The sequence below is a fragment of the Bos indicus x Bos taurus genome, chromosome 10 (genome assembly GCF_003369695.1).
Source record: "Bos indicus x Bos taurus breed Angus x Brahman F1 hybrid chromosome 10, Bos_hybrid_MaternalHap_v2.0, whole genome shotgun sequence".
NCBI lineage: Eukaryota > Metazoa > Chordata > Mammalia > Artiodactyla > Bovidae > Bos > Bos indicus x Bos taurus.
Window position 1 is genome coordinate 36,190,881 of NC_040085.1, and position 72,089 is coordinate 36,262,969.

Sequence of the window (72,089 nt, forward strand, 5' to 3'; positions counted from 1 at the left end):
GTCTGTGTGCTCCAATACAGTCAACACAGGCACCACCAAGGCTAGAGCTGTCTTTTACCTCTCATCTAAACTACGACCATGGGCTCCCAACTTCTCTCCCTGATTTCAGGCTTTTCTTACTTCACTGTTGTTCATACAATTCTGATCATAAGAATCATATGAGTGGGTTTTCTAATATAAGTTTCTAGACTTTGCATAAGACCTACTGAATCAGAATTTATAGCAGAGGGGCTTGAGAACTTATATTTTCCTAAGTATTACCAGAGATTACTCTAATCAGATGAAAATAGTTTGCTTAGTACTACAGGCTGAATTAATTCATGGCTCTTGACCAAAATTTTCCATGGCTTCCATTGCTGGTAAAATCAAGTCCAAATTTCTGTCTTGACATTTAAGGCCCTCCACAATCTAGTCTATATACCTCCTTCCTGTCATCTTCCCCATTGTTTCTTCTCACATACTCTATGCCAAAACCACACTATTTGTCATGCCAGAATTTTTCCTGTTTTCCCTTCACAACGATTTTTTTCACATAGTACCCTCAGCCTGGACTGCCCTATACCCATCGATCTCTGTGTTCAAACCCTATCCATCCTTCAAAGTTCATCTTAGCTTTACTCATTCCCCATTTTTGTAGCATTATCACAGCAAGTTGATATATGCATTGTTGTGCTACCATATTGCTATTTTTGTGTGTGCCTCTCTTCTATAAGATGAAGCTCTCTGAGGAAGATGACTAGCCATTTTCCTTTTTTTCTGTTATTGAAAATGTGCTTATAGTAAGCAGCACATAGTTGGTGCTCAAAATGTTTGTATAAATAAGTAAATGATATAGCAGCAACAATCAGAACCAGTGGCTTGGAGCAAATGTTTTATCTATTATTCCCTCTACTCACCCACATGGCCCACCTCATTATCACTGCCTGAATGCAAGGCTTTTTCTTCTGCCTTACTAGTCAAGTCCTGCTGTCTTTAAGACACTGTCCCTCAAATTATAGGCCACCAACTATTTGCATCAGAATGATACAGGTTTTTGTTAAAATGCAGATTTCCAGGTTACTGCTCTCAGACCTGAATTACAATCTCTGAGAGAAGCAGCTCCCAAGGGATCCTTTTGCACAGGGATGTTGAAAATATTTGCTTTTAAACCTGGTTAAAGCTTCACTCCTCCTAGAAAATTCAACACTTTGAGTCTTTACTATGGGTTTGATGCCATGTGGCTGCCTTATGACCTTGTTTACTATTTACTTCTATTTTTATTGGTAGACCAAAAAGTTCATTTGGGTTTTTCTGTTAGATGCTATGGAAAAATCCAAATGAACTTTTTTGCCAGCCCAACATTTTGTAGGTCCAGATAATTGTAATATTTGTAAGTTGTCAATATTAAACAGTACTGTAGAGAGAATGTCATATAAAACACATACATAGTAATAGTTTACAATGTGCCCTTGGAATCAACCTGCCTCCAATCAGATCTCAGCTCTAGTACTTAGGAGGTACATAACCTTGAGTGAGTTACTTGACCCCTCCATGTCTCCACTTTCCCAATCATAAAATAGAATCATGATGCTACTTACATCATAGGACTGTTGTGAGGTTTACATGGGATAATTCATGGACAGTACAAGCAGAGTACCCCAAGAGACATTAGTCATTATTACTGCTGCATAATTATCACTATCCAAAAAGTCTTTTGGATAGTGATAGGACAGATAGGACACAAAATTAAAAGAGACTAACAAGACAGTCTTTTCAATCTGTGTCATCTATACTACAGAGTTATCCTGTACACAGAATAGTGGGTAAAACTATTAGACTCAACAAAAAGGGCTCCAAATTTAGATGATCCAATACTGAAACATCATACACAACTCTAATATCCAAGGGGCTTCCCTTGTGGCTCAGCAGGTAAAGAATCCACCTGCAATGTGGAGACCTGGGTTCAATTCCTAGGTTGGGAAGATCCCCTGGAGAAGGGAAAGGCTACCCACTCCAGTATTCTGACCTGGAGAATTCCATGGACTGTATAGTCCATGGGGTCTCAAAGAGTAGGACACAACTGAGAGACTTAAAAAATGAAAAAATATCCAGAGCCTTATTCCATGAAAAACAATCTATCCTTTAGTTCTAGAGGCAATTGACATAAAGGCAATTTCTCCCTAACCCATGACAAACATCTATCTCTGTTTAGAAATTTCACTAGTCTATCTATGTCCCAATGGGAGCATAATAACTTCTCAGTTTGTGATTTCCAGACTAAGGTATTTTGACTGATGCTTCTCTTCAGAGGTCTAGATAGCATCACCCAGCATCCAGTTCATTGCTCTTTCCCTGTCATCACTTCAACCATAGAGAGTGTTCAAGGAAATGCATTCTCTTCAAGATCCTAGTTTCAATCTTTGGACATATATACCCAGAAGTATGATTGCTGGATCATACGGTACTTCTATTTTTAATTTTTCAAGGAACTCCAGTAATTTTGGGAAAGCCTGTACCATTTTACATTCCCACCCATAGTGTACAAGAATTCCATTTCTCCATAACCTTGCCAGCACTTGTTATCTTTTGTTTTTTTAATAATAACCACCCTAAAATATGCGATGTACTATCTCATCATTTGTAGTTTTGATTTGCATTTCCTTGATGATTAGTGATGTTGAGCAACATCTGATGTGTCTCTCAAATGTGTATGTCTTCTCTGGAGAAATGTCCACTCAAGACCTTTGCCCATTTTTAATCAGGTTATCTGAACTTTTTTCTATTGAGTTGTAGAAATTCCTTTTATGTTTAGGAAATTAACTTCTTAGCAGATACATGGTTTGCAAATATATTTTTTCTTCTTCCTTTAGGTTGCCTTTTCACTCTGTTGACTGTTTCTTTTGAATAAATTTCAAGTGTTGAACAGCTTTGCAATCCTGGGATAAATCCCACTTCGTCATGGTATATTATCCTTTTGCATGCTATTGCTAGTATTTTGTTGAAGATTTTTATACCTATATTCATAAGCAATATTGATCTGTAGTTCTCTTTACTTGTGATGCTTTGTCTGATTTTGGTATCTGGGTAACAATGACCTCATAGAATGAGCTGGGAAGTGATTCTCTATTTTCAGAACAGGTTGTAAAGAACTTGTATTCATTCTTCTTTAAAATTCATGAACTTCACCAGTGAAGTCTTCTGGGTCATACTGAGACATGTTTTATGGCCTAACATATGGTTTATCTGGAAATGTTCCTTGTGAACTCGAGAAAAATTTATACTCTGCTATTTGTGGGTAGAGGGTTCTGTAGATGTCTTTTAGGTCTGGTTGGTTTATATATAGTGTTGTTGAAGTCTTCCTCAGGGACAGTTTCTACTGACTGCTTTTTCCTATAAATGGGCCATAGTTTCCTGTTTCTTGCGTGTCTCATAATATTTGGCTGAAAATTGGACATTATAAATAATATAATGCAGCAACTCTGAAAATAAGATTTACACACACACAGAGTATTTTCTTTTGCTGTTTACTGCTGTTGCTGAAAAAGTGAACGCGTTACTGCTATTTATTTGCGTAGTGACTTTCCTAGACTATAAATTTGGTACAGTCTGTATCCTTTGTCATATGTAACCACTGAAGTCTCTGCTTATTTAGTTCAGTGATCAGCTGATGGCTGAACAGAAATTTCCTTGAATGCCTTGAACCAGTAAATCTCCCAACCTTTGCTGAAGTGCTGTGTGCATGTGTGTGTGTTGAAGTATGAGTCAATCTCTGGGTCAGGAAAATCCCCTGGAGAAGGAAATGGAAACCCACTCCAGTATTCTTGCCTGGGAAATCCCATGGACAAAGGAACCTGGCAGGGTACAGTCCATGAAGCTGCAAATAGTCGGACACAACTGAGCGACTGAGCATGCACACACAGCCATATAAAAACATGTAGGTACATGTTTTCAACAGAACTATTCATAACTGCCAAAAACTGAAAACAACTCAATGTCCATCAACTGATGAGTAAAGTAAAAAGGAACAAACTACTGGTGTATGCAGCTGTATGTTTGAATATCTAATAGATCATGCTACATAAAAGAAGTCAACCTCAAAAGGCTACATACTGCATGATTCCATTTCTTTGATATTCTGGAAAAGGCAAAACTATATAATAAAATAGATTAGTGGTTGACAGGAGCTGGGGTTGTGGGAAAGGAATGACTTCAAAGGGACATGAGAGAACATTCAGAATGAGGAGGAAATTAAATAAAGAGGTATTTGTGGGGCAGGAATAGAGATGCAGACATAGAAAACAGACTTGTGGACACAGCGGAGGGTGGGATGAATTGAGACAGCAGCATTGAAATGTATACATTACCATATGTAAAACAGATAGCTAGTGGGAAGTTGCTGCATTACACAGGGAGCTCAACCTGGTGCTCTGTGACCACCTAGAGCGGTGGGATGGGGTGGGGTGGTTCAGGAGGAAAGGAACATGTGTATACTTATGGCTGACTCATATTTATGTATGGCAGAGGCCAATACAACATTGTAAAGCAATCATCCTCCAATAAAAAAGAAGAGGTTACCTGGCTATGTGCATTTATGGATAGTAAAAGAAACATACATCTAAACAAGGCAAATTGTACTATATATAGTAAATTATACCTCAAAGAAAAAAACTCCTTCCTGCTCTAAATATTTTTCTTGGTTTAATTAGTTCAGCCTAAGACTACCCTCCGGAGAAGGCAATGGCACACCACTCCAGTACTCTTGCCTGGCAAATCCCATGGACGGAGGAGCCTGGTAGGCTGCAGACCATGGGGTCACTAGGAGTCGGACACGACTGAGTAACTTCACTTTCACTTTTCACTTTCATGCACTGGAGAAGGAAATGGCAACCCACTCCAGTGTTCTTGCCTGGAGAATCCCAGGGACAGGGGAACCTGGTGGGCTGCCATCTCTGGGGTTGCACAGAGTCGGACACGACTGAAGCAACTTAGCAGCAGCAGCAGCAGCAGCAGCAGCAGCAAGACTACCCTCTACCTCTGGCCAGTCTCCAATCATTATTTGTTTAGCAGATTATCCAGAATTAAAATAACCTTCATGAACATCTAAATATGTAATAATATCATGAGTTGTCTTCCCACAAAATCTGTAAGAGAATTCAATAGGAGAAAGGAAAAAAAAATTAATTTGATAACATAACTACAAGGAGATTCAATGTCACATTTTTATAATAACACAAAGATAAAAACATGAATGCTGATCAATAGCTGATTAGCAACTGGCAATATAAAACCATATCATAGGCTATTATGTAGCCATTAAAATAATTATAAAATTGTATATCAATATTTATTAATATGAAAAGTTATCAATATCTACAGCATTGTGTTAAGGTAAAAGCAAATGATTAAATAGTATGCTAGTGTGCTTTTATTTTGTAAATGCCTAGGAAACATTCCCCAATATGTAAATGCTGGATTCTCTTGGTGGGTTAATTAGAGATAGTTCATATTTATACATGCAGGATAATCCTACTAGTTGTCTCAAGACCTGCTGGCCTGAGTCTGGAGTTGCCTGGGTAACTGACCCCATCCTTGGTTTGTAGCACTCAGTTCAGAAAAGCTGGAAGCCCAGGCTATGAGAGTCTAGGGAGTCTGAAGGTGATAAATGAGCATTGTGTTCTAGCTTAAGTGTGCTTTACTGAAGCACACACAGGAGACCTTTTGTATATTTTTTAACACTGGCATGGATGAAATGCACCTGGCTCAGTGGAGCACTCCCAGCTCACATCAAACTATGCGTGCAAAACTGCTCTGGCCTCAGGTGTAAAAGGCTGAACTTCCAGAGGTTTTAACATAACCACTGGTCACTCAGACTTCTTACCCACGTGTATCTTACCCAAGTGTATCTACCGGGAAGGTCCTGTTTATTGGGAAGGACCTTCCCTGAAGGTCCTAGGAAAGTCACTGGATAATGTTGCTATGACCTCTTTCTACAACCTCTAAATTAAAAAAAAGCTTAGTTGATTTACCCTAATGTGATCAGCGTCCGATCAATATGAACCTATTACAACTGACATTTGTTCATTCAGTTCATTTCCATTTGTAAAAAGAAAAGAAAACCCATTTAGTGAGTCTGTAATATTATTCATGACAAATAATATTAAAAAGATAATCTGTTGGCTTTAAGACAGAAAGTCCTTATTAAATTAAAATTGACACCTCTTTGAACTATGGATTCTAGTTCTTTCAAAGATATGCCTCGAGCTTATTTCTGATCGGGTATAATTCATTATATTTTTCTATTATAGAATTTATTAAATGACACAAATTTTGTTAAACAAAAAAACTTCTGCTGTATAAATAATTTCTGGAAAAAATATTTTTTAAATAATATTCTTTCTAAGCCATACTAAAAGCAAACTATGACTTTTACAGTGGATATGGAAGATGGGTTATAAAATAAACAACAAAAAAGCTATTGAAAGGAACACAATAAATTAGTTGAGAAGTAGGAGAAATCTGAGCTGCTGAAACTACTTACATCCATTCCCTGAGCCATCATGGCCGAATGGAAATTATCCTCTTTTTTAGTGTCTGCTTTTACACTGAGTATTGGAAGGAAAACTGAAAACACACAAATATCTACATAAAAACACAGGCACCAAAACAAACACACAAAACCAAATTGCAGATGACTACCCAATTACATTCCCCAGTGGCACTGAAGAGCAGTCAGTGCTAATCAAATAATTCAGAACATAGGACTTGAAACATGCTAAATTCGTCTTGATCTCAGACCCATCACCTTTTAAAGTGCAGACAGGATTACTCCCTCATTTCCATATCATGAGTCATATTCCACCTGAACTTAAGCCCTGAAAAACTGAGGGATTACTGCATTGTAGTCTGAGTACATACAGTGTTGAGCAAAGGCAACACAGATACCAGTCCTTCCACACAGACTAATACTTGAGTCTTTGTCTCAACCAACAGAGTAATTTTGAGCTTGCATTTATACATAACACTGTAATCATGGCTATCACACATCCCAGATTTTCAAAACATGTCTGATTTTAAGTGTTCCATTATTACATGGTCTGGTTTTTTTAAGACTGAAAAAGAAATGCAGTCCTCTAAATAGCATAAAACAGAGGGCTGTTATTGGCAAGGAGGCCTTATGGGAAGACCAGATACAGTTGAACAGTATAAGTTGGTAGAGAAGTAAAAGGTGACTGATCCAATGCCTGAAGTTCAGAGGAGCAATAATGACCCTGGTCTCATTATAGTCAAGGCTTCATAACACATGTGTAACTTTCCCTACTAGAACTGTGAGTTGTATATCTAAGTATGTTAATAACTTTAAATAGGTGTTAGAAGATTGAAAGGCATGCTTGTATTATTAATGCTATAGAAATAATCAAGAGCAGCAGTCTCTAAACTTTTTAATCACATACACATTCCCTCAGGAAAAAATTCTGAGTATTCACTCAAAATGTATATTTATTTATATAAACATACACAAGTACTTGGAAAAGGCAACGGCACCCCACTCCAGTACTCTTGCCTGGAAAATCCCGTGGACGGAGGAGCCTGGTGGGCTGCAGTCCATGGGGTCGCTAAGAGTCGGATACGACTGAGCAACTTCACTTTGACTTTTCACTTTCATGCATTGGAGAAGGAAATGGCAAACCACTCCAGTGTTCTTGCCTGGAGAATCCCATGGACAGAAGAGCCCGGCGGGCTACAGTCCATGGGGTCCTTAGTCACATTCGACTGAGCCTACACAGAGTTTACTTTTTAAACTCTTCTTGATGGTTTTAAACTGTGGTTGTTTTGTGATGTGATTGATAAAGGTTAAAATTAGGATGAGGAGTGTCAGGGTGGGAATTTCTGCATAGTTCCCAGCATTTCTAGTTTCACCTTAGCCAAAATTCTTTGGTTAGAATCTTTGTAAACCACTTGTCCATTTTATGAGAGTTTTTATTTACATCTAGACTATAATCCATAGATCTACTTAACCAGAGGCAAATTAACTGCAAAATATTACAACATACTGAAAGTAAAGAGTTGGGGCACTGACCTGTGGAGCCCCCAAGTTTCTCATGGCATATTTTTGTGATGTGACATACATGCTAAGGAAAGGATCCAATATCAACCTGCATATTAAATATTAGTAAAGCTTAATTTCTTTCTTAATTTCTTAATTTGGGGGCGGGGCTTCCCTGGTGGCTCAGCAGTAAAAAACCTACCTGCAATGCATAAGATTCAGCAAACATGGGTTAGATCCCTGGCTTGGGAAAATCCCCTGGAGGAGGAAATGGCAACCCACTCCAGTATTCTTGCCTGAAGAATTCCACAGAGGAGCCTGGCAGGCTACAGTCCAAAGGAACACAAAGAGTCAGACACAAATGAGCACACACATGTGATTTCTTTCTCATATATATAATACACATATGATAAATTTAAGTAAAAGTTCTAATGCTTTCTACATGAACCCTAACCACTCCCTCTCCCACCATGCACCATGTAAGTAATTCTCAACTTCCGAACAGAAATAACCAATATACTAAAATTAATATTATTTACTATTGAATTGCATTTAAGAGGGACCACGTAAGTATTATAAGGAAAGGATAGGTCACAAAAATACTCAAACCAAATAACAAGACAAAAACTTCAAGTACCTAAGAACAAACCTCTGTATGAGGTTAATCCAATGGACTTATCTCCCTGGTATCTAAATTCTATGGTATCTAAATGCTATACTTTCCAGAACTATTCTAGAGAAAATAATAATGACTCTCCATGGTATTGTCCTCAGTTACATCTCAGTATTTCCTATTTACTTTCACTGTTTTCTATCCTTCCCATTGGCACCATCTTTTTCCTAAGTAATCAATATTTAGATAATCCATTTCTCTACTAACAGAATCTCAACTTGGTACACCGTGGAACATTTGCCAAGATCACTCGATAGGCTCTCCATCCAAGCTCTTCATCAACTTTCCCTCCCTGTCCTTTGTCATCTGGTCTCATGCAAGAACTGTGTCCAAAGTAATTACCTATTACCATCTAAATTTAGATCCATCAAACTCCTCTGGATTTTCCCATTTCCCTTAGTCCCTCATACTTTTCAGTCTACAAGACATTTCAGACAGGCTATCTTACTGCTTAAACAAATTCAAGAAGACACAGAAAGCCACTCAATCTTACTTTTACATCCTTTTCCAGTGCCCTAAGGGCATCACCACATGCCATGGGCCTCAGAAAGGATCATTTACCCCACATCACTGTCTGCACACATCATGCAGAGTGCAGCCAGCTCCTGCTGCTGCTAACTTTGAAACAGCTGAACCTGCACCAGAGTCACTGCTATTCTTTTTTTTCCCAACTTTATTCAAGTATGGTTGACAAATAAAAAGTGTATATTTAAGGTATAGGCTTCCCCAGTGGCTCAGAGGTAAAGAATCCACCTGCAATGCAAGAGCCACAGGAGATGTAGGTTCATCCCTGGGTCAAGAAGATCCCCTGGAGGAGGGCATGGCAACACACTCCAGTATTCTTGCTTGGAAAATCCCATGGACAAAGGAGCCTGGTGGGCTGCAGTCCATAGGGTCACAGTGACTTAGCACACATATTTTAGGTATACAGTGGGATGGTTTGTTATATGTGCAGATTGTTAAATAATTATCATAATCAAGTTCATTAATACATGCATCACCTCACCTAGTTACAATTTTTTGTGTGTGGTAAAAACACTTGTGGTATACTCTCTTAGCAGATTTCAACTATAGAATACTATATCATTAACTACAGTCACCATGCTGTGCATTAGATCCCCAGAACGTGTTCATCTTATAACTGGAAGCCTGTACACGCTGAACATCTCCCCATTTCCCCCACACCCCAACTCCTAGCAGTCACCATTCTACTTTCTGCTTCTATGAGCTCAAGTATTTTAGATTCCACTTATAAATGAGATGATACAGTATCTGTCCGTCTGTCTGATTTATTTCACCTAGCATAATGGCCTCTAGGCTTATCCCTATTGTTGCAAATGGCAGGATTTCCTTCTTTTTATGACTGAATACTATCCCATTGTTTGTATATACCATATTTTCTTTATCCATTCATCCATCAGTGGACATTTTTGGTATTTCCATATTTGACTATTGTAAATGATGCTGCAGTGAACAAGAGAGGGCAGATATCTTTTGAAGGTATTGCTTTCATTTCTTTTGGATACATACCCAGGAGTAGAATTGCTGGATCACATGGAAGTGGTATTTTTTTTTTTTTCCCAGAAACTTCCATATTGTTTTCCATAATGGCTGTACCATTTTACATTCTTATATGTGCTATGAATGTATGTACTTCTTGATCACTTTTACCACTGCTAAACTTCAGTCAAGCCTTTTGGAAGTTTTATGAGGTATTCATACTCCAAAAAAGTTATGGATAAACAAAGGCCATTTGACTTCTAATGAGTCTTTTTTTAAGTTTACCTTTACTTTAAACAGCTAAAAATAAACAGCATAAACCAAATGTCAACACATACTACATAGAAAAAATGCTGGGTATGGCCATTTTTCACAGGGGAAAAAAACCCTGCATTTTTAAAGCCCACACAATGTGGGTTATGAAGTAATTAAGCAATGATTTTGAGATGCTACTATTTGGAGAAGGCTTTCTGGGGCTTTAGAAAGCATAACAGAGTGGTGTGTAAAGTGGGGCAAATCTATTTCTGGCCCCAGATTTAAGGAAGGAAATAACTCTACTCACCAATGAAGATACTTAATTTTCCTTCTCAGTCTCTCAACACAGAAAACTTCTATTTTCCACAGAGAGAACAAGACCTCAGAGAGAATGCAGTCACAATGTGCTGAAACTCAGTGAGTCATTTTCATTAACAAATAAAGGAGTTAACTTTTTCTGTAACCTATTTGAGGGAAGTAAATTCTATAGAAATCAACTGATTAATAACTGATTGATGAGTGTTTAAGAAAAGCCCAGGACACAGTGACAAGAGGTGGACAACCAGGATATATATCCCAGGACACAAGCATCAGGGCACAAAGAAAAAGATCTGAACAACATAATAGAAACCATATTTTTAACTCTATGGTTTTGGATTATCACTCCCTCCTTGAAGGAGTTGGAAATGTTTCTAAAACACTATCTAACCTTATATTTTGTCATATATAAATGTTTATAGTAGACTGTTTGTAGACCACATTAATTCAGTCAGTCTTCACAAATATTTTATTATCTGATTTAAAGAACCCTTCCACCAGATATGATGATCCATAGAGTCGTATAGTGGCTGGGCCTTGTTAACTATCGTTCCTCAAGGCCAGGCCAACTCAGTCAAGGAGAATCCTTAATGAGCAATGTCTTAGCCAGGCTGAATTTTGTTTAAGTATGCTACAACTTACACTGAGAAAAATAGCTTTCAGCAAATAAACTGTAGGTATATGATTTTTAAAAGTACAGAAGTATTTAACACTAAGAAAAGTCTTTTGACATTGGTTCAATGTGTTGATGATATACAACAGAACTATTATACTTACACTCATGTTCTGGTAAAGGTCTGAATGCTAATTTTAAAAATGTATCTATAAATAGCAAGTGTCCTCCACCCTCAGGAAACTGCAGGAAAAAATTGTCTCAGAGGTTATAAATTATATACTGTTCATCTTGATCTCAGTCAAACTGATCATGTTTGCTTCAGTTGAAATGAAGACATCTTTTGAAATTTTGGATCAGAGATGTTTTCTTTCAGAAGAAATAAAATCAAGAAACAAACCAGACATCCATTCTCCACTAGCTACTACAGGTTATTATTCATCTACCGAGAAACCCCCAACAGGAGAGTGGACAAGTCTTACCTGTGAGGTCACTAGGGTGATGAGTCCAGGCTTTCTGGAACCAGAAGTACAACCTCTTCTGGGATTCTCTTCTCTGAGGCATTTCTTGGGCAGCATTCACAAGCTCCCCTCAGCCTCAACCACACTAGAACATTCTTCACTCTACCTGCACCAGTTGCGACAAAAAGCTTTAGGAAACAAAAACTCTCTCATTTGAATAGCAAAGATGGAATCAATGTGATGTGAAGATTTAGTGATTTAATGGTTTTGTGATTTAATGTCTAAATTTAATTTAATATAAAAGCCAGTCATAAAATTGAAGTTATATGAAGGAGATTTCCAATCTATGCTAGTTGGCACTGTCTACTAAATACCATACCAAAATGTACACGAGAGAATATTTGCTATAATGTGTTATGTTAGAGTGAAACAGATGAGTACCTATAACTGGAAATTACTCCCAAAGAAAGCTAAATTAGCAAGCCTTTTACTTTGATAGATAAGCAATTTGAATGATATGCTGTCAAATCCCTACTGTCTTTTGAAAATAGCTTTAAAGACTGTGTGTGAATCAGGGCTGTCTTGATTACAAAAGGGAAAAAATAACTCAAGCCTGGTTAAGTAGACCAGCTCATGAAAGCCAAAGAGATCACCTGATCAAACAGCAGAATATGCAGGGTTAGAACCAACCCTAACAGCCTGCCCACAACCTAGAGAAAAATCTCTGTGCCTGTCTGTCTCTGTCTCCCTCCTTCCCTCTCTCTCTTGCCCCCAACCTCAATCCCCTCTCACTGCCTACTAACGCCTCCAAACAGCAAGTTCTGGGCTGCATTTGTGCTTTACCTCTTGTGACTTTCTATGACTTTCACCATTCACGGAGAGAATACCTCACCAGCTCTCTGCAAATGTAAAAATCCCAGGAAGAAATGAATGTCCAAGTTCAGGTCAAGAAGCAAACTTTGGGATTTTGAAAGCATATCACACCTATCACAGGATTCTGCCCTGAGAGAAAAGGAGTTTCCAGTAAAAGAGAGAGCAATGAGTCCATAAAACCACCGTCTGATTCCACTGCATTGTAAAGATCAAAAGAGTTCTTGATGGGAAGGTCAGATTATTTTTGTCAAACTCATGATGTTTTTTAATTGCTTTGTTTTAATTTTCTCAGGCCTGACTCCAAATCTTTGATATCATTTTGTCTTTTGTTTAATGGGTTTATCAAACTAATGATTGACATTTTAAAAATAAAGTTTATTCTGTTTTTACCTACTTAAATCACAACCCCTATTATATTCAGGATATGAGAAAAAATTGCTTTTTTAAGAGATAAAAAGAATCAAGCAAGTTAACTTCCAGAAATTGACATGTTTTATTCTTTGCAAATAAAGCAGCAGAGGGAGAAAAGCACAACGAAAATATAGGTGGGGGGAGGGTGAATAAGAGAAATGAGTGAACTGTTTTGTTTCAGTATAAATTCACAATCTATTGTGAAACTGAATTCCTTTTAACTTATCGTACATGGCAATATTTGTTCTCAGTATAATTTCATCCAAATAAACTATTTGGCAAGAAAAAATAATAAATAAACAAATAAACTTAATTTGAAAATAAAATGCTTGATAAACAAGTCTTAGTTCTATACAGAACATTGTAAGGGGTCAACAGATGCTCTAAAATTCACAGTCAACTGGCCCACAAACGAGTGGGCTTATATGCTCGCTTGAGTTATTTTCTCTCTCACTCTTCTGAGGCAGGCTAAATAAATACACATGCAAGAAAAATCTCAGCAACTAAAAATCCTTGATATACTCTCTACTACCATATTAGTATCCAGAAAGTACACTAGGATAAAATCTCTTCCTCATTCACCTATACTGAATACCATTCACTTTCAATCATTCATTACATCCATTTCCTTTTCTTTTCAGAATCAATTCTCTATCACTCATGCTGTCTAAATGGTAGTACACATATTCTCCCCAAACTTATTTAACACTGTGGAGATCTTCAAAGAGAACATATACTGCACTTCAGAGCTTTAAAATGTATATATACACATGTGTGTGTATATTACTTAGAATATTTTATCGTGAAGTATTTTAGAAGTTTGTAGCAAGCCATACATTTTTACTTCTGTCGGAGGAAATTCATTTGTCTATGGTCATTCTTATCTCCTTAAGAGTCAGGCATTACTTGCCTACCAACACCTCAACCTATAAAAAAACTGCTACAGGCTCCCCTTCCACTCAAGACATGCAGAGCACAATAGCCCTGGTGAGCCCTGCACAGGTGCTCCTGACGCCTTAAGTCTCTAGATAACCAAGTAGCATGTATCTTTTGTTATGCCCAGTGACAAGTGGGATGCATAGCAAGGAACTTATAAGACATTTCTTCAGGTGGCTCTTACACTATGACAACCTAGATGAGTCAGTGAGTCTAGGACAGAACAAGAAAGGCCAGTAAACCTGAAGCCTTGGCCCGTGTCTCCCCTGAGCTCTGCTTAGGTGACGTGGACTCCAGGGTAACTCTCCAGGGAAACAGCCCACTCAGCCAAAGTTAAAAACATCTCAACTATTTCTCATAAATATATTACACAGAGAGCAATGGGGCCTGTAAAGGAGGTTCTTTTACACTATTTTGGGCTGAGATCAGTCCATCTGATGGCCTCATGCTTACAACAGTCACAGGAGACAATCTGATTATGCATGCCCTGGGTATTGGTCAACTGAAGACTGAAAAAGCAGCCATTCTAATAGAGCAATTAATATGGAACAAGGATGACTTTCTGATTATGGTCAGAATAAACATGCAATCATTCATGATGAGCCTAATAGACATGGCTGGACACAAATACAAAGCCAGTTGAAATCCAGATGATTTCAGTCAGTATACTTCTTTCATGTAATGCCTCCCATCCCTAGTCAAACCCTGTCTAGGATTGTCTGCAATGTCCAGACTGATAGTGTAATGAATCTGAGTATAAATTCCTTGAAGCCAAAACAAAGCATTTCTATTCTACTTTGTGAATGGTATATGGGGCTTCCCAGGTGATGCACCAGTAACAGATCTGCCTGCCAATGCAGGAGATACGAGACGCAGGTTCAATCCCTGGGTCAGGGAAATCCCCCTAGAACAGGAAATGTCAACCACTCCAGTATTCTTGCCTGAGAAATCCCATGGACAGAGGAGTTTGGCAGGCTACAGTCCACACAGTCGCAAAGAGTCGGACATGATGGAGAAACTGAGCACACACAGCACACACACATGTATCGCATATAGCATCTATGGTGTGATAGTTAAACTTATGTGTCAGCTTGACTGGGTAGAGGGGCACCCAGATAGCTGGTAAGACATTATTTCTGGGTGTGTCTATGAGGTGTTTCTGGAAGAAATTAGCATTTGAGTAGGTAAACTGAGCAAAGAAGACTGTGCTCCCCAATGTAGGTGGGCATCATCCAATCTGTTGAGGGCCTTAATAGAACAAAAGAGCAGAGGAAGGGGGACTTCGCTCTCTTTGCCTGAGATGAGACATTCATCTTCTGCCCTTGGACATCAGCACTTCCAGTTCTTGGGCCTTCAGACTCAAACCAGGATGTAATACCATCAGCTTCCCTGATTCTTAGGCCTTCAGACTCAGACACTGAACTGTATAACCAGGTTTCCTGGGTTTCCAGCTTTTAGACAACAGACTGTGGTTTTTCTCAGCCTCCATAATCACATGAGCCAATTCCCATAATAAATCTCCTCATATATATCTATGCCTATGGAGATATATCGGGCTTCCCAGGGAGCTCAGCAGGTAAAGAATACACCTGCAATGCAGGAGACACAGGTTTGATCCTTGGGTCAGGAAAATCCCCTGGAGGAGGGCATGGCAACCCACTCCAGTAATCTCATCTGGAGAATCCCATGGACAGAGGAGACTGGCGGGCTACAGTCCATGGGGTCTCAGAGTCGGACACAAATGAAGTAACTTAGCATAGGTTCTGTTTCTCTGGAGAACTCTAATAAATATAGTGTTCAAATATAATAAATAACATTGAGGTAACAAAAACTGGAAAAGTATGCTTTTTCCCTGAAATGTTCTAATTAAGTCAATCCACCAGACAGTTTCATTAAGAAAAAAACATATGGCAAATGTTCAAAATAGATCACTCACACAAATGCAGCAAAGGCAAAGACAATAGGATGTGTTTAATAAATTTAAAACATCCCAACAGAGAGTCTTCACATTTTTAAGGGAAAATAGAGAATAATCAAACATATTTCCAAATAACTCTTTTAACAATCTAAGCAATGGTGTGGAGGGCCGGAGGAGGGAGGGTTTATTACAGCCAAACCCATTCCTACACGGCTTCAGTGAGACTTGGAGAAAGAAACGTTTCAAGGACAAACACCACCTCTTATTTCTGACTCACATACCAATTACGTAGTTTTTAGAATTATGAGTACAGAGATCCCTTGACAAGTGGGCACTATCACTGCACCAAGGGCAAATTTCCCCTACAGTCAGTTAATAGGGGACTGCCAATTACAGATCTTTCTCGGGCACCCTTGTGACCGCAGAGAAATTAGCAACTGAGTAGGGAGGGGCAAGACAGGGACACTGATGGACCCCACAAGCCAGGTAACCAAACACATTGCAATGGGAGAGAATGAGGTTGCAGAATGAACAATGCAAAAGGTTTTAAAATGGAGGCTTTTTAATATTTTAATACATGACAGCTTAAAAGCATTGATGTTCAGTTTGAGTTGCAGGTAATACTCTGTATCCGTACTGTCCAACCAAAATATAGTGCAAGCCACATGTGTAATTTAAATTTTCTAGAAACCCCATTTAAAAATGTAAAAAAAATGATGAAATTAATTTTAACATTACATTTTATTTAACCCAATATGCCCAACATATTATCATGTAAATGTGCAATAAATAGAAAAATATATTAATGAGGAATTCCACATTTTTTTCTTATTAAAGTCTTTGAAATCTAATGTGTACATTACACTTACAGCACCTCTCACTGACCACATGTGGCCAGTGGCTACTTTATCAGACATTATAACTCTGTATGCATTCTAAGAATATTCATTAATTCACTCAATTAATATATAACAAGTGCCTACTTTGTGCCAAATACTGTGCAATACATTAATAATTAACGCATCTCTGCTCAGAGCTTGGAGTTCATCATCTTAGCAGGAACACAGACATTAAGCAAATGTTTATGAAAGAGTGCTATACAGGAAATGTATAGTGTCGCAAGAGTATAGAATGTGTGTACATGTGCTAAGTCGCTTCAGTCATGTTCAATTCTTTGCAACCCTATGAACTGTAGCCCACCAGGGTCCTCTGTCCATGGGATTCTCCAGGCAAGAATACTAGAGTGGGTTGCCATGCCCTCCTCCAGGGGATCTCCCCAACCAAGGGATTGAACCCAAGTCTCTATGTCTTCTGCTTTGGCAGACAGGTTCTTTACCACTAGCTCCACCTGGGAAGCATCAGTTATAGAACAATATGGGCCTATCAGCTAGAAGGAGCAATCAAGAAAATATTCAGGAAGAAAGCAATATCTGATCTGAGATTAGAAGGACAAATAGAAGTTGATTAAGTTTGGAGGCTGAAAGAAGGGTGGAAACAGGGAGAAAAGTGATCCAGGCAACCCTTGAGGATCAGATAAGGACGAGGAACTGAACAGGAGCCCATGAGCTGAAAGCATAGTGCATAAGGAGAAGCACAGCAAAAAATGAAGTCAAAGAGGAGGGAAAAATCACACCCATCAAGAAAGTGTGTTTTACCATAATAGCACATGGCAGCTTGGGGATAATGTTAGAGAGGGTGTGAGATGATCATATTGCACGTGAAGAAGGTTATATAGAGTGATTTTTTTGGAGATCACACTGAGGGCTTTAACAGCTGCTCAGGAAAAAGATGGTGGTGGTTCAAAACAGGATGGAGAGAGATGCCAGAAATATCTAGGATGTAGACTCAGTAGGATATGATGCCAATGACTAAGTTGGGTGTGAGCAGTGAGAGAGAGGGATGCCAGCTGAGAAACCAGGTAAACGGTTTCATCACCATATGATGAACTGGAGATATCATGGAAGAGCAAGTCTGAGGTGGAAGAACATGAGTTCTATTTTGAACATGTTCATGTTGAGGTGCCTATTATACATACAAGAAGGAATATCATTTAGATATTGCACCTGGAGAGAGGTTGGAGCTAAAAGTTTAACTTTAGAGGTCAACAAAAAGATCTAAAGCCACAGAAAGGAATGAAATCACCTGGAGTCCAAATGGCCAGTGAAAGAACAGAGGACTTGATCCTGAGAAGCTTCATCATGTAAAGACCGAATAAGAAGAATCCCAAATGGCTGAGATATGTCCAGGGAAGTCAGAGGATGAAAATGCAGAACCAAGACAGGACAGGGAAGCTAAGAAAAGAGTTTTCTCTAGGAAGGAGTGAATAGTGAATGTGTGAAAAGCACATAAAAAAGTCAAGAAAGGTAAGAGGTAAGAATTGTCCACTGGACCTAAAAACCAGACAGCATTGTAAGAGCAGCTCCCATGGAGTAGTGGGGGCCATGGAATCAGGACACGGAGATGACATGTTTCAAAAACTGTGACAATCTGGCTATGACAGGAAGATAAGAGTCAAGGCAGTAACTTCATCTCCATTCTCTATTCTCTATTGACTCAGCGCTGACATACACATAGTTACAGCTACACACAGAAGGTCTGCCCACAGCTAAAGCCAAGCTAACATAGTCCCCACAGTGGGGAAAGTGACTAAATATTACAAGGTGATTGTTGGCCATCAAAAGATGCTTCCTTTTTAAGGAACCCCCAAGTGTAAAAGGATTGGCACTCTGGTAAAGAGATTGTTCCAAAACATTCTTCTGTTGCTAAGGGACTCCTAGGCTACAGAACTATATGTATGTGTTCATATATATGTGTTCATCTACCTCTGGTCTATGGTGATCATCATTATTCCCTATCTATCTTCCTACCTTCAGAACAACTGGGAAGAAAAATTTCTGTGGGCAGGCCAGTGAGACACTGAAGATGGAGAAAGAGAGATGGCATAAAACTGAATCACTGGGTTTGAGAACCAAAGGGCAACCTGTCAACTCATTTCTAAGATCCTTAGCAGATGGTCTGTAAAAGGTAGTTTCCGTGGATTGCAAAACCTTGAAAGTATGGTGAAAAAAATAAGCTGAAATTTCAGATCTGCCTGGATCTGAGATTTCAGCTTATTAAACCCTGATATCCTTACTGCTGCATTTCCTCAGGTAACTCACTTCCAAAGGGTAAGCCTCCATTTCTTCATCCAAAAAAGGGTCTAATATCCCATTACAGTCTTGTGGCAGAAATTAAATGGGATAATGCTTAGGATGGAAAGCACTCACTCATCTGTCTGGCACTGAATAGTTATAGATAGTTAATAAATGTTCATTTCTTCCCATAAAAGGCTTCTGATCCTTCTGACTCTTTGATCAAAATGTCCCTTAAATGTGCATTAAACAGTATGAATGGGAGGTGTGTGCCAGTGGAATACTTCAGCAAGAAGAATCAATGTGAAAATCAGAAGACCAAGCAATTTAATATGCCAACATATTCTGAAGGAGTTAAAGAAATCATGAAATCATACCAGTGATGATTATCTGACAGATGAGTGACTAAAATAGCCTCTGACACTCTTGTTTTAGACTTCTCAGAAAAGAATGAAGTTACAGTGACCTCTAGTTTGGCTCCCCACAACACACATGAGGAGATTTTGTCACTAATATCCTTCCTAACACAAAAAACCAATGGGATTTTCCCACTTCTCCATGGTCAATTTCAGAACCATAGCTAAACAACCACTTTTTTTAAGGATTTAACATTTCAGGAAATATTCTTTTAAATTTCATCTCATTCATCAATTTGGAGATTAGTGGGCCTGTATTGGAGAAGGAAAATGGCAACCCACTCCAGTACTCTTGCCTGGAGAATCCCATGGAGGAAGGAGCCTGGTAGGCTACAGTCCACGGGGTCACAAAGAGTTGGACACGACTGAGCAACTTCACTTTCACTTTCATTCTGCTTCCTTATCCATTATCCCAGATTTTTAGCTATGGATCATTTCTCTAAATCTCAAGGTCAGCAGGGATGCTCTGACATCAATCTCTCTGCTCTTCAGAGGGAGCTTGTCCTAAGGCCATGCTCATCTTCTATGCTCAGCACAGTCAGTGACAGTCTCTGGGCTTAACCAAGATTTCAAAACACTTTCCTCTCTTGCCTCCAGAAAACATTCAAAACACTGTGAATTAAAAGAGTTAAATGTTTAACCAAATCTAACACAATTTTTAGAGTAAATTAGTACTTTAATATTCTTCTTGACTCTCCTCACAACTGAGCCAGACTCAGTACAGAGAACAAGTGAAGACTTTTGCCCTTTTCAAGGGCCGTTTTTGTCCTGATCCACACTAGCTGGAAACCAGGGTGATGACTACTGAATTAAGAACAAATTCTTAAATGTTGAAGCAAGGTTCCCTACAGCCCATTTTATCTTCCACATCTCCCTCCTGCAAACATTACAGTCTCATTCATTAGCTTCTATGTGAGTGTGCTCAGTTGTCATGTCTGACTCTTTGAGACCCTATGGACTGTAGCCCACCAGGCTCCTCTGTCCAAAGGATTCTCCAGGCAATACTGGAGTGGGTTTCCATTCCCTTCTCCAGGGGATCTTCCTGACCCAGGGATGGAACCCAGGTCTCCTGCATTGCAGGCAGTTTCTTTACCATCTGAGTCACCTTCTGGGAGCTCCATTAGCTGCTAGCTGGTTCCCAAACATGCCCATCACTCTGTCTCATGCTGCACTTTACTGACAGTCACCTTTGCCTGGACTGACTCTTCATCTCCACTAGTCAAACTTACTCACCCTTTAAGGTCCAATTCAAATGCCACCTCATCTATGAAATTTTCAGGTCAACACAGACAGTGATGAGTTCTCACTCTACCAAACAGCCACAGCACTCAGACTATACCCACCCCATGGTGCTTCGCACAAATCAAATTTAACTCTGCTTATGTGGAGGTATAATTTATCTCTCCTACTAGTCTGTAAATTTACTGAAAAGAAAAATCATATGTAAACATCATAATAATTTCTATAAATAATAAGTGCTTACAAATAATCAGTGTTCAATAAATAATAATCTGCTTTTAAAAAGTCTTACCAAATGCTCAAAATCACTAATCACATAATTCTCCATTCTCCTAACACACAAGGGCAATGTGACAGGATGGGCAGAGCCAAGGTTCTTTTAACTAGTTTCCAAATTCTCACCACTTACCACATCCTAGTTTTCCTTCCAGTCATCACAACATATTCATTATGGCTTTCATTCTAAACCCAGATGAGTTCTTCAGAGGAGTCAATCCTCCTTGGAAACAGACTATATTTCATAATAAGGATTTGCGACTGGCACGGAAATTTGGTTTTCAGCCTATGGGCTGGTCCTTTAGGTTTTGACATTTCTATTGTGACAAGATAGTAAACATATTCATCATGGAAGAAAACATCCTTCCTTCTATACAACAGATTTAGGAGTCACAGAGCCCACTGCCTGCCATTCGCCATCTCATCAGAAAGGCAGAGCTCATTATTGGGAAGGTGGGAGCTTTCCATGACCCTATCAAAAGAGGAACTTCAGCAAACACACCTGTTGAGGACAGCAGGTTTTTAATAGCTTGAAGACTGACATAATTTATAATCATTTTCAGTTTGAACCTATGTCATGCTCGTCATGTAAGAGATTATTTTTTTTCCTAGGATACACTTTCCTCAATCACTTTTGAAGGTTACCAAAGCAAAATGCTCTAATTCTACACTTTTTTTGGTGGGGGAGAGGGGGACAGGTGATGCTTTTAGGAGAGGAGAAGACCCTGTGCCCCTGTCCGGAAGAATTAAAGCCAATCAGATCATTTTCTAGGTCTTTTCTGACAACTCACCCTCTGCCTCAGAGGCAGAGTCCCAGCTGCACTGTGCAAAAGCAAACAATATGCAGGAGGAGACAGCTTGGGCCTCTCCTAAGGAGCTTTGCTACAGAAAAACCCAGCTGCTGCTACAGCTGGACAGATCCTAGGGAAAGGTGGCCAGCTCTGGAGAGGTCAAGGTTCAGGAATAGCTGCTTGAAGTTCAATTAAATTCTACAATATGGGAAATCTGTGCTTCCAAATTAAAAAAAAAAAAAAAAATAGATGACAGACTAAAAAGCTAGGTCCTTTAAGTGGGGGCGGGGAATTAGGAGATTGGGATGGACACATATACACTATTGACACTACATGTAAAATAAATAACTAATGAGAACATAACTGTATAGCACAGGGAACTCTACCAAGTGAACTCTGGTGACCTGAATGGGAAGGAAGTCCAAAAGGGAGGAGACATATGTATCTGTGGGGCTTTCCCGGGGACTCAGTGGTAAAGAATCTGCCTGCAATAGAGATGCAGCAGGAGCCACGTGTTTGACCCTAGAGTCAAGAAGATCCCCTGGAGAAGGCAAAGGCAACCCACAACAGTATTCTTGCCTGGGAAATGCCATCGACAGAGGATCCTGGAGGGCTACAGTTCATAGAGTCGCAAACAGTCAGATATGACTTAGCAACTAAACAATGACAAATATACAGATAGCTGATTCATTTTGCTGTACAGTAGAAACTATCACATTGTAAAGCAAATATACTTCAATAAAAATTAATTTTATAAAAATTTTAAAGGGACATAAGATTTTGACAAAGCATAAGTAACCTTCAAGTCCCAATTCTAATCATGTAGTGAAGCCAAGATATCTGTGTTTACAGTAAAACAGCATCCACAGACCATGTGAGTAACAGCCCCATTAACTGATGCCAAAGCAGAAAAACCATATTGGGTGGAAGATGGGCCACTGGTAAGAAGGCAGGCTGCACAGAGACAAACATGTCCCTTCCTCCTGCCACTTGTCCTAAAGACACCCTCAGAGCAGCCCAGTTTGGAGTGCTGCAAAGCATCACTACCCCTTTTCAACTTTTAGCTGTTCGATTAGTCTTCAATAAATTCAAAGAGGGCAGAGTTTGGTCAAGGTTTTATGCCCACACCTCTAGAAAAATTCACAGAGCTTGACCAGAAAGCAGTGTTGCTGCCTAAATGATAAAGGGATAATTCTAATTTAATTTAAAAGGGCAAACTGTCAGGGGACTGAACACCTCAGGGCTTATCTACAAGAGCTAAGGCCTTTTATTACTAGATTTATATATCCCCGTACCACTCAGATCAAAAGTGAGTGAAAGTCATTTCCACATAATGACTCTCCAGTAGCCTATGGATAATGAGTTTGTTATCTCCATCCATCTCTTATTAGGAAGGGATTGGCCCCTTTACAAACACAGGACGGAGTGACTAAACCTTACATAAAGCTTTTATGAAGAAAGAGCTAGGCAGAGTTTCCCAGAGCAACCAGGAAAGCAGATTCTATCCTCATCTTCACTGGCTGGGTCTAGTAAACTTAACCTTGACACGCCTCCATTTCTGAAAATGTAAAACAGAGACTCACTAACAGCCCAACTGCAACAAAGAGTCTTTGTCAGGTTAATGATGTTGGTATCCACTGTAAGAAAAATGTACAAAAAGAATCCACAGCTATACTTTTACCTTGTTCTCTGGCCATTGCCAAGTCTGTTAAAAACAATGATTTGGAAAGAAAAAGAAAGCAAAAGTTTGTTTCCAAGGGTCAGCAGTAATATCCTTATATAGTGGACTTTCAGTGTTGAGGTGGCTATTAATCCACCCTTATGGTACTCAAGTGGCTAACCCACAACTCTGAACTCTTCTGATGAGGTGAGTATACCAGGGCCAAATAATCCTGTCAAGATGCCTCCCAAGAGAAGCAGATGAGGAGACTGATGAACTATATCCACTCTTCTGTCTCCTTATTATCTAGAGTATAGCTTTGGATTGCTTGTGTGTTACTTAAGTATTAAGCAGTAGCAGAAGGCAAGACAAGATTTAACACCGTCCAAGACATCATTCTCCCCAACCTGAAACCCAAACCAAAGTTCGTCATTAGCTCACCAAGTCCAAACAACATGTACAGTGCCAAAGCTATGAGAACAAGCTGGTTCCATACTAAGACCCGCCTGACACAGCAGATCTCCTACACATTAGGATCACCTGGGGAGCTCTTAAAATCTGGATGCCTAGGCAACATCCTAATTAAGTCACAATGCCAAGTGTGTGCTTGCATGCTAACTCGCTTTAGTCCAACTCTGTGTAACTCTATTGACTGTAGTCTGCCAGGCTCCTCTGTCCATGGGGATTCTCCAGGATGGGGATTCTCCAGGCAACTAGTGTAGGTTGCCATGCCCTCCTCCAGGTAATCTTCCTTATCCAGGGATCGAACCCATATCCCCTGCACTGCAGGCAATTCTTTACCACTGAGCCACCGGGGAAGCCCCCAGAATTCCAAGGGAGTGTCATTATATTTCAAGTCTCATTAGGTGATTCCAAAGTGCATTCAAGGTTGAGAACCACTGCAGAATACCTTTCCATCCTCTCTATGAGTTTAGTCCTGAAAAATGAAAGTGAAATTGTTAGTCACGCAGTTTTGTCTGACTCTCTGCAACCCCATAGACTGTAGCTCACCAGCCTTCTCTGTCCATGGAATCCTCCAGGCAATAATACTGGAGTGAGTTGCTACTGAAGTGGACTTCCTATTCCGGGGATCTTCCCAATCCAGGGATTGAACCCAGTACCCAGTCTCCCGTATTACAGGCAGACTCTCTACCGTGCCACCAGGTAAGACTAATTTAATCCTTGGATGACCAATTTATCCACAACTTTGTCAGTTTTAGCAATGAAAGTTCCACATCCCAGAACCCCTTCAGTCCCAAACAAACCAAGACAGTTGATCATTCTAATGCTGAATGCAATTTTTCAACACTTACACTTTAGCCTTATTAAAAAGAAGTCTTTTTTTATGCTTCTTACACTTGCCACTGATGAGTCATCTCAAAACAAAATCCACTATTTTTCACTTTCTCCATACATGCTTTTTATTCTATATCTCATTTCCTATCCAAAGTATTCTGAATAAAATATCTAAGACCCAGGGGTCTGTTGCTTGACTCACAAGCAACAGAAATTACCTGAAAAAGTTAAAAATGGATTTCAGTAAAATTTATTAAAAGTCTACTATATGCCAAGCAGTTTCAAAGCTGTGGATCAAAGATGAATAAGAGAAGTTGACACTCAAAGAGTTCACAATCCACTAGCACTGTAACAGCCTAGGGAGAAAAAGGAGAGTAAAGGGAACAGAAAGAAAATAAAGGAGTAGATTGAAAAGTAGGCCAGAAGAAGAAACTTGTAGATTTCGTAGATTTGTAGATTTTAACTTTGAACTTTAACCTTTATAGGAAAACATAATGCATATCTGCTCAAAATAAAAATGTAATGCTGGAAGAACAAAGAAACTTCCAGATGTAATTTTAAAGAGCTATTTCTTCATGTGTCATTTCAGAAAATATTTTAGTTCCAAATTTTAAAAATCAGGGCAGATGAGCTGATTCAAAACCACTTAAAGTTCCTAAAAAATCCAAGGTCAGTGACCATAATAAAGCCCAGAATACATCCAACTAAAGGAAGCTATTTGCTAGCAACTTGCCTCCCTTTTGAAATTTGATTTCATTATACTATTAATAATCCTCTCTTGTGAACCTTCCCTTAAGAAAAGCAAAAATTAAAAACAGTGCATATGGTAGTCTGATGGGTCAAGGCACATTGAATAAGACATGAAAATAGTGAAGAGAAAAGGTAATCGTAGAACTGTATAAGAAAATACAGATCTCTCTTTTAATAAGATCAAATATCAAAGAGAATTAGATAAGAATTTCAACGTTCTTTTGAAACATTTTCAGCCACCAGACAGACTTCTTATGGTTGATTTTGGATAGGTTCAAATCTTATTTTTATAAATCTCCAGAAAAGGCAATTACTTTATTCTATTTTAAAATCTAATCAGAAAGTCTAGTCTAAATAGGTCTCCCTTTTCCCTATTTTCATTTCACTTCTGAAAAAAAAATGAAGAACTAGTCATCACATCAGGCTTAAAAGATACCTAAGAATATTTAAGTTCCATTTCTTTTTTTATTTCTTACTGAGAAGTGTGTAAAAGTGGATAAAAGTGAAATTAGCTCAGCTTAAACAAAAAGCGTTTCTGGGTAAGGGTTCTAGGGGTGTGGGGAGCTGGCCTGTACCAACGTGCAGTGGCTGATTGCTGAATTTTGTGAGCTGCATGTGTCACACTGGTAGCTTGAAAACAGCCATGTGGAAGTATTCACACCACAGAAACTGACATTAAAAAACAGGACTGGTTAGTTAGTTAGGAAGCTGGTTGTTAAATATTTACCAGCACAATACCTCTTCTAACCCACCACCTATTTTTTTTTTTTGAAATAAGTAAAAGGTAAATTCTGGATCAGAAAAATAAGAGTCTTGAGGATTACCATCAGTGAGATAGCCAAAGGAGCATGGAGATTGCAAATTGCTTCCCACCACAGTGATAGAATAGGAAGGAATTAAAAAGCTGCTCTGTGTTTCGGCTCAAAGTAGAACCTCTTTAAGAAGAGGTGCACAAATAAGCCATAGTAGGAAAGAGGTTGACACTCTGGAGTCCCACAGACTCCTCGCCCTCTCCACCTGGACCATCTCTACATAGTACCATATGTGAGTCAGGTGGGGAGGACCAAATGCCTGGTTAGTGAGCAGGACCTGACACCATTTATATGAGATCTATCCAGTTTCACAGGCCAGAATGTCTTTCCAGGGTCCCACAGCGATGCCCTTCATGAAGTTTAAACACAAAGTTTGATTCCAAAGCTGTTTCTCTCCGTCATACCAAAGTCATGCTGAGGAGAGGGGGGAAAAAAAATAGCAGCTTCTTGCTTCCCATTCTGAAGGTGATGGTCAAGGTAAGAGATTTTCTATTTTTGTTCATGCTTTGTAAGAAAGAACACAAAATTATTGGGAGTCCTGACCTGTAGGTTTCTGTTTATGTTTTTCTTCAAACGTTTTGAAATATCACTTTCCTATTTCTTTCCCCAGCATATGCTTTACGTGTCCAGTGCTTCCCTCCTAATCTTTCACATCCCTTTTTGTGACAGTCTAAAGTAAAGGTGCAGCCAGGTGACCCTTCATCGATTTAGCAATGCTTCCCTGAGCTTGGAGAGGTGGAAAAATGTCCCCTATCCCTTTCAAGGCATAACGGTAGAAAATCAAGTTTTACAAAAGGCTGTCAGACTCTGCCCCTGGGAATACATTCCTTAGCCTGCTTAGGGCTCTGCGACCCTGGGCTGACTGCTCCCACACAGCAGTTTTAGACGCTTCATAACCCCAATCAGGCTCTGGCACTCCATGTCAGGCCACTAGTCTCCCACCTGTATGGATGCCCACCTGAAACCTTCTCCGGCTCTGATACCCACACTGGGCTACCCTATCAAGGGATCACCTTTCTTACCTCACTCATGCTCTGAAATCTCTGGAGGTTTTGGCTTCCTTTAAACTCCTCATATCTGGAATCATTTCTTTCCCCGCATCCCACCACCCCCGACCTCGACAGAAAAAATTGCTAAATGTTCCTATGCTCTATAGAAAGAAAATAGGGAAGGAAGGAAAAAAGGAAGGTGGGAGGGAGGAAAAAGAAACAGAGGAAGGAAGGAAATGTCCAGCAACATTTTCTGCCACAAACCACTTCATGCTCATAAAACTAAACTTTTTTCCTTCTGCTGCCTTTTCGTGTCCCTCCCTGGACTGCCAATATTATTCAGCTGTGGCAACACCCATCAACACTGCAGCCACACACCATTTGCAATTTCTGTATCTCTTAACAGTTTACTCTTCTCCCAAGATATTTTAAGGAAAAAAGAAAAAGAAAAGATTAATATTTTTTGCACTGCAGCAGCCCTGGGAATTTTAAACTCTGAGAGGAACATTCACAACATTAAACTTGCTTGCAAACAAACAAGAAAAACTCTGTTTTCCCAGAGCCCATTAAAAAATAATAACTTTTTTAAAAAATAATAAAAAAACAAAGCATCACAGAATCAGATGTAAAAATATTTCATTAATTTGAATGGTACACTGGGCTCCAACCTTCCTGGGATGACACTGATAACTTGATACCAAAAGTGAAGAAGGAATGAATGAACCCATCCCTCTCCCCAGGCAATGGCATACCTAATCTAGGAAAAGTGAAAGGAGAGGCAAGACAGAAACCAGCTAGAAAGACGGAATTTATAATAGGAAGAAGGCTTACCGGAAGCCATCCACAGGGTGACTAAGCTATTAGAAAGCATAAGTGATACAGGACTTTTTGGACAGCTATAGACGCTCATTTGCATGTGAAGGTAAGCAATGACCAGCCAAAGGAGGTTTAATTAGATTTCATTACTACAGTGATGCAATTAATTATCTCTGTTCCCCAAACCATTATTTTTTTTTGCTTGATCTTCTGCTGATGGGATCTTACAAATGATGGAGCAGCAAAACTTTTTAATGCTTTGTGTTTCCTCAGGACTTTCAAGCCCTCCAATTGAAAATGCCAACATTAAGGATAGTCTCCCAAGTGAGTTGCACAAACCCTGGGAGGTGTGTCAAGTGAGGCTCTGAAGTGCTAAAAAATATTAGGACTTCTATTTTTTAATATATTTTAATCCTTCAAAAGAAAAGAATAAAGATCTGCTAACATCTAACGTATGGATCAGCTCCAGCATCCTCTCTCCACACAGATGTCTGCCTGCCAGGTCATCAGATGGCACCTCTCTAGGAGGGACGTGGGAGGAGCAGCCAGCCCTGCCCCAGCTTTCTCCTTACTTTTTAGCATCCTGCTCCCTATTGCATTGTACATGTGCCCAATTCAGTGGACTCACAGGCTGTATCATCTAGTTAATCAAACTAATCCTTCACAAAAGCTCTGATGGCTTCAAGATATTTCTGCAAAGAAATCAACTTACTAACAACGCAAGAAAAAACATAAGATGGCAAAAGCAAAGTCAACACTTCTCTGGCTTCCTGTATGAGCTCTTTCTCAGCTACTTACTTAATCTGTCCCTTCAAGGTAAATTAGATGCTTTAACAATAAGCAAGAAAGCAACTGCTTTTCAAAAGAAATTCATGTACAGAAAGACATTGTTAAAATGAATGCTTGAAAATCTTTCCATCATTATATGATTTTGTTGAAGAAAATACTGTAAGCATATTGCTATAAACACTCTCCTCTCTGAAAACTGTTTTTAAATCTTCCAAATGGAGAGTTTCAGTGGGTTTTGAACACCTTTGTTCAAAACATTAAAATGCATTACCTTCAAATTAGTTTTGAGAAAACATCTGATTGATATCACAAACGATGGAAATTCACTAGCTGTATTTCAATGAAAACCTACTGCAAGATGAATTTGGGGCTGTAAATTGACTTACATGATGAAGTGAAGTCCATGATGAATTCCTTCTATTTGGGTGTTTTTGAGGACTATTTTTCAACTATGACAACAATTGAAAAACCAAGTTTCAAACTCGAACTGGAATACCTCTTCTAATTGCTTCATCACAAAGTTTTTTACAGATAGTCTAAAAACTAATAAAACATATTCAAGTACATTGCTCTCATTTTAAATGGTAACTATTTTAATGACAGAAAAAATATTTTGTAACCATAAACTAAATAAAATATCATTTAAGGTATTTATTTATATCATCATTTTAAATTCCTTTAAGTATATGCTTTATAATAAATATATATGACTATTCGAGTACATGTAAACAGTAAAAAATATAAGTAGATTGTGGGTGAATGTTGAAAAATATTTCACAGATAGAGGCATAAGATCTGATAAGCTTTGTGACCACTGGCCTACAATGGCTGCTGACTTGGTAAGAATTTACTTCCAACACATTATGGTGCTTACTTTATACACCAAATAATAAAAGCACCTTGGCAGATAAGAGGACACTAAAAGCATATTCAGAGTAGTGCATCAATAATGCTTAAATTAAGACAAGACAGGTATTCCCACGTGGCTCTAGTGGTAAAGAACCCACCTGCCAATGCAGAAGACAAGAGACACAGGTTCCATCCCTGGGTCAAGAAGATCCCCTGGAGGAGGGCATGGCAACCCACTCCAGTATTCTTGTCTGGAGAATCCCATGGAGAGAGAAGCCTGGCAGGCCACAGTCCTTGGGGTCACAAAGAGTCGGACATGACTGAAGTGACAGCACACACGCACAAGACAAACCATACTAAAACACTGGCCACAAAACACAGGCTTTACGCATTCATACTCAGAATCACAGCAGGACGGTCATGCTGTTTTCAGTATTCTGTTTTAAATGCATTTGGAAACTCTGCTGCTGCTGCTTGCCGCTGCTGCTGCTGCTACTGCTGCTGCTTAGCCACTTCAGCTGTGTCCGACTCTGTGTGATCCCATGGACTATAGCTCTCTAGGCTCCTCTGCCCATGGAGATTCTCCAGCAAGAGTACTGGAGTGGGTTGCCATGCCCTCCTCCAGGGAATCTTCCCGACCCAGGGATTGAACCCAGGTCTTCCACATTGCAGGCAGAATTTTTAGTGCCTGAGCCACCAGGGAAGCCCTTAGAAACTCTGAATACGTCTAATGTATGCTTTCAAGTCAAAGGTTCCTACAGCCATTTAACTCCCTTCCACCCTACAGTGAAATGTCATTTTCACTGGTGGCACCAAGATTTCTAATCATCAAAACACAAGTATCATTATTGACAACATATTTCTTAACCTCATATGTCAAATCACATCACTTCAACATTCAGCCTGTGACCTTTCCACGTCACAGCAAAAGTCTGGACTGTAGAAGGTCTTCTCCCATCTCACCCCTTCTTTGCCTGGTGGCTCAGTGGTAAAGAATCTGCCTGCTAATGCAGGAGATGTCGGTTCAATCCCTGGGTCAGGAAGATCCCCTGAAGAAGAAAATGGCAACCCCTCCAGAAAATCCCATGAACAGAGGAGTCTGATGGGCTATAGTCCATGGGGTTGCAAAAGAGGCAGACACAACTCAGCAATCAAACAACAACAACAACATACACACACTTGCTTTTTTATATTTAGCCGCAAGGATGATTTCTGTGTTTTATTCATGCTATATCCCCAGTGCATACAACAGTATCTGGCCCGTAGTATCATGTCTTTAAATAAGTATTCATCGTAAGAAGAAAACTGAAGCGTTGTTTCAAAATACTCAAAAAGACAAGGAGAAACCACCTCCATTAACATTTATTTATTACGTTATTGTGTACTTATTGGTGTATTTACTATGTATAAGGAAACTATTTTTTCTGATTTATTTATTTTTGGTTGTGCTGGGTCTTTACTGCTGCATATGGGCTTTCTCTAGTTGTGGGGGGGGGCGGCTACTCTTTGTTGCGGTCTGCAGGCTTCTCTTGCAGTGGCTCCTCTTGTTGCGGAGCCCAGGCTCAGTAGTTGCGGAGCATGTGCTTAGTTGCTCCACAGTATGTGGGATCTTCCAGGACCTGGGATCGAACCTGTGTCCCCTGCACGGGCAGGAGGATTCTTTAACCACTGGACCACCAGGGAAATCCTAAAGAACTCCTTTTGATTGTTTGAGGAAATAAAGATGAACCAAACACAACTCCCTCAAGAAATGTATGACCCAATGGGTGAGACAAACATAAATAATTAAGGACACAACAGACTACAGATGTTCAGCACCCTGGTGGTCTGGTGAGGTAGGGGAGAGAGAACCCACTTCTCTCCGATCAAAGAGGGAAGGAAAGTTAGGGACATGGAATATTGGAGATGATGTTAGAGAATAAAATACTCTCTCAGAGGTAAAATAATGTCCATGCTCTAAACAAGTCACACATTCCATAATATGATTAATTTTTCCCAGTTTTTCCCTCTTTCCACTTCCCAGAGAGATAAATAAAACGGACTTATAAGTGTAGGAATTATTAGAATTTTAACAAAAGCTTTTTCATTCAGAAACAGAGAAATTTGACCCAGCAAAATGAGGGGACATTGTGGGGACATCAGAGGAGGATAAGTGTGAGCTAAAGCCACTGGGATGCCCCCTGGTCTGAACAGGGGAAGACTGTGTTTGTTTGGCGCTAACACCAACAGTTTCTTTCAGCAAATGAGCAAATGCCACATTCCTGGCAGGTTGACTTAAAGAAGATAACAAGGAAAAGTCAAAGTCCCATGAATCTCTCTTAATCTTTGATTCAAACATCACCTAGAGGATCAGGACATCAGATGGGACATCTTTCAGCCTTTTTCCCCCAACAAGTACTCAAGTTCTTTTAAAGCCAAATGGGAAGAAAAGATACGAATCCAGGATTACCAGATTTATACTTGCTAGTATTTTTATCTCATTCTGTTATTATATATCTGTGATCATAGCACCTGCTGGTGCAGAAGCGCCAAAAGACCAGGTTCAAGAGCTTTTGCAACTGTTTAGTTGCTGGACTAAAATAGGTATCTGGACAGAAGAGACTTCTGCTTAAAAGAGAAAGGCAAAAATATCTTCCATGCTGCTCAATAGATACAACCTTCCAGCAACAGGGTAAGGGTGGGTCAGTGGGCACAGAGGATAGCAACCAACAGGCACTGTTAGGATTGCTGGGATGTGTTAACTGGATGTGTTCTTCACTGCCGAGGGTTTGTATCAAATGGGGCATCAGAATGACTTCCCAGGAGCCCTAGTGGGCTTGTTTGCTTTACAACAGTCCAAGCAGTGGTGTGATGATGAGCGGGTTCTAAGAAGACAGAACTCCAGCATTCTTTCCATATTGACTACAGAGATAGGGATGAATACTGTGGGGACAGAAATATTTTAGTTTGAAAACAGCATATGAACAGAAAGGAACACATTTGAGTCAGTTCTAGTGAGGTGGAAGAACCTAGGGCCTGTTATACAGAGTGAAGTAAGTCAGAAAGAGAAAAATTTCATACATTAATGCATATATATGGAATCTAGAAAAATGGTACTGATGAACCTATTTGCAGGGCCAGGAATAAAGACACAGACATAGAGAACAGACTTTAGACACAGCGGGGGAAGGGGGAAGGAGAGGGTCGAACCCAGCGAGAGAGTAGCACTGACATACATAGGCTACCGTGTGTATAATAGCTAGCTAGCGGGAAGCTGCTGTTTGGGCACAGGGAGCTCAACCTGGTGCTCTGGGATGACCTAGAGGGTGGGATGGGGTGGGGGTGTGGGGGGGAGGTTCAGGAGGGAGGGGACGTATGTGTGCTTGTGGCTGATTCACACTGTTGCATGGCAGAAGCCAACACAATATTGTAAAGCAATTATCCTCCAACTAAAAATATAAACAAATAAACAGCTGTTAATCAAGTATAAAATTATATTTCCTGCTTGAATAATTTTCTTAAGTATTTAGAATACATAAAGCAATGAAGAAAAATGTCTTAGGGGTAAAGCTTTGATCCTATGACCAGGATCTTCATCAGCAGTCCTCAATGTCACATCTACTCAATGTCCTTCAGAAGAAGGGCAAGGAGGGACACTGCCCTTCTCCTTTTACAATGCCCAGAAGAAATTCATTTGGTTTGCCGAATGAAACCAGGCCTTTTGTAACAAAGCAGGTTACAAACCTGCCTTTTGTAACCAGGCTCCTCTTTGTACTCTCTTATTGACTCACAATCAATGACGAGTTTATTTCTCAGTTCAGGATGTCCTGTGGATAAAAGCTGATTTCCAGAGCAAAGGAGTTGAGTTCCATGTTTTACATGACACTCAAGGGGTTAATTATTAGGTAGGTAGTGTGCCTTTCATTTCCAGGAAAAGATAAACATCTCCCCCCAGCAGTCCATGGGGATAATGAAAGGCAGACAAAAGATCTGATCTTCATTTCTCTGTTGATGAAGTGAATATCCTGAATGGATATTCTATAGCAGTCTAATGAGAGCACAGCTCACAGCGGAAATTTGAAATATTCTGAGTCCCTAGAAAAAAGGAGATTCAAACCTGCTTTTGTTTAGTTCCTTACTTCCAAGAGCTTTTATACCCTTTCTCCAAGTCTCTCCCCTACCACTCCTTTCTGATTGTGCATATAACTCAGTGCATAGTAGCAATTCCAGCCAAGCAGTTATTCTAGCCCCAAACGAGCATCAGAATTTGGCTTCTGTCCAGGAACAGTGTCAGTGAAAATATTTCCATTCAGGCTCTTTATCCTCTTGCCACCTCAGAGAAATGGCCTTGACACAACCCAAGGCCCAGACCATAGGAGACGCAGCACACAGACCCAAGTAGCTCATTCCTTAACTCGTTCCAGCCTGAAAACCACACCTCAACCACACTTCAGAATCAAATGTGGGACACAGCTCCAGCAGAAGTAAAGTCTGTAGCCCAAAAAAATACCACCATCCATTTTTACTGAAATCCTTTATCGGCTAAGGTCTAGTTTCTTTTAGGTTTACACAAATGTCTTTCAAATCCTACGGCCTATTAACCTACACAACTATTATGGCTGACCTATTCCGTAAGTAAATGAAGCCTTCTGACCTTCAGAACTGTCAATCCAAAAATTGTCATCAAAAGCTTTTTAAAAACCCCCAAAGTATATCTGAAAAGCAAAGCAATGCTTATTATCTCAGATTTCTCGACACTTCCCTTGGAGAAAATTCTCCCCTCTCATCACCCTTACCACTACCCTTTTCAAGTGCAAAACCCAAAGGCTAGCTCCTATTAAATTCTAAGTCAATGTTGCTCTTGTCAGTCAATCAGTCATGTCCGACTCTTTGTGACCATGTGGACTGCAGCACGCCAGGCCTCCCTCTGCCTCACCATCTCCTGAAGTTTGCCCAAGATCTTTAAGTGGGGGGAGGGAGACAACATTTTTATTGTTTAAAGCAAACCAGCACAAAAATTTTCTTCCATAAATGAAGTCATAGGAAAAGAAAGAAAACTGGAAACCAACAATATAGCCCTCCCACTCAATCAAGATTTTTGTGAAAAGTCCATGACCTGTAAGCAGTACACACATACCCCTGGCTCTCTTCTGCTGCCAGAGAAGCAAAAGGTATGTGAGGTTTCCTTAAGATATGATACCTGTTGGCCAGAGACAAGAATTAACTATGAATAGCCAATAAATATTATTTTATGAACTTTAAGGCCCCAGGGCGACTTTATTTTACCAATGAACTAGCTCTTTAAACAGGATAGATGAGTACATGAGCACATCAGAGATGCCATCCTATGGCCGTTAACTGTCTGTGCATCTTTCTCGGAGATACTAGGTGGCAAAATAAACTGCAGCCCTGTAAGATGAAGCCATAAAAGATGAAAATTAGTTTCACGTCACAATGAACTATGCCCTGTTATATTCCACCCCTGCAGACCAATAGCATCCTCTGTCTGTCTCTCTCTCTCACCTTCCTCTCTGAATATCTTTTCTCTGTGTCTCCATCTGTGGAGGAAGAAGGCCGGAACAATGGGAATTCTTTCTCCTTTGTCTCCCTTTACCTGGTCTCTTTTCCCCAGTTTCTCTCCCTCAAGTGTCTCTCCTCTCCCTGTCTCACTTTGGTATTTCCATTTGGGTTTTCCTGTTTTGCGGGGAGTAGTACTGATTTTACATTCCAGGAAATGAGAAGATACAGCTGGGCAAGGAGCTCCCTGGGACTGAATCACTATTGTTCCCAGTGGTTTTATCTGTCTTCTTTACAAGTCTCCTTGCTGCCCACAAAAGTGCCAAGCTCCTGATAAATGGGACAGCGAGGTGTCACATTTTTCCCCTCTAAATGCAGAGTAAACTCTCACAACCTTGCTTCACTGAAAAATGAAACTATAACTACATGCAGGAGGCTCCTTAAAGAATTCCTTTCTAGGTTCAGCCCAAGTAGTTTCCACATGGCTAATCAAGAGCTTCAGAGGAAAAATATTTATTCTCATGAAATGATGTCCCACAAGATAACTTTGTTTCTACAGCTACCTGTTCCAGGAATCCTAGTGACATCACTGACGTTAGAACCCACACCTGTAATAAGAAGTATCTTGAGGGGGAAAGATGAGCAGCCCTTCCCAATGAGCTCTGGGTCCTCCAGACCTTTCCTTTCCATCCCCACTGGCTGGCACATTTTAAACAATAAATGTGTATTGGTAATGATGAAGCCTATATTTTATGGCCTCAAATCCTGCCAATACTGGAGTCCTGATCCATCCTTTATCCTTCCAGAATTTTATTAATTCTTGAAAATAATAGAAGTTTTCTTACAGGTTTCAATAAGCCACCACTACCCAGAATAAGAGCCTCCCTCTACAACTATATTATTTCATGCCCGTAGTTCCTATTGCTCCAAACCAGGGGCTGGCAAACTATGGCTCAAGGGCCATATCCACCCCACCACATATTTTTTTAAATTTCAGTGGCCATCATGCCTATTTGCTCATGTATTGTCTATAGCTGCTTTTGCAGTCCAATGGCAGGGTTGAGTAGTTGCCACAGAGGCTATTTGAACCATCACTGAAACAATCAGATATACCTGCTTTAAGCAACAGAACATCTGATGATTATACCAAAAATTGTACCACTCACTGAATATTTACCATGAAAAGATGCTAAATGATTTATACAGATATCTCATTTAATTGTCACAACCACCTTATAAGTTATAAGCACTTTCATTACCATCGTTTTAAGAAAGAAACCACATACATCATGTATCTATATCAAATCACCATGATATACACTTGAAATATCCTTTGATTTTATATGTCAATATAATTATACCTCAATAAAGTTGAAGGAAACAACCTGGGTATCTTATAAGAAGAGCCAGAGTCAAATCTAAAAAGACAGGTTAGAGAGTCCACACTAGTCACCACTTTTCCAAACTGTCTCTAGATTTGAGGATGCTAATGCTCTGGTAAGCAAGAGATTGGACTTCAGGAGGACACAGTGCAAAACAAAACAAAGAAGGTTTATTTTCATGAAGAAAGTAGGACCAAAGAATGAGAAAGTATTTGCATTCATCAGGACAAGAGCTGGAGCAGTAGACTTCAAACTTGTACCCACTTCAAACTTTAAACCACTTTCATAGATTTCCAGCATGAAATCCAGGAAAGAAAGAACAACTAGCTAGGCACTGAATAAATGTTTGATGAATGGATGGGTGGATAAACAGATGGATGGATGGATGGAAGAAAACCAACTGATCTCACAGAGTCAAAGGGAGAACTGAATGTCTAAGAACTGTGAAAAGTACCACAATAAATTCAAAAACCAACCTCAACAGGAGAATTTAGAAATTTTCTCAGCAGACCACTATCATCAACATGACAGCCCATGAAACATTAAATTTCTGGGTATTTCCATGCCAGATTTCAAATTCCAAAGAGACAAAAATCTTATTAAGTCACCCTGACTCAGGTATACCCCTCTACTAGAGGGTGGCTCTCATCCCTGGTTGCACTTTAGAATCACCTGGGGAGTTTTTCGAGCATCCAAATTCCTGAGCATCACCTAAGATCAACTGAAACTGACTCTTTGAGGGTGAAGACTTAGTGAACTCAATACTCTGTTCAGTGATTATGAGGCTGGCAATCATCTTACAAGACCAGCTGGAAACAGAGCAGAGAGCATCTCAGAGCTCAAGCCTCCCCACACCTGCTCCTCAACCTGACTCTGGGGTTCTGTTCAGTTCAGTCGCTCAGTCATGTCTGACTGTGACCCCATGAACCGCAGCATGCCAGGCCTCCCTGTCCATCACCAACTCCCAGAGTCCACCCATGTCCATTGAGTCGGTGATGCCATCCAACCACCTTATCCTTTGTCGTCCCTTCTCCTCCTGCCCTCAATCTTTCCCAGCATCAGGATCTTTTCAAATGAGTGAGCTCTTCGCATCAGGTAGCCAAAGTACTGGTGTTTCAGCTTCAGCATCAGTCCTTCCAATGAACACCCAGGACTGATCTCCTTTAGGATGGACTGGTTGGATCTCCTTGCAGTCCAAGGGACTCTCAAGAGTCTTCTCCAACACCACAGTTCAAAAGCATCAATTCTTTGGTGCTCAGCTTTCTTTAAGTCCAAATCTCATATCCATACATGACCACTGGAGAAACCATAGCCTTGACTAGACGGACCTTTGTTGACAAAGTAATGTCTCTGCTTTTTAATATGCTGTCTAGTTTGGTCATAACTTACTCTGGGGTAGGAGCTGATAAAAACCTCATTATTCCTTGTTGTTCTTTAGTCACTTAGTCGTGTCTGACTGTCTGCAACCCCATGAACTGTAGCCTGCCAGGATCCTCTGTCCATGGGATTTCCCAGGCAAGAATATTGGAGTGGGTTGTCATTTCCTTCTCCAGGGGATCTTCCCAAGCCAAGAATCGAAACTAAGTCTCCTGGTTGGCAGGCAGATTCTTTACCACTGAGCCACCAGTGTTATTTTTTAATTATTCTTTAAGCTAACTTACCTTAGAGCTTTTCTTTTCTGCAAAGTGTAACACCCTAACCAACAGAATCCTGATCCCCAAGAAGAAGGCACTCCAACTAATCTGCATCATCTCAATGAAATCAGATCCAGTTAGTTAATCAACACACCCCAAGGGCCACTCTATACCCAGAACTGTTCTGACTGCTTTAGAGGATATTAATAATTCTTAGACTCCCTGTATCCTTAAGAAACTCTTTTAAAATAGTAATTGTAAAACTCTGACCTACGGAATCTAAAAGAAACAGAGTAAGAATGACTTAAACCGAGCATGCTAGTAGTATATTTCCTTTTTTGTCTGGTTTATCTTTTTTTTAAAAAAAAAAAAAATGAATTTTCAAGCAAAGATATAAAAAATGTATTGGGGGAATTTTTAAGAATGGTTATCTTGTGTATTAGCATAGATTTTGACCTCCTGATATGGGAAGCAAACAAGTAACATTTCTAGGACTATTTTCTGGGCTGAATAAAAGGCAATCAAAAGAACTCTTACAAGATTATCTACAGCTGCAAAGTCATGATTCCTGAAGCAAATCAAACTCTCCATGCAAAATCCCATCTCCTCAGCGCAACCTTCCGAGGAAGCAAGAGGAACAAAGCACTGATTTCAAAGAGGAGCTTCTTACTGAACTCATTCAAACCTCCAGTGGCCACTTGCTTCTGAGTAAACCACCTGATCTTTGGGAAGAGAAATAAATCTTCTCCTTGGTGGTTCAACTGTTAGTCCCGTGGAGAGTGCTTCCAAGATGGAAAAAGGCAGAAATTTAAATAATGAAGAGAACAAGCAACTGCAGCTTCTCTCCTTCTAGCACTAGGGAATTCAGTTATTCGATTTTCAACCTTCCTGACTCTCAAGCAGCCACATGGGGCACACCAAGACTGCAACCATTTAGGGCCCATCTCTCACTATCGAGAGCTTGCACTGCCTCCCTAATAAGATCCATCTTATATTTTATGGTGCAGTTGAACAGGGAGCTTTAGATATTGGAGCCAGGGTTTATCACTGTGAGGATAATTGAAGAAACCAGTCCAACATGTTAAGTGAGCCTGTAAAAAGGGGCTGCTGCTGCTGCTGCTGCTGTGTCACTTCAGTCGTGTCCGACTCTGTGCGACCCCAGAGACAGCAGCCCACCAGGCTCCCCCGTCCCTGGGATTCTCCAGGCAAGAACACTGGAGTGGGTTGCCATTTCCTTCTCCAATGCAGGAAAGTGAAAAGTGAAAGTGAAGTCACTCAGTCATGTCCGGCTCTTCGAGACCCCATGGACTGCAACCCACCAGGCTCCTCCGTCCATGGGATTTTCCAGGCAAGCATACTCGAGAGGGTTGCCATTGCCTTCTCTGGTAAAAAGGGGCAAATTCTGATAAAATTTGTAAACTAAGAAGGCAAATGGGTTTGGATAGTGATGGTGGTGATAATGATGAGTTGAAATTAAAATGTAATGCAGACTAATTTTCCTTTGGAATTCCAAAGTGGTTTTCTTTTTAGCTCTTGTATCTCAAAACTATTTCAGAGACTAGCAGTGGTTAGCACTAGGGAGTATATATTGTGGAATATTCATTCTGGTTGCAAAACAGATTCTTTTAGACTCCAAGAGCAACTGTTTGAATCAACCAAACAAAGAAACACAGTTTTCTAAATAGGAATGGCATCTTTATAAAATACAGTTCTCCTAAAATAAGAATGTTAGCACTGTTATTTTAACAGGTCTCTCCGAAAGACAAGTACCTGGTCAACTCCCTACCATCCTGAATGGAAAGACTCTGTAAAGGATAAGCAGATATTTGTTCAGCAAAATAGAGAACTATTTTTTAAAAATCTTTTTGTATTTATAGCTGTATGGGCCATGCCTTAACACATTTTTTGTATAACTAGCACAAGAGGATTTCTGCAGCTTGGAAACCAGAGATAAAATTAATATATTGGCTGATACCCACAACAGCCTCTCAGGTGTCATCACTGAGAATTATTATTTTCAGTAGTTCATGGCTCATTTCTTTAAAATTAAAATTAGTGTTGTGGCACCCAAGGATAATTTTCCAGCTGTCTCTACAGAGAATAATATAAGCTTGGTGAGTTTAATGAATGGTGGTTTACTGCCAGTCAGTGTCAATGCCGTGGATGCGTTTGTATTTAATAGGAACTAGAGTCATCGTCTTACCACTGTGTCTTCATTAATATGAAATCCTTATATAGCCATGTTAGCTGATAAATTATGCCCAGCATCTCAATTACCTTATCAAAGAAAATGATTCCTAATGACCAAGGAGGGGATACAGGAGTGCAGAGAGAAATCATGACCAAATTAGTTAGGCTGAAAGTGAACCCTCTGCAGATTGGCAGATTAGCTTTGCACTAGTTAGTAGGAAGTGTGCAGCCTGTATGAGCAGGAAGATGTGGAGGTGGCATGAATAAATAGGAAACAAAACATAAAAGTGGAGTTAAGGGAGGTGGCAGACCCCGCAACTTCTCCAAACGAGCAACCAGGAAGATCTCACACATTTATATCAGGTTCCCAAACACATACAACCAAGCATACACATAATCCTGAGGGCAAGAAATGTCTAGGGACTTTGCGGAGACCCCATGGGTGAGACCCACATGGGTGCTATGCCCTGGGTGTACCAGCCATGGGCCCCTTTGCTCCTAAAGTTTTTCCCAGCCTTCCCCTGCTCTACTATGCTGCAGAGGGACCTGCCCCTGTATCAGGCTGCTTCTCATCCTGTCTCATCAACTGGCTTCCAACTGGATTTGACCAACAGGAGCACTAAAAGGAGACTGGGAGGCAGGAGAAAGTGAGAAGTCACAGCAATTCCCGCACTCCTTCCCAGTCTGTCGTAAGTAGCATCTCCAGCAGAAGCTATGCTTTTTCCTTGATCCCAGCTCATACTGGACAGCCAGCTATGGGTGAGTCCAAGCCATGAGCTCCAATACCATCACCTTCTCCCTTTGCTTCTCCACATAAGGATAGGGAAGCTTCTGGTTGTTTCTAACCCCTTGAATATCTACTGTCCTCCCCTTGACTACCCATCTCTCCCTTGACTGATAATAACAAATACCTTGTATTAAATTCATTTAATTTAAATGCACAGAATGGCTTCTATTCTCTTTGTTGGACTTTGAGTGATGCAGGAAGTAAGAGCTGGAAAGGCCACAAGTGTAAGGCCTCAGGAATCTATATGACAGAATCATTCATTCTTACCAATGAATTGGGTTGAGAGGAGCTAATTCATTATAGAGAAGTGCCTGGAGAGCCAGGCACCCAGGTTTACATGAATTCATTGCATTATTCTCCATCCAGCAACCTAGGAATTCAAGAAAACTAGGAGCAATAGCCTTCCCAAGCAGGCCCTTTGAGGAAAAAACAGCTCTAAAATCAAAACCCTCAAGCTTTCCTTTCCCTCCAGAGAAGACTTGAGAAAACAGTTGTGAGAGCTTCTCTATTCAGAGAAAACCATGTAGGCCACAGAACCTCTTCTCTCCATTCAAAGAGAAGAGTTAGAAACATCATCAGGATCTCTACAGACTCTAAAGAAAGCATAGATTTCCAGCAACAGGGTGGATCCTTAAGTCAATCAGCAAAAATTTATTTGAAAAAAAATGCTAATTAAAATCAGCACCTCTCTGTCTTCAAAATCAAACAAGTGGGCAAGTCTGGGGTGGGAAAGCCTCCAGGCCAAAGGCCATATGCCACCATCTTTGCAAGACTTAGAAAATGTTTATGAAGGAACACTCCCCAGTTTCTTTCCCAGATGAGCCCCATAAACCACCAGATCCCCAAGAACTGAAATAATTCCATCTTCCCCATGGAAGAATGGAGGCAATGGAAGGGATCAAGACTGTACAACCTGTCAGTGGAAGAACAGAGACAAATAAGATTTAAACATAAGCAAAAGTCCCTGACATTAACAATGAGTCTGCTGGCTTGTGGCTGCCTCCCAGGAATCATTACTATATTGCTTTTCATAATCTCCTTAAAGTGAAATTAAAAGTCACCACTGCTCTTCATCTCCCTGCCTATTTGCTCAATGGAATGAAATCGTCCTTCCTTATGCTGCAAATGAACTCCCTACTTCAAACATCCCTTAGACACTCATGGCATTTCCTTGAAGAAAGTCCTCCTCCAGCTATCCTTAATTAAACCAAGGTGACAGGAGAAGCTCCTATCACCGCCCCCGTCAGCCTGTGTAGCTGCACGTTGCTTCGCTCCCTTTCCCTGTGCTTCCCATTTAGGCTTGTAGCCACCCACACCAGCTGCAAGCCAGCTTGGCCCGTGAGGAAATGGCTCATACCTACACTCAGGGAACCTTTCCCGTAGTGCGTGGTGCTTTTTTTTTTTAATTTATTTTACTGAAGTATAGTTGACCTACAATGTTGTGTCAATTTCTGCTGTACAGTAAAAGTATCCGTATACACATTCTGTTTTCATATCCTTTTTCATTATAGTTTATCACAAGATACTGAATACAATTCCCTGTGCTTAGGACCTTGCTGCTTTTCCATTCTATATATAATAATTTGCATCTACTAACTCCAAACTCCCATGCCACCCTTCCCCCCAACTGCCTCCCCTTTGGCAACCACAAGTCTGTTTCTTTGTCTATCCCACAGTGTTTTGAAGAATGCTATGCCTCTGGGGTACCCAGCTGGGGAGCTGACTTCGAGCTCTGAAAGGAGGGATAAGGGAGATGAGCCAGTCTCTCTGCAAAAACTTGTACCCCTTACCAACAGCTTCCCCTGGGAGCCTCCAAGGCTTGGAGCCAGGCCATTTCTGCCCACAAGCATCTCACCAGATGGACACATGAACCTGACTTTTAGGTCCAGTAGAAAAATGCTCCAGCAACAACTGCATCAATGTCACCTTAGTCTTGAATGATTTTCCATTTTAAGAAATTTTGAGAATATTTAAAGGTAGAGCAATACCTCCTGAAATTAAGCCATTTAAAAGAAATATATAGTAAAATTCAAGACTCTTCATAGGCAGCCAAGGTAACTACTGTATGTGACCTTAAAGATTCTAGAGAGGTTGCTGTCAGCCCCTGTGGCTGCTGCTGCTGCTGCTGCTGCTACTAAGTCACTTCAGTCATGTCCAACTCTGTGCGACCCCATAGATGGCAGCCCACCAGGCTTCCCCCGTCCCTGGGATTCTCCAGGCAAGAACACTGGAGTGGGTTACCATTTCCTTCTCCAATGCAGGAAAGTGAAAAGTGAAAGTGAAGTCGCTCAGTCGTGTGTGACTCTTTGCACCCCATGGACTGCAGCCCACCAGGCTCCTCCATCCATGGGATTCTCCAGGCAAGAGTACTGGAGTGGGGTGCCATCGCCTTCTCCAGTCAGCCCCTGCTGCTGCTGCTGCTGCTAAGTCACTTCAGTCATGTCCGACTCTTACCTACCCTCCTCCAAAAAGCAGAATAGACTAGTAGCCAAAAAACAGACTTCAGGGCCAGAGGATCTAAATTTGATTCCAAGTATAACAGTAAGAACTTTTGTATTCTTAATCACTATAATCACTATAGGAATGTTACCTATAAGCTTAAATTATACATAATGGTCCACTTCTGGGAACCCTGCCTCCCAGGTAATGATCAGTAAGCTAAAATACCTTTGTTTCACTCACAGGAAGCATCCTGACCAGGCCTGCCTGTGAATGACTGCAGAAAGAAAGAAATTGGAACCAGGAAATGTTTGACTTGACTCCCTCCCCTTCTAGTATAAAAGAAGCCTGAATTCTAACTCAGGTAAGATGGTTCTTTGGGACACAAGTCCACCATCTTCTCCATCTGCTGGCTTTCCAAATACAGTCTCAATTCCTTGTCCTAATAACTTATCTGGAGAAGGAAATGGCAACCCACTCCAGTGTTCTTGCCTGGAGAATCCCACGGACAGGAAGCCTGGTAGGCTGCCTTCTATGGGGTCGCACAGAGTCGGACACGACTGAAGCGATGCAGCAGCAGCAGCAGTAATAACTTATCACTCAATTTATTGGCCTGTTTACAGTAAGTAATACAAACTTAGACTTGGTAACACAAGTTTCACTACATCCTAGATTACTAGAACAAGTTTCTTCTCTGTATTTTTATCTTACGATTTGTAAAAGTACCCACCTCAAGGTAATTATGAGGATTGAATGGGTTGAATGCATGTTAAGTTGCTTCAGTCATGTCAGATTCTTTATGACCCGGTGGACCATAGCCCACCAGGCTCTTTTGTCCATGGGATTCTCCAGGCAAGAATACTGGAGTGGGTTGTTGTGCCCTCCTCCAGGGGATCTTATCAAGAACAGTTTTTAATGAATCCCAGTGAGTGGTGTTTGCCATTCATTATTGACCTATTCATTCAACAAGTATTTACTATTCTCCTTGACTCCTTATGTTATACACTGGAGGCGACAAACAGATTCAAGGGATTAGATCTGGTAGTCAGAGTGCCTGAAGAATTATGGACAGAGGTTCATAACACTGTACAGAAGGCAGTGACCAAAACCATCCCCAAGAAAAAGAAATGCAAGAAGGCAAAAAATGGTTGTCTGAGGAGGCCTTACAAATAGCTGAGAAAAGAAGAGAAGTGAAAGGCAAGGGAGAAAGGGAAAGATATATCCAACTGAGTGCAGCATTCCAGAGAATAGCAAGGAGAGATAAGAAGGCCTTCTTAAATGAACAATGAAAAGAAATAGATGAAAACAATAGAATGGGAAAGACTACAGATCTCTTCAAGAAAATTGGAGATATCAAGGGAACATGTCATGTAAGGATGGGCATGATAAAAGACAGAAACAGTAAGGAACTAGCAGAAAAAGAAGAGATTGAGAAGAGGTGGTAAGAATACACAGAACTATACAAAAAAGGTCTTAAGGACCCAGCTAACCATGATGGTGTGGTCACTCACCTAGAGCCAGACATCCTAGAGAGTGAAGTCAAGTGGGCCTTAGGAAGCATTAATATGAACAAAGCTAGTAGAGGTCATGGAATTCCAGCTGAAGTATTTAAAATCCTAAGACCTGATGCTGTTAAAGTGCCATACTCAATATGCCAGCAAATTTGGAAAACTCAGCAGCAGCCACAGGACTGGAAAAAGTTAGTTTTCATTCCAATTCCAAAGAAGGCCAGTGTCAAAGAATATTCAAACAACTGCACAATTGTACTCATTTCACATGCTAGCAAGGTTATGTTCAAAATTCTTCAAGCTAGGCTTCAGCAGTATGTGAACCAAGAATTTCCAGACATACAAGCTGAGTTTCGAAGAGGCAGAGGAATCAGAGATCAAATTGCCAACATTTGCTGGATCATGGAAAAAGCAAGGGAGTTCTAGAAAAACATCTACTTTTGTTTCGCTGACTATGCTTTTGTTTCGCTTTGACTATGTGGATCACAACAAACTGGAAGATTCTTAAAGAGATGGGAGTATCAGATCACCTTACCTGTCTCATGAGAAATCTGTATGCAGGTCAAGAAGCAACAGTTAGAACCAGACATGAAACTGATTGGTTGAAAATTGGGAAAGGAGTACGTCAAGGCTGTATATTGTCACCCTGCTTATTTAACTTCTATGCAGAGTACATCATGTGAAATGCCAAACTGGATGAATCACAAGCTGGAATCAAGATTGCTGGGAGAAATATTAACATCCTCAGATAAGCAGATGATACTACTTTAATGGCAGAAAGTGAAGAGAATTTGAAAAGCCTCTTAAAGAGGGTAAAAGAGGAAAGTGGAAAATGCTAGCCTGAAACTAAGCATTCAGAAAACTAAGATCATGGCTTCTGGTTCTATCACTTCATGGCAAATAGAAGGGGGAAAAAATGGAAGCAGTGACAGATTTTATTTTCTCGAGCTCCAAAATCACTGCAGATGTTGACTGCAGCCATGAAATTAAAAGACTCTTGCTCCTTGGAAGGAAAGCCATGACAAACGTAGACAGCAGAGACATCACCTTGCTGACAAAGGTCCGTCTAGTCAAAACTATGGTTTTTCCAATAGTCATATATGGATGTGAGCGTTGGATGACAAAGAAGGTTGAGTGCCAAACAACTGATGCTTTTGAACTGTGTAGTATTGGAGAAGACTTTCAAGAGTCCCTTGGACTGCAAGGAGATCAAACCAGTCAATCCTAAAAGAAATCAGTTCTGAAAATTCATTGGAAGGACTGATACTGAAGGTGAAGCTCCAATACTTTGGCCACCTAATATGAGGAGCTGACTCATTGGAAAAGACCCTGAAGCTGAGAAAGATTGAAGGCAGGAGAAGTCGGTGGTAGAGAATGAGATGGTTAGATAGCATCACTGACTCAATGGACATAAATCTGAGCAAACTCCAGAAGAAAGTGAAAGACAGGAGCCTGCTGTGCTGCAGTCCATGGGTCAAAAAGAGTCAGGCATGACTTAGCGACTACACAAGAACAACAACAGACTCCTGCATGTGGCTGCTAACAAAGACCCAGACACTATGGTACAGAAACAAAACTCAGTCCCTGAGTCCTTGTTCCCCATGAGAGTCCTATAACCACAAAGAATGAAGTCCATAATATTAGCTCTTAGAGAGCAGAAGCCCAGAGAAAAGTGGTGGCAACCACAGCACTGAAACCATCCCACCAGGGAGAATATGTATAGCTCTAGACGTGCTCATTCTTTGGAACCTTTTCCAAATGTAAGTTGCAAAAGCAGAACTGGTTAGTACATCAGTTGCACTTTCCCCTCCTGCTCTCTCTAGAGAGTCTGATAGCAGGACTCCCAGGGCAGTCAGGAGCCCAATGTTACCTGCAGCCTTGCGGATCTGCCCTGGCTGCCCTGCCTCATGGAGGGACTCATCCATCCAGAGCTGCAGGTGCAGGCTGGCTTTCCATGGCCCCTGCGTTTTACAGGACACAGCATCCTGGACAGCAAGCATCTGCAGGAGAAGTCACAGCTGGTCACAGGGTGACACAGGCTAGACCTCTTCTCTTCACTGTCCCTGTACCTCTGGGAAAATGACTGATGTTTCTGAGATTGTGTCTCTCCAGAAGCCCCTCAGAGGTTCTGCCAAGCTGGGGTTGCCAAAGCTAGATGCCTCCTCTGTCTGGAATCTAAATGAGGAGCAACCCAGCCCAGGCTAAAACCTGCATTGTGATAAAAGGAAATTAGGAAAATGCCCCATGAATGGCCCAGAGATAAGGGGACCTGGTCGCTATGTGTGAACATCTTAAGAGATAAACAGGTAAGGAAAAAAGCATCCTTCAGAGAAGTCATCAAGGAAAATAAACCTCTCCGCTATGCTTGTAATATCAATTAACAGAATCATGGATTGAACATCTGGGGTTAGAATTCTAATTCTGAAACATCCTAGCTATGTGACTTCAAGCAGCTTTTAACCTCTCCTTGTGTCTCATTTTCCCCACATGTCAGCTGGGGCGATAAGGCCTGCCCCCAGAGGATGCTATGAAATGAATGTGACCTGGTGTGGAAGTGTAACTGGGGGCCCAGAAATGGGGTCCTCCCTGTGCCTCCAAGCCTCAGTGCCTCCTTCACTCCCATAGCTTTACTTCTCCCTTCTTTCCAGCAAACTAGCACCACAATTCTTTTCAACATCTGTTCTGCTCCTTAGTTTTCTCCACAGTTTCACCTAAACATGGATTTGCTTATCTGTGTTTCCTCAAAGAGTTCCGAGAAGCTCACTGGCCACATAAAGCCCAGGCCACTCCTGGCATCACACTCTAACATCTGAACCACCTTCCCAGAGCAGTTTCTCAAACACCCAATCAATGCATTATAACTCATCATTGTTGTTGAATTGCTGTGTCTGACTCTTTGCCACCCCACGGACTGCAGCACACCAGGCTCCTCTGTCCTCCACTATAAAAAATAACTAATTTTGACAAATATGTCCCTAAAGTTCTTGCTCGTTGATAGAATGTCTTTTATCTTAAATAACACAAACAATCCACTTTGTTGCAACTGTGCAGTCAGAGCTTGTGTTCGCCTGAGACTCATTAGCTGTAGTTCCTGCATGTGGCTCAAAACTCGACGTGTCATCAGGAGCCGTGTGCTCCAACAGCACCCCCCCAATTCACAAGGAGACCCCAAGCAGGTTCCTTTGCCTCAGGTCACTTAAAAACATCTTCAACACTAAAATGAGTAATAAAATGAGGAATCTTGATATATATAAATAGCTTCCTGGGATTTATCGAGAAGTCGTTTTTTAAATTTTTTATAGTTTTAATTTTATCAATATAAATACACATCAAAAGATGCACTTCACAACTGTACAGTAACAGTTAAAAAAAATAAGGATTTTTTCAGGAAGAACTGCTTTAATATAAACATCTTTAGGGGGTTATATATTTTAATCACAATCCATGATAAATATTTGATTTGCATTCATTAGATAAATGGGAATAAAGTTATAATCCCAGGAAAGACATTTAGTGATTCTAAATGCTGAACATTTGAATAATAGTGCTAAGAGACTGAAATGGGAGTGAAATGTACGCAAGAGGAAAATTCAGAGACTTCAAAACAGCTTTTTGGAAAAATAAATAAATAATAGAATGATAAAAAGCACTGCAGCTCAAAAGATGGGGGAGGGGCAGAGATTTTAAAAATTAATGAACTGAGATCTTTTCTCCAGAAACATCATTTCTGTATCATTTAATCAGACTTGAGCTTTCTTAAATTGCCTTTGAAACAAGTTAATAAACAATGCATGCCTGCCCTAGCATGCATTTCTTACAAGTTAATGTACTCTGAGATTTGTCCTTCGGTAAATACCGGAGAAACACCAACGGTCCCTGCAGGCTTTATTTGAGGTCAACTGTGAAGGGTAAGGGCCTTCTCAAAGGCTTTGGAAGGCATGGGAAAAGACCACCTGCTCAGAAATATCATTCTATCTAACTACTGCAGGGCAGAAATATCCACTACCAGGGTCAAAGTCACTGATGGCCATTAATCCCTTGTCTCCAAAGGAATGTTAAAAATAAACATGGGGCAACATCAGGATTTCCTCTTTCGTGGCTGAATAATATTTCATCACACACACACACACACACACACAACATATTCATGATGCACTCATCCACTGATGAACATTAAAATAATTTCCATATCTTGACTATTGTGAATAATGCAAGAATGAACCTGGGGGTGCAAATATCTCAGTATCTCATCGAAATACTGATTTCACTTCCTTTGGATACATATCCAGAAGTAAATTTGCTGAATCATATGGTAGACCTACTATTACTTTTAGAGGAACCTCCATATCATTTCCCATAATGGCTGAACCAACAAGGACAAAGCTGGAGGACACTATGCTAAGGGTAATAAGCCAAACACAGAAAGACAAATACTGTATGATCTCACTTACGTGTGGAATCTGAAAAAGTTGAACCCTTAGAACCAGACAATGGTGATTACCATTGAGGGATCACCATTGAGGGATGGTGGAAATGATATTGGTGAAAGGCTATGAATCTTCAGTTATGAGATGAATAAGTTCTGGGGATCTAATGTACAGCATGATGACTATAGTTAATAACACTATTGTAAACTTGAAATTTGCTAAGCAAGTAAATCTTAAGTATTTTCACTACCAAAAATATTGGTAACCAGGTAACAGGTAAGTTACTTTTGATTTTAGCAATCACTTCCAAATGTATACATATATTAAATCATCACACATTGTATACCTTTTAAAAATAAGTAAATAAATAAAATCTGAAAAAAATAATAATAAAAGAGATATGTGGACTATGACAGGTGATGTGCTGGTGCTAAGTCGCTTCAGTCGTGTCCGACTCTGTGCGACCCCATGGACTGCAGCCCACCAGGCTCCTTCGTCCATGGGATTTTCCAGGCAAGAGTACTGGAGTGGGGTGCCATTGCTTTCTCCATGACAGGTGATAGATTAATCCATTAGTACCCATCAGTGTGGGCTTCCCATATGGCTCAGTGGTAAAGAATCCACCTGCCAATGCAGGAGACGAAGGAGACACAGGTTTGATCTCTGGGTCAGGAAGATCCCCTGGAGAAGGAAATGACAACCCACCCCAGTATTCTTGCCTGGGAAATCCCATGGACAGAAGAGCCTGGAGGGCTACAGTCCATTGAGTCACAAAGCGTAGACACAAGAGTCTACTCTTGTGTAGACACAAAGAGTCAGACACAACTGAGAAATTTCGCATACAGACATGCACTCATCAATGTACTAAGAGGAATCAGAATTTCTAGAAGACAAGTGTTGAACCAAAATATTTTGACAGAAAGGGAGGACTGAATTAAAGAGTAAAGACTGAGATGACATTTCAAAGGGCAGAGAGGATGGTGAGGGTTGGAGTTGGGTTAAAATTGGAGAGGGAAAAAAGAAAGAGGGAATAGAGATATCTTAAAAGTATCCCCATCTATTTTTCAATTCTGCCTAAGGTGGTAATACTTCCCCACCAGGGACCTAGGTGTGTCTTAATGTACCATACTGAGATGAGCTGCCAAGGGGATAATTTTTTTTTTTTTAATCACAGAATTATTTCTCAAAGGCCACTGAGAATCAAGCTCCTTGGTTTTCAAGTCTACAGAAATCTACCTTTCACACAGTCTAGACCTAGGTGGAATTCTTTAACTCATTGTGATAACCTTAAAATAAAACTGAGAGCAAAATCATTAGCAAGGTGTAAGCTGAAGAAGATCTCACCTGCTTGGCCACACTTTGATTCCCAGGTGCTGTGTAAACACCTTTACACTACTGATGCTCAACATACTACCCCCAAAAAAGGCTTAAATTTCCAGAGAAATAAATAATTATTCTGCAACTTGGGAGTGGAGTTTGTTTTTGTCAAAATTTTTGTAGGTTGTGACCTTTTCCATTTCTGAAATAGCAGAAAATACAGAGGGAACTGAGGTTTGCAAGTTGAGAGACTAGATCACTGTGGAGCTTGATATGACTCTAAGCCTAGTTAAATGTTGGCTAGAAATGTGCCCCAAACACCCAAACAAGGTGAAAAGGAGGGTCAGAGATTTTCCAAAGGGGAACGGTGGTGAGAAAACTCACTGCCTATTTGCTAGAGAGTTCCCCTCAGATACAGAACCACTGATTGAAATTTCATTGCCAGGCAATTTCACATTCTCCTATATTAAGCAGGCACCAAACCATCCCAAACCAAGTGCTAAGATACGTGAAATGTTCTAACAATTTTAAATTGCTCTCCTCCACTCATGAAATGACTCCCAATCAACTTCCTATTCCTGAACATATTAATATGGCAGGAATTTTGTTAAAATTCAATCACTGTGAATCAGGCATGGTAATTTAAAACTACTGCAGACTAATGTTTGGTTGAGAACAGTATTCTAATTGAAAAAATGATAGAAAAGTTAGTCTAGTTCAAGGCGCCAGGACATATTGAAAGAAACCGTGGCTACAAAGCATTACCCAATCACACATTCTTGTCCTCTGTGTCCACTTGTTGAGAGGGCAGGACCTACCCCTGGCTCTCTTCATGGGACATTAGCCAATCTGGAAGAGATGTTGCAGAGTAAGCTGTGCTGAAATAGGGTATCTTGGGGGCAGGGATGGACTGCCTAGAAGTCCAATGATTGGTATGCAAAGGAAAGACTGAAGTCAAGGAGAGAGCTGAAAAGGCCAAGCTTGGGAAGCATTCCTAAACCTTGGCAAGAAGACAGAGGCAAGGACCAAATCAGGAAGACAAATGTCTCAACAAAAACCAGCAGTGATGAAAGCATGTCAACAAGTAAAGTTTGAAATGGGCCAGAGGGAATGATTATAACTAAGCTCAGGAATCACAGAAGTGCTGTTTTCATATGGTCCAACCACATGGTGAGAAGGTGGGTTACTGGCTCCCAGGAACCATGCAGGTGGGTCTCCTCCCCCAGAGAGTGAAAATCACTCAGTCGTGCCCGACTCTTTGTGACCCCATGGACTATACACTCCATGGAATTCTCCAGGCCAGAACACTAGAGTAGGTACCCTTTCCCTTTCCCAGGGGATCTTCCCAAGCCAGGGATCGAACCCAGGTCTCCCATTTTGCAGGCAGATTCTTTACCAGCTGAGCTACAAAGAAAGCCCAAGAATACTGGAGTGGGTAGCCTATCCCTTCTCCAGCAGACATTCCTAACCCAGGAATTCAACCAGGGTCTCCTGCACTGCAGGCAGATTCTTTACCAACTGAGCTATCAGAGAAGCTCCCCAGAAGCCTCCCCAGAGGCTTGGACAAACAGATACAGCCCAGGATCCAGCCAGGGTTATACTCTCAAATTGTGTTTGTGTGTCTGGTGTGCCAAGGAGTGAACAAAACCCCAAGATAAGCATGGCACATAGACTATGAATTGTCCTAAGTGGATAATTCAAGTGCTATTTTTATTTTAAAACAATCCTAGTTATATTATACAATAGAATTTGAAACTCCCAATAAAAACTGTGGCACTAATGAAAGGAAGATCTGCATTGGGTTCTGCCCCAAAGCTCCCTGGGGGAACTAATTTTCTCTATCAATAAGGGAGCTTGCCTGTAAGATTGACCAAATGTGTGAAAATAGTTGAACCCGTTGGGGTCACCTTTTCTCAAAACAACCAAAACTCAAGTAAATGACCCCTCATCTCCTATAGTCTATGACCGGCCTCATAACAGATGTACATACCTCTTCAATTTGAATACTAATTTAAAATCTGATTTATATAGCGGGTTCTGGAGCCACAAAGCCTTAGGCTCACAAGGCTTTTTGAAGGACTGTTTGTAAGGACTCTCTCTCTGCTCTATAAATAGTCCTGAGTTTAAATGGCCTACAGAAGTTGACCAGTGGAATTGCCTCAGGGCCAATGTTATTCTTTTGCAACACCACACACAGCTACCTGGTCATTTGGAATTTACAAAGTGAAATTGCATAGGGATCTATGGCTAACGCTGTTGTTAAACTTCCATTTCCATTTGTGGGGTTTCTCAACATGGTAGTTCTTAACATAAAATGGTTAGTTACCTACTATTTACTCTTTAGCAATACTGTGAGTATTGCTGTGTTCTAGAAATACTGTGGAAGAAAAAAACAACATGAAAATTAATTTCCTCAGCTAAACTGAAGAGAAAAAGAAGGTCTTTCCCAGGAATGAAGAGGAGGAGGGTTAAACAAGAACACCACAAATAAACTAAGAAAAAGCTGTCTCTTTCAAATCTTTGAGCTGGCAGGTGAAGGAGAGAAAAGACATGTGGAAAAGCCAGAGTTGGCCAGAAGAAAGCTAGTATTTTGTGTTTTCTTTTTTTGAGATATAGTTGACTTACAATACTGTGTTAGTTTCAGGTGTATGGCAAAATGATTCAGTTATTTTTTTCTAGAGTATTTTCCATTATAGTTTATTGCAAGGTATTGAACATAGTTCCTTGTGCTATAGAGTAAAAACTTATTGCTTCACTATTTTATGTATAGTAGCTTGTATCTGCTAATCCCATACTTGAAATTTATCCCTCTCCCTTTCTCTTTCCCCTTTGGTAACCATATGTTTGTTTTCTATCCCTGTGAATCTGTTTCTATTTTGTACATAGATTCATTTGTACTATTTTTTATATTCTTACATATAAGTGATATCATATAATATTTGTCTTTCTCTGTCCAACTTACCAGTACCACACAGTATGATATTCTCTAGGTCATTCATGTTGCTGCAAATGGCAGTATTTCATTCTTTCCATGACAAAGTTATATTCCACTGTATTGATATTTATATATTACATCTTATTAAACCAATTGTCTGTTGATGGATACTTGGGTTATTTCCACATCTCGGCATAAAAACAGACATAAAGATATCAATGGAACAAAATAGAGAGCCCAGAAATAAACCACACACCTATGGTCAATTAACCTATAGCAAAAGAGGCAGGAATATACAATGGAGAAAAAATAGTCTCTTCAACAAGTGGTGTTTGGAAAGCTGGACAGTTACATGTAAATCAATGAAATTAGAACACTCCCTCATGCCATATTCAAAAATAAACTCAACATGGTTTAATGATCTATATAAAACTCCTAGAAGAGAACATAGGCAAAACAGTCTCTGACATAAATCTTAGTAATATCTTCTTAGATCAATCTCTAAGGCAAAAGAAATAAAAGCAAAAATAAATAAATGGGACCTAGTCAAACACAAAAACTTTGCACAGCACAGGAAACCACAACAAAATGAAAAGATAACATACAGAATGGGAAAAAATATTTACAAATGATATGACAAAAATGGTGACCATTAACAAATATCATTTGTTAATGGTATTAACAAATGGTTAATATCCAAAATATACAAACAACTCATACACCACAATATCAAAAAAACACAATTCAGTCAAAAAATAGGCAGAAAGACCTAAATAGACATTTAGCCAAAGAAGACATACAGATGGCCAACAAGCACATGAAAAGTTGCTCAACATCACTAATTATTAGAGAAATGCAAATGAAAACCACAATAAGACATTACCTCATACCAGGCAAAATGGCTATCATTAAAAATCTAAAAATATTAAATTCTGGAGACCTGTGGGGAAAAGGTAACCTTTCTACATTATTGGCGGGAATGTACAGCCACTATGGAAAACAGTATGGAGTTTCCTTTCAAAACTAAAAATAGAGCTACCATACGATCCGATAATCCCAGCCCTGAGCATATGTCCCCAAAATACAAAAACTCTATTTTTAAAAGATACATGCACCCCAATGTTCATAGCAGAACTATTAATAATAGAAAGCTAGTTTTTATTCTGTTCTCTAAGTCAATGAGAGCAGACACCTCAGAAATCATACACCAAGAATTAAAAGGTGACCACTTCCATCTATTTAACCCAGAGAGCCTTCTGAAATTTAGTTCCAAGCATCCAATTTGAAGAAATATGAGGTTCCCTATGGCTACTCCCAGCTTTCGTGACCTACTGAGGAGGCACATGAAGAGGAATTTTAGTTCAGATATTGCCTGGAGGAAACTGTAGTTACTTCATAGTAACCACAAGAAGCATAGAAGCTCACTCTGAACTAAGGAATTCTGAAGACCTATGCCTTGCCTCAGAAGTTCAAAACTGCTATAAGGAAACCTCACAGTAGATCTGTAACCCAGACTCACCTCCCTGGTGAACCCATCTTCCTTCCCAGATCCGCCCCAGAAGAACTCAGTTAAGTACTGAAGGTGCTGTGAGCTGTCCTCCACTAGCGGTGCTGAACTACGAGAGCTGCCTGCCAAGACGCCAAAGCAATATTGAAAGAGATGGGAGATAATGAGGAGTAGCTGCTGTCATCGTCTATAAAGGTTTCCAAAAGGAGCCATGATCAAAAAGTGCCACCACCTCTCACCACTGAGCTGCTGTCACTGAGAACAAGTGCCGATCGGTCCTAGCCAATCGGACAGCACCTTCAGTTGGGATTCCCACAGACAGGATTGTTCCTGGATGTAGCAGTGTCAGGCTAACGAGGAAGGAGCAGAAATTTTTTCCTGAGGGGTTTTCGCAGCCCTTCTGCCACCCCAGTGCAATAACACTCTTGCAATATCCAAAAGTAAATGGAATTATACAGCTTTAAATTTATACAGTGTTATATGTCATATCTATGTCAATTTTCTTAAGAGAAATGGGAGATCACTGGCCCTTTGATATGTTTAGGGAAGGCCTTCTGATAAATTCACTGAAGCAAAAGGACAATTTTATACTCACTAATTTCATGGGGATTAGAGACCCAAAATGTGGGGCAGCATCTACTGTGTCTTGAATACCCAAGCCTCTGACTCTCTAGGTCCCAGTATGTGACACTGGAAAAGAACATCACAGATAATAAGATGGGGTCAATGGAACATTGCTTTTATAACTGCTTCAAACCTCATCTATAAACTGTGGTTAATAATATCCCCCTCAAAGATTGTTGTGGAAATTAAATAATTTTTAAAGTATGTGAAAAGTCTCTGGCATGGAAGATGCATATTGAGATGCATATATGAGAAAACCAAGAGTCAGGAAATTAATTATATACATGTATAGAGATAGAGATTGCCATGATAACACTTATCACAATAGTAACAATTATAATTATGCATTTGTGTATATCCTTCAAAAAGACAAAATCCATATTTATTCAGATTCCTGTGTCTAGCTACTAAGATTTTTTGAGTGCTCAGTAACTATCTGTTGAATTAATTTTACTCGGATCCCCCACTACTAGCCTTGAAGCATGAAGAGTTGAGAGAAGCAATGAAATTATTGGAGTGTTCTCTAGTCTTCCTGCCTAGTACCCAGAGACATCTAGAGCAGCAGCTATTCCTCTTTATCTCTAACCTCTTTATCTATTTTATCTCTTTATCTATTCCTCTTTATCTCTAATCTCCTTAAACATCTCTCAGCATCTTAGCAGAAAGTCTAACATACCTACTCCACTATACCCCGTTAATGTGCTCTTAGCATTTACTTATCATGCTTCCAGGCTAACAGTAGAAAAATACCACATACTTGAAATGTGCTTTTTGTACTGCTCACAAGTCAAACAGCAGGAATGGGGGGGAAAGAAAACAGGACAAATGAAAAAAGAATTTGTTACATTTTCTGCTCTCATACCTGTGGTCACAGATGCTGGACACTTTAGTTAGTTTTTTTTTATTCCTGCAAAAAAATTCCTGAAGTTTCACTGAAGAAACAGCATCTTAACTCTGCTATAAATTTCCATATGTAAGTATTTAATTTTATTAATCTTTACTAATAAATTAGTCCAAACTATGGAAGAAGCACAAGCTGGAATCAAGATTGCCAGGAGAAATATCAATAACCTCAGATATGCAAATGACACCACCCTTATGGCAGAAAGTGAAGAGGAACTCAAAAGCTTCTTGATGAAGGTGAAAGAGGAGAGTGAAAAAGCTGGCTTAAAGCTCAATATTCAGAAAACAAAGATCATGGCATCCGGTCCCATCACTTCATGGGAAATAGATGGGGAAACAGTGGCAACAGTGTCAGACTTTATTTCTCTGGGCTCCAAAATCACTGCAGATGGTGACTGCAGCCATGAAATTAAAAGACACTTACTCCTTAGAAGAAAAGTTAGGAACAACCTAGATAGCATATTGAAAAGCAGAGACATGACTTTGCCAACAAAGGTCCGTCTAGTTAAGGCTGTGGTTTTTCCAGTGATCATGTATGGATGTGAGAGTTGGACTGTGAAGAAGGCTGAGCGCCAAAGAATTGATGCTTTTGAACTGTGGTGTTGGAGAAGACTCTTGAGAGTCCCTTGGACTGCAAAAAGATCCAACCAGTCCACTCTGAAGGAGATCAGCCCTGGGTGTTCTTTGGAAGGACTGATGCTAAAGCTGAAACTCCAGTACTTTGGCCACCTCATGCAAAGAGTTGACTCATGGGAAAAGACTCTGATGCTGGGAGGGATTGGGGGCAGGAGGAGAAGGGAACGACAGAGGGTGAGATGGCTGGATGGCATCACCGACTCGATGAACTCCGGGAGATGGTGATGGACAGGGAGGCCTGGCGTGCTGCAATTCATGGGGTCTCAAAGAGTCGGACACAACTGAGTGACTGAACTGAACTGATGGTTACTAATGTTTACTAATAAATCAGTCCAAAATCTAGAGTTTAGATGACATTTCTTAAAGCAAATAGATTACTAATTTAAAAAAAAAAATTCTACTAAGCCCTGAAACTGGCTCATGGATGTCCATTTTACAACTCAGCCTACTGCTTCTAAAAGTGACAACCTCTAGACATTTCTTTTTTTAAATTCTGTTTTCTGTGCATAATTCCAAGTATATGGAGAAGCCTCTAGATGTGGCACTAAATGGATTATCCAGATGAGAAAAAACTTTCTTGCTGTATGCATATTTATGATCAAATACATTTGCAGCTTCTAAACCCCAAACTCAACACTGCTAATGTACAGGAGGAGTGAGGCAACACAGACCATGTAACACAAAAGCCAGGGCATTGATATGCATGATGAGAATTCACATCAAAAGATGTCACATTTGATCAAGGACCTGGACATAGCTTCATAGTAAAGTGTAGGTATTTTGGGTCTTTGATGTAGATAATCAAAGGGGAAAAAAAAGTCAATAATGTTTGATCAGACCTCAGAAGGAAATTAATCATAGCTGTTCCATGAAACAACTTGGGGGAAAACTCATTTTACAGAAACACATAACCTACATTTGATGCTAATTTCAGACACTGTTTTAAGTACCTGTACCAAGTTATGACTAAGCCAGTGTAGACAAGAAAGGTGAGAAACAAGTCCCCACCTGAATGAAAACTGAACTAACATTGAGAAAGAGCTCCACCTACTGGAATCAGTTTCCCTAAAACTGGCGAAAAACAGGAAAACACTCAAATCAGACTGGAGAACCACAAAGGTGCCCCCAAACTTTTCTGAACTAAAACTTCAACAGCATCAGAGGTCAAAGAACAGGTGCTGGTTGACCCTGATGTCAAGTCACACTGAGGTGCAGAGAATTTTCCAGTCAAAGGAAACTTTTTAAATTCATTATCTTCTTTCAACCATTGATCCAGAGAGTTGTATTCTAGCAACCAGAATCCATTTTATATAGAAAAATAGGGTTTTTCACATTGTATTTCTAAGAAAACAGAGATAATAATAGTATTACCTAACATCTGTGTAAATCTTTGGTTCACAGAGCTCTTTTATATATATTATCATTTAATAATATTTAATAACAACTGGAAAACTACTGCTTCCATGGTTAATATCCAGCCAGAACACACCAATATGACATATTAAAAGCATTCATTTTAACTGGTCAGTATCTAAATGGTACAGCTTTAGTGGTGGTGGTGGTGTAGTCACTAAGTTGTGTCCGACTCTTGTGACCCCATGGACTGTAGCCTACCAGGTCCCTCTGTCCACGGGATTCTCTAGGCAAGAATACTGGTACCAGCTTTAGAAATTTTTAATATAACCTTTGACTCTATCACATTCAAATAAAACTGAATTGAAAACAGAAATCTGAGTAGATTTCAATCAAGAGATAAATATTTTCTTAAATCTACGCTCCCATTCCATCCTCCCACACAAACCCTAAGTCAATATTTGAGCTGGGGTGGGGAGGAGGGAGTATAGCCACCAGTTCTAACCATAGTCTTCTTAGTCAGAGGGAAATACCTTTCACAGGATTTACACACACTCACACCTCATACACGCACCCCCCACACGCACTCACACCACATACACACTCACGCAATATACTCACACACTACACACGTACACACACTTCTTCTCCCCACTTTCGAGGAAACTTCAATTTCTTCAGTCAACAGACTTTACTGAACACTACCATGTACCAATTAAGTTCTAAAAATATAAAGAAAATAATGAGGAAACTAAAACTGGATCCCTGCTCAACCACATGCAAAGCCCTACACAAACTCTACCTGGATTCATTACTAGGTCAGTTCAGACTGCTATAAACAGCAAGAGTGTCTTTCTCACAGTTCTGGAGGCTTGGAAGTCCAATCTCAAGCTGCTGACACATGTGGTGTCCGGGTGAGGACCTGATTCCTGGGTTACTGGTGGCCATCTTCTTGTTGTATCTTCACACGGTAGAGAGCAGAGAGAAAAGAGGCAAGCTCTCCCATGTCTCTTCTTATGAGGGCACTAATCCCATCCATGAGGGCTTCACCCTCATGACCTAATTACCTCTCAAAGGCGCCACTTCTGAGTACCATCACACTGGGGATTGTATATGGAAATCAGCATATGAATTTGGGGGAGACACAAACTTTCAGTCCATAACAGTTACCTAAATGCTACAATGGCTAGTAAAAGAAAATGCAGAAGACCTACCATGACCTAAGAATGGGAAAAGTCTTCTTAAACTGCAAAAACACAAAACCAAGAATCAAAACATTGACTAATTAGGCTTCATCAAAATTAAGCTTTTCAGTTCCATAAAGAGTACCGTGGACAAAATTAATATAGCACTGACAGAATAGGAGGAGATAGTCACACGGCTTTACCTGTTTGAGATTAATATCTAGAACATCTAAGAAACTCCTAAATCCAAAATAAAAAGACAGCTCTCTCAAAGGAAAAATACGCAAAGGATTACAAAATGCAATTGATGATAAAGGAAATCTTGAAAGCTAACAAGCATAAGAATAGACATTCAAATCAACAAGTAATCAAAGAAAGGAAAGTTAAAATAACAATGAAATGCAACTTTACAACAAGACAGCTAAAATTTAGAAAGCTGGATAATGCTAAGTGTCGGCTGGGGTATAAGACGGTGAGAACTGAAAGACATTAAAAAAAGATAAATAAGACCATTGCCACAATAGTGACTAATGATATCATAGAAATCAGAAATATCTTTTTTAAAAACTACAATTTTGAGCACCTGCTCTGAGCCAGCCCCTGTCCTGCTCACTCTAACATGCATTGTCTCTTTAATCTCTGTGACAATCGTTACTATTTTCCACACTTTGTAACCAGTATAACACAACTTCTGCTCAGAGAGATTAAGCAGTGCTCCTAGGGTCACACACCTATGAACAGTTAGTTTAAAGGGCATTTAAAACCATGTCTTCTGACTCAGAGACCAAGGTTCTTTCTCCTACACCAGAGTCCTCTCCCATTTCTCTGTATACCCTACCCCTAAAAATACTCTAATGGGCCCAGGAAAGAAAACTTCCTTTTAGAAATAAAACACTATAATTGTTTCTGAAGCAGCCATATAAAATAACAGGAAAGTCAACTCCTTTGTTTGGGAAAGCTCATTAATGATGTTTTCTGGCTATGCAAAGGCAGGACCTTAGTCTGAGGTATACACTGAAAGAAATTATGAGCTTCTCACTGGCAAGTTCAAAAGGATAAGAAGGGAATGACTGTATGAAGTGTCCAGACTTAAAGATCAAAAGGAGAGAAAAATCAGCATAGGATGAGAGAAGGGGTCCAGCAATAAGGCGGAGCCCAAGAGAGGACTCAGGAGAAAGAGTGCCTGTTGTGGGGAATGATGGCGACATATTTAGGAACACAGACATTTGAAACCAATAGGAAACAGCTTCCTATTCTGTTCTGAGCTGGGACTCCAGGACCCCTAGTCCTCTAGGAAAGTCTGCCATCTAGCAGCCAGGCCTTAGTGGTGCTGATTCATAACCCCTCTCCCTCCAGCCCACCAGGCACAGTGGCATCAGACAGGACATGTGTGGCACTGTGGACATACACATATTTAGTTTACCAGCTGCACTGACCACAACTAAATCCAGGATTGTTTCACGCCTTTTATACAGGCAACCAACATTCCTTCCCTTGTGATTCCATTTGTCTGCTGCTCAAACCCCTCCAGAACTCCTTCCCATACCTTACCATTGCTTGGAGCTATCCAAACCATCACTGCTCATCCTCTGATTAATAATCACTTTACTTATTTGTGGTTTTTCTTCCCATGATTTCATTGTCATGGTGGAGTGAGGGAGACCATGCAGCCAAGGCAACCCAGAGGAGTGTGTGCTCTAGTCAGTCTCACTAGACACCCTGTTCCGTTTGGTCCCTTTGGTCTGGAGTAAGGGGGAAATCAGGGAGGCCTTCCTGGAAGAGGTAATGTCTGAACCCAATCTGGAAGGCTAAGCAGTGATTTGCAGACAGAGAAAGAATAACAGAACATTCAGACAGAGGAAAGGTGTATATCTGAGATAAATGGAGTGTGGAATAACTGGGAATAAAAACAAGGCAGGATTTGCTGGGACACAGAGCTGAAGAGGACACTGAGCAATGTGCATTTCCCCCTAAGAGTGACAGGGTGTTAAACTTAAGAATGACAGTTAATTCTAATAACCTAAGAACACGCTTTACTTAGCCATACAAAGGATTGTCTCATGGAAGGCCTAGCAATTTTTTTTCCTATTTTTTAAATCAATTGCTACAAAAATATTTACAAAGATTTTTTTAATGTCACATTTGTTTCCTTCTCAAATCCATAGGAATACCCTAAAAATCTGTGACACAGATACCAAATTAATTTCTGAAATATGACAACTGAAAGATAGTAAGATAGTTCTTGTTCTCAGGGTCCTAATTCCAATTTTTTTTTATTTTTATTTTTTTATTGCTGCATGTATATTCTAATACATGATCTCCCAGTATACATGTTGAGTGTTTTTACTGTACTACTTTTTTTTTTCTGCATGTTATCACTTATATGTGGAATCTAAAAACATAAAACAATTGAATAAATATAACAAGAAAGAAACAGACTCATATATATATATAGAACAAACTAGTGATTACTAGTGTAGAGAGGGATGGGGGAAGGGCAAAATTGGAGTAGGGGAATAAGGGTACAGGCTTCCTGGTATAAAATAAATAAGCTGCAAGGATACATTGTACTGCACAGGAAATATAGCCAATATTTTTATAATAACTTTAGTTTTTAATTAATTAATTTTATTTTCGGCTTCACTGAGTTTTCATTGTTGCGTGTGGGCTTTCTTTAGTTGGAGTGAACAGGGGCTACTCTTCCTGTTGGTGTGAGGGCTTCTTTTTTTTTTTTTTCTTCCCACCCTCTCCCTCTCCCACAGAGTCCATAAGACTGTTCTATACATCAGTGTCTCTTTTGCTGTCTCGTATACAGGGTTATCGTTACCATCTTTCTAAATTCCATATATATGCGTTAGTATACTGTATTGGTGTTTTTCCTTCTGGCTTACTTCACTCTGTATAATAGGCTCCAGTTTCATCCACCTCATTAGAACTGATTCAAATGTATTCTTTTGAATGGCTGAGTAATACTCCATTGTGTATATGTCCCACAGCTTTCTTATCCATTCATCTGCTGATGGACATCTAGGTTGCTTCCATGTCCTGGCTATTATAAACAGTGCTGCGATGAACATTGGGGTACACGTCCCTTCTGGGAAACCAGAAGGGAAAGAGACACGTGTACTAATTCCAATTTTTAAAAGGACATGGGAGTAAAACTTCACATCAAGAAGTTAAGGTCATCTACAAAAATCCAGGAGGCCAGCACATGGTACTGAAGACAAAACACCAGGTTTGAGGAGGAAGTCCTGCCAGGCAGGCTGGTAAATGCCTTAGCAAGGGGCAGGGGGATCTGCCAGAGCCATGGGAGCAACAGAAGGAACTAGGCAGAGATGTTAATATCAGAAAAGCTTTTAAGGTCTAAGACCAACCAAGGAATCCAGATGCACAAACCAGATCCTACAGGACTCACGCCTGCACCTCAAAGAATCCTCTCAAATCATGTGGTCCACACATGGCATGACAAACTCTGTCCTCTCTCTCTTCTCCTCCCCTAAACTCTACTACATAATGCCTCTCGTTTGCATGTACTTAGTTAGGTGCTCTGGAGAAGGCAATGGCACTCCACTCCAGTACTCTTGCCTGGAAAATCCCATGGACGGAGGAGCCTGGTAGGCTGCAGTCCACGGGGTCTCGAAGAGTCGGACACGACTGAGCCACTGACTTCATTTTCACTTTTCACTTGCATGCATTGGAGAAGGAAATGGCAACCCACTCCAGTGTTCTTGCCTGAAGAATCCCAGGGATGGGGAGCCTGGTGGGTTGCCATCTATGGGGTTGTACACAGTCGGACACAATTAAAGCAACTTAGCAGCAGCAGTTAGGTGCTTGCCTATTTCCATATGCATGAAAATCTGCCAGATACACACACACGTGCACACACATACACAACAATGGACCTGAGTGTTTGACAAGTACACTGTCCCCATTTCCACATACTTCATAAGTATGTAAAGTTCCCACAGTGTACTTTGGCCCCAACCACCCTTGTTATCATCAGAATCAACCAGAAGCCCAGTCTTCTGTGCTGTTACAGAAAGTACAAAGTGGTCAACAGTTTCTAGAGTTGTACATATTCTGATTTAGCAATTCCCCTGCCAGGAATTTATCAAATTAATAGGCAAATATGTATGGAGAATACCATCACAGCATTGTTCATCATAAAAAATAAATGTATTAACAACTTAGATAATCATCAATAGGAAAAAGTTTAAATATATCATAATAACCATACAACTGCACAAAGGAATCCTACAAAGAAATTAAATTTAATAAAGTAATTTCATATTGACTAGAATAGAAAGATCTTTCACGATATAAAAAGTTGAAAAAGATTATACATTTATATGTCTAGTATTATTCACTTTTGTAAAATACATTCAAGAACATATTAAATACATTCCTAAAGTATGATGAACTTACTTAGGTGACTTTTCCTATTTTTTGCATTTCTTAAAGTTTCCACAATAACAATAGCTATATCTTTTATAAGAAAGAAGTTATTTCTTAAAGAAAAAGACCCATGGATTTCAGTAGCTGTCATAATATGAACCAATAACATAAGTGATATAAACACAAACCTGGTAGAAGTGTAGAGCTTAATAGTTCTATTCCCAGTTAATAGAATGTAGGGCTGAGAACCGGGAAGGCCTAAACTCAGGGTCCACAATACTACCTTCCAGTCTGAATTCCAAGTATCGAGCATGACATGAATAAACAAAAAGTTCATCCAGAGAAGTGTTCCCAGGAGACCAAAGGGCCAAGAAACCTGTCCCTGAGGCATGACTGATGAAACTGAGAGGTTTATCCCTGACACCAGATTCCCTGGGGCCAGCAGGAGGGTTGGCTTCAAATACAAAAAAGGGCTAACGTGTGTAAGAAAGATCTGCATCATTCTATATAGCTTTGGAGAACCAGTGAGTGGAAGTATAACTAAATCAAGATTTTCCTTTACAACAGAAGAAGGAATGGGAGAAAAGATGGGAAAAAGGGGAAGGAGGAAAAAAACAGAAAGAATCTTCTAACGATTCAAATTTTTTGAACTATTCGAATAGGCAGAAGTGGTAAGTTAGATCATCATTGAAAATGTGCAAACTGTAGCTGAGGTCCACCTATCAGGAATAGTGTAGCAGGGCTTCTTGTATTGGGGATAATCCCAAATGTTCTTTCCAACTCTAAGCTGTTACAAAATTCACTCGCCCCCAATTTACTCCAATATACACTCTACAAAACAGAAGACAGGAAATAAATGCTTGGGTTCAATAACCCAGAGAAATAAAGGTAACTAATTCCCTTGAGTGCAGAATGACTCATTCAGAGCATTCACATTTTTTCTGTGGAGTCTGAAGAAACTGTTATGAAAATGTTAAGTGCATAAGAAGTGAATGTCACTTAAAGTTAGAATTCTCTCATGTTTACACACTGCAGTAATAACAGCCTCTTGTCCATGTTCCAGATCTAGTTCATCACAAAGAAAGTTGGCCTAAGGATTTGGGTAATGTATGGTCCTTCAACCAGGGAGGCTTCTAGTTGTAATCCTTTCTTAAGAAGTTTTTCCCACACAAAAAGTTATCTCACTACTATGAATCTGTTTCATCTTTTGAAACTGAATGGAATATCAACTTATCTCTCATAAATATAAGGATGAATAATAATAATAAATTATTTAGCTAGAATATAGATGAACTATAGTGTGGGCTTCCCTGGAGGCTCAGACAGTAAAAAACCTGCCTGCAATGCAGGAGACCCAGGTTCAATCCCAGGGTCAGGAAGATCCCCTGGAGAAGGGAATGGGGTTACCCACTCCAGTATTCTTGCCAGAAGTCTATGAACAGGGAAGTCCATGGGGTTGCAAAGAGTCAGACACGACTGAGCTAACTAAGCTCAGCACTTTCACTTTTGATGATAAAGTGTATTTTGTTAGCACAATAAAAACATAATAGAAAAGGAAATAATAAAATAGTAATGTAGAATCGGTTCAGTTCAGTCGCTCAGTCATGTCCGACTCTTTGTGACCCCATGAATCGCAGCATGCCAGGCCTCCCTGTCCATCATCAACTCCCGGAGTTCACTCAAACTCACGTCCATCAAGTCAGTGATGCCATCCAGCCATCTCATCCTCTGTCGTCCCCTTCTTCTCCTGCCCCCAATCCCTCCCAGCATCAGAGTCTTTTCCAATGAGTCAACTCTTCGCATGAGGTGGCCAAAGTACTGGAGTTTCAGCTTTAGCATCATTCCTTCCAAAGAAATCCCAGGGCTGATCTCCTTCAGAATGGACTGGTTGGATATAGAATATTGTAATGCTAATAGAATAGATACTATTCATAATATACAATAGTGTAGTATATATTATATTCTATGCAATAATGTTAATAAAATAAGCCCATATAGAATCATGCATCAGACCTTATGATTGTTTCTGTGTATGTGATTGTTACCTAACCGTGCCTCATGATAACACCATCTGCACATTTCAGCATCCCTTAGAAGAGTGTGGTCCTTTGTCAGTAACATTTCCCCATGCCCCTTGAGTTCTCTTACACAAGGTGAACAAGTAGAGAGCAGTGGATCAAAGTCAGAGACCCATGATCCCATCAGACAGAAATACTAGACTAGAGAGAAAACAACCACCATGTCATGTATGATGATGCTTCGGGCTCTCTCCAGAGGAGTTCTCTACAAATAGTTGGTCCAGAAGATAGTCATACTCAAATGTCTTAATTTTATTGTTCAACTGAGCCAGAAATATGTCTTCACTGTAAAATAGAATGAGCCATTTATGTATTTAGTATCCACTTCTTTGGGCCTTCTCCAGAGTTTCCAGGGATTTCAGTAAGTGAATAAGTGCCTCTGAAACAGTACTTATGATAATCAGTTAATCAACTAATCAACAAAATTTACTTTTTCACTTATTGATTTAGAAAACTTAGGGAGTACCTACTATATCCAGGCACCAGACATCAAGGTTATAATGATGAATGAGATGGTCAGTTCTCTCTCTCAAGGTTATAGTCTAATGGGAAAAATTACATCAAGTATCTATCATTTACTGTCGTATGCTGAAAACTATGATTGTGTTAACTGGGGAAATACAGGAGGGAGGAAGAGAGGGAAGAAAGAAGGAAAAAAATACTATACCATGATATTATCTGTTCTCAAAATTTTCAACCTAGTTGGAAACAGACATAAAATCAACAGAAGTGAAACACCATAAACTTTGGAATGAAAAGTTCAACTTCAAAGGGATCACACACACACACACACACACACACACATGGTTTGAACTTTGGTATCATCTCAGTAATGTGTCAGCAGTTTTTCTTGTCAGCGAGGGAATTTGTCTGAAAAAGTCCTAATTAATAAGTCTTCCTCTGAAATCTGAGTTGAAATGCTGAAAGGGCTCTCCATGCTGGCACAAGGCAATTTGTACACATTTGAGAAATGATTCTGTAAAGAAAAGCTTCAAGAACATCATTACATTTGGAGTATACCTGGTAGGGAGCCAATTGTTGGACGTTATTAGATGATACCTCAGCAGCTGAAGAGGTTTGAATGTGTAATTATCATATTCACATTTTGCCAAAATTCTACATTGTAAAATATTGTCATTTTCCATACAATCTTTGACCTGCTCTTTACGCCCTGGTCCATTTGCTTTCCTAGTGTAACAGTGACTTAAAGTTGGTGACTGTGAAGCACAGAGTCAAGCTGTTCCATTAAAGATAAACAGAATATCCTCCTCCCCCAATTCAAATTTCTTAAAAATGCAAAATACACAAATCTGAGCCATTGTGACATATGCATCATACACGAAGCACAGAAAACTGGTATGGAAATAGATTACCTCTTGGCATCATTCTTTTTGCTAAAGCAATTTTTTTAGACTGTAGAGTTATGCCTCTAATACCACAAAACCAAGGGTAACAAAATATGCCAATTCTTTATTATCTTAAAATGAACTGAATTAAATGAGAAGTGCTAGAAATACATTTTTGCAATTCTTCCCAGGCAAATTCATCTCAGTGGGCACAAATGCCAGCTCACACATGTAATAACCCTATGTGACCACAACTAAAACAGTAGTTGGCACCTCTGAGGAGGGACTTAGTAAATATTTTTTAACTGAATGGATGGTTTGAGTGAATGAATAAATAAATTAATGACCTCAAAGGACCTCTAAATGAAAGGAGCTTAGGAGGTTTCCTTTTAGAAAACAGAGTGAGCAAGCGAGAGAGTACTATGAGACAAGGGTGAAGATGAAAACAAGAACCAATAACACAGCAGCCTGTGCACCACGGTAGAGAGGTAGACTGTATCCTTGGTAACACCAGGAAACTTCTGATGAATTTGTAGCAGTCCGTTGACATGATATGTGCTTTAACTGACTAGCACAGTTAGAATAGAAGAGAGTTAGAGCAGAATATGGCACCCCACTCCAGTACTCTTGCCTGGAAAATCCCATGGATGGAGGAGCCTGGTAGGCTGCAGACCATGGGGTCACGAAGAGTCGGACACGACTGAGCGACTTCACTTTCACTTTTCCCTTTCATGCATTGGAGAAGGAAATGGCAACCCACTCCAGTGTTCTTGCCTGGAGAATCCCAGGGACGGGGGAGCCTGGTGGGCCACCGTCTATGGGGTCGCACAGAGTCGGACACGACTGAAGCGACTTAGCAGCAGCAGCAGCAGAGCAGAATATAGAGAACACAGTAGCAACTGAAGCAACTTGCACAGTGTTTCAAAGAAAGGTGAGGCAACTTGGGATAGTCCCACAAAAACTGATAGCTCAAAAGATCTGAAACTAGAGTATATTCTAGTTTAAAGCCTTGTTTATACATGGAGCATGTGGATCTAGCCAACTAGACAGTGCTACACAGAGAAAGTTTTCTTTCTTAACCTTCCGGGTAACAGCTGGTTTCCAAGGAGGAAATGTCATTATTCTGGGGAATGTATTCAACTACAGGTCCTGCTTGGCTTGTAAACTTGTCATTTTGAGTCTGGTTCTATATTTGTTGCTGAAATAAATACAGGAGCAATAAATCTATGTGCTGAGAACCCGGAGTAGAAATAGGTTTCCTTTCATTTTCTCTGACTCACCATCCAATCAGCACCACTGACCTACTGCACTGATAGGAGGAAACACAAAGTGAAGAAGATGATCAATTAACACTGTGCCCTTCACCAGCCTAAAGATGACAGTCATGTCACCCTCCAATTCCTACCTCTTCCTGGACACACAATTTTTCTATTACAGAACACATTGTATATCTTATTTTTACAATCCAAAATAAAATTGGCTGGTTTTCATTCTATCAATTTGCAAAGTATATCTAATTCCACCTGCCTACCAAACATCTGTGCACCTTACATTTTTTTCTCTCATTGTTCTGTTTTACTTTTATATAACTTCTTGACACACTCAAAAAACAACCCCTACTCCCCACAAAAAACCATCTGGGGAGTCATTCATTCAATTGTTCACATGCCGGCTTATTATTACCAGAATGGGAGAAATATAAAATATTATTAATAATTAAAAGAGACATAGAGCTCAAATAGTATAGCTTCCTCATTCTACAAATGGGTAGATGACCAAGGTCAGTGATATGTGGTAACCCAACCAGATCACAAAGAGGTGCTGTAACCCACAACTGCTAACTGGTAAAGCATTGGACAGTTTTCTTTACATGCCACTGGTTAGTAATAACAACGCTAAAGGAAGCATCACACTGGCTTTGTATTATAATTATTTGGGACTCTGTCTTGTCAGCAGATTGTAGATTTGTCTCGTCACTAGAGCAGGGACCACGATGTGCTTACTTTACTCACAGCAGCACATCTTGGACAAAACAGTGCTTAGGGAATAGTTGCCACCTTCCATGTGTTCCTGCCTTTGAAGTGGGCCTCATAATAACAAGATGGCTGCTCAGTAACGAGGATCACCTCGCAAGCATAACCGGGCCCCACAGAAGGCCTGGCTCTTCCTCTTCCTCTCCTCTTTCTTAGAAGTACACTCCCATCACATGGGCCACAGCTGGTCGCCTGAGCACCTCTGGGCCAATCACTGGCAAGAAGCACGGGGAAGCCATGTCAGATTTGCAAACTCCCCACACCTACATAACACTGTGCAACAGCGTGTGGAAGCTCGTTTATACAGACACAGAAACAAAAATGCAAACTGCAAGGTTGTGTGCATATTACAATTTAGATTTATAAAAGTTGACCAAAAAGAAAGACGTGAAATATACACTAATTAAAACAGCTTTATCTGGTGGGATAACGATTCTTTTTCCTTCTATTGTAACTTTCTTCCTTAATCTGATAAACTTTAGTATTCCCACATGTAGCCCAGTTTAACTAGACACAAAACTTGGATCTTTGATCTTGCCCTTCAGGACTGACTACCTGGGGATTTGAATGGCCCTTCCCAGGGCAAGTCTGTCCCAGAAGCAGCAGGAGGCAGGCTCCCCGGATGGCAAGAACCGGCACTGACTTTACTCTTCTCATCAATGTCCAATGAGAAAGAACTGAGGATCACTGAGATAAGTGGGGACAGGTCACATCACACTATTTGTGGAAAGTGGAGAAGGATGTTGGGGTTAGGGAGAGGTCTCAGGCACCCTTGTGATTTCCCACAGTCTCCTCAGATGCTGACTTCCAAAGGAGGCTGGTGACACTCTGTCGGATGACACAGCCGCCTCACACACCGTGTGGTGTGATGTGATGAGAAGAACAGGAACCTGCACCCCCACAGAGCAGGTCAAATAAGCAGCCCATGCCTGCTGGGACACACTCATTGCAGGAAAAGAAGCAAAGGAAAGAGATGAAAGCCATGAAACTTTACAATATTGGCTGTTGGATGATTTTCAAGAGTAGAGCTTACACTGTTTGGTTTCTAAAACTTCCTTCTTATAAGTTGCAGCCAGGAAACTTGTAAATGAGAATATGGTGCCAGGCTATCAGGGAAGCTCAGCATGGAAATTTTTTAAGGCTCATGGGTAGGGCTTACCCCAAGTAAACCTTCTCCAAAGAGAGATGCATCATGGGCTTCTGAACAGCTCTGCCCATTTGCCATCCTTATTAAAGTCCCCCAACAGGCATAAAGACCTGTGACTGAATTCACTAACTTCTTTACAGTCAACAAACATTGCTTTCTAAAGGTACAAAAGGTTTGATATTGCATCTAATGAAATAATAAGCTATAAGTATTAAATAATCACTACAGATGAAAATGAATTTTAAAAAATACATATATTCTACTGACTGAATAAGAAATAAAACACCAATGTTTTTCACTGATTATATTAAAATACATATATTTAATAATATTAGATGCCAGAGAATATGTGAAACTGTAATTGATACTTCGGTGCTAGTAGTAGTGTAAATTAAAATTGCTTTTTTGGAGTGCATTTCAGCATAAAAACAAAATGATCATTTTGTTGGAACAGGCAAACTCATTGTAGAAATCTAATTCAAGAAATAACCCAAAATGTAGAAAAATCTGTTATGCTCAAAGATGTTTGTCATGGACTATTGTGCAATGGCACCCCACTCCAGTACTCTTGCCTGGAAAATCTGAAATCTATGGGGTCGCTGAGGGTCGGACATGACTGAACACCTTCACTTTCACTTTTCACTTTCATGCATTGGAGAAGGAAATGGCGACTCACTCCAGTGTTCTTGCCTGGAGAATCTCAGGGATGAGGAAGCCTGGTGGGCTGCTGTCTATGGGGTTGCACAGAATCGGACACGACTGAAGTGACTTAGCAGCAGCAGCAGCAGCATTGTGCCACTGTTATAAGCTGCAGTGATGAAAACTATGTTGAACACAGAAAAAATACAATTCAACTCACACTTTAGTTTTGAAATACAGAGAAAATGCTTATTTTTTCTATAATTAATTTATATAATTAATTAATTTGGTCATCACACTAAGCTCTCACTTTTTATTAAATGAAAAAAAAAAT